General features: G+C 46.8%; 1 protein-coding gene and 1 non-coding gene across 2 annotated transcripts in view; one reads left to right on the top strand and one right to left on the bottom strand.

Moving 5' to 3' along the window:
* Positions 1-11,702, top strand: part of LOC135881566 (neuroblast differentiation-associated protein AHNAK-like) — a 20,710-nt gene extending 9,008 nt beyond the window's left edge. Inside the window, exons 5-10 of the mRNA XM_065408227.1 lie at positions 1-3,145; positions 3,308-5,419; positions 5,480-8,329; positions 8,405-9,026; positions 9,111-9,189; positions 9,253-11,702. The exon at positions 1-3,145 is cut by the window's left edge and continues 330 nt beyond it. Coding sequence (XP_065264299.1) covers positions 1-3,145; positions 3,308-5,419; positions 5,480-8,329; positions 8,405-9,026; positions 9,111-9,189; positions 9,253-10,818 — 10,374 coding nt within the window. The 3' untranslated portion in view covers positions 10,819-11,702. The remainder of the gene's footprint in view (positions 3,146-3,307; positions 5,420-5,479; positions 8,330-8,404; positions 9,027-9,110; positions 9,190-9,252) is intronic.
* Positions 11,703-42,575: 30,873 nt separating this feature from the next.
* LOC135881997 (U2 spliceosomal RNA) lies at positions 42,576-42,767 on the bottom strand. Its single transcript, XR_010561555.1, has one exon. It is a non-coding gene; the product is annotated as a U2 spliceosomal RNA (small nuclear RNA).
* Positions 42,768-71,914: the final 29,147 nt, after the last annotated feature.

Raw genomic sequence — 71,914 nt, 5'->3', positions numbered from 1 at the left:
GATGTGGATGTTTCTGTTCCAAAACTTAAAGGGGATTTGAAAGGGTCTGAAGTTGATATCAAAGGCCCTAAACTGGATTTAGACGCCCCTGATGTGGAGATTGAAGGCCCTGATGGGAAATGGAAAGGCCCCAAATTTAAGATGCCTGAAATGCACATCAAGGCACCTAAAATCTCCATGCCAGATTTTGATTTGAACCTGAAAGGACCTAAAATGAGGGGGGATGTGGATGTTTCTGTACCAAAGCTAGAAGGGGATTTTAAAGGGCCCGAGTTTGATATCAAAGGTCCCAAAGTGGACATTGATACTCCAGATCTTGATATTGAAGGTCCTGAAGGAAAATGGAAGAGCCCCAAATTTAAGATGCCTGAAATGCACATCAAGGCACCTAAAATCTCTATGCCAGACTTTGATTTGAACCTGAAAGGTCCTAAATTGAAGGGGGATGTGGATGTTTCTGTACCAAAGCTAGAAGGGGATTTGAAAGGGCCTGAGGTTGATATCAGAGGCCCTAAACTGGATGTTGATGTTCCTGAGGTTGACCTGCAGGGACCAGAGGGAAGATGGAAAGGTCCTAAATTTAAGATGCCTGAGATGCACATCAAGGCACCTAAAATCTCCATGCCAGACATTGACTTGAACCTGAAAGGCCCTAAAGTGAAGGGAGATGTGGATGTTTCTGCTCCAAAGATTGAGGGTGATTTGAAAGGTCCTGAATTTGATCTTAAAGGCCCCAAAGTTGACATTGACGCACCAGACATGGATCTTCATGGCCCAGAAGGTAAATTTAAAATGCCTAAGTTCAAAATGCCCAAGTTTGGAATGCCTGGGTTCAAAGGGGAGGGACCAGATGTGGATGTAAGCCTTCCGAAAGGGGAGATTGATCTCTCAGGTCCAAAAGTAGACATTGATGCTCCTGATTTGGATATTGAAGGGCCAGAAGGACACCTGAAAGGTCCCAGATTTAAGATGCCTGAAATGCACATCAAGGCACCTAAAATCTCCATGCCAGATGTTGATTTGAATTTGAAAGGCCCTAAAGTGAAGGGAGATGTGGATATGTCTGTTCCAAATATTGAGGGCGATTTGAAAGGTCCTGAGTTTGATATAAAAGGCCCCAAAGTTGACCTTGATGCACCAGACGTGGCTCTTCATGGCCCAGAAGGTAAATTTAAAATGCCTAAATTCAAAATGCCCAAATTCAGCATGCCTGGGTTCAAAGGAGAGGGACCAGAGGTGGATGTGAAGCTTCCAAAAGGGGAGCTGGATATTTCTGGTCCCAAGATAGACATTGATGCTCCGGAGTTGGATATTGAAGGTCCTGAAGGAAGGCTGAAAGGACCCAAATTTAAAATGCCTGAAATGCAAATCAAAGCACCAAAAATCTCCATGCCGGACATTGACTTAAACTTAAAAGGTCCCAAAATGAAAGGAGATGTTGATGTTTCTCTTCCAAAACTAGAAGGTGACTTGAAGGGTCCTGAATTTCATCTCCAAGGCCCCAAAGTTGACATTGATGCTCCAGATGTGGATATTCATGGCCCAGAGGGTAAACTCAAAATGCCTAAATTCAAAATGCCCAAGTTTGGAATGCCTGGGTTCAAAGGGGAGGGACCAGATGTGGATGTAAGCCTTCCGAAAGGGGAGATTGATCTCTCAGGTCCAAAAGTAGACATTGATGCTCCTGATTTGGAAATTGAAGGTCCAGATGCGAAATGGAAAGGTCCTAAATTTAAGATGCCTGAAATGCACATCAAGGCACCTAAAATTTCCATGCCAGATGTTGATTTACACTTGAAAAGCCCTAAAGTGAAGGGAGATGTGGATGTGTCAGTTCCAAAGATTGAGGGTGATTTGAAGGGGCCTGAGTTTGATATCAAAGGCCCCAAAGTTGATATTGATGCACCAGACATGGATCTTCATGGCCCAGAAGGTAAACTCAAAATGCCTAAATTCAAAATGCCCAAATTTGGCATGCCTGGGTTCAAAGGGGAGGGCCCTGATGTGGATATAAAACTTCCTAAGGGAGAGGTGGATATTTCTGGGCCCAAGGTAGACATAGATGCCCCAGATTTGAACATTGAAGGTCCAGAGGGAAAGCTGAAAGGTCCCAAATTTAAGATGCCTGAAATGCACGTCAAGGCACCTAAAATCTCCATGCCAGATTTTGATTTGAACCTGAAAGGACCTAAAGTGAAGGGGGATGTGGATGTTTCTGTACCAAAGTTGGAAGGGGATTTGAAAGGGCCTGAGTTTGATATCAGAGGTCCCAAAGTGGACATTGATGCTCCAGATCTTGATATTGAAGGTCCTGAAGGAAAATGGAAGAGCCCCAAATTTAAGATGCCTGACATGCATTTTAAAGCACCTAAAATCTCCATGCCAGACATTGACTTTAATTTGAAAGGCCCTAAAGTGAAGGGGGATGTGGATGTTTCTGTTCCAAAATTAGAAGGGGATTTGAAAGGCCCTGAGGTTGATATTAAAGGCCCTAAATTGGATATAGATGCCCCTGATGTGGAGATTGAAGGCCCTGATGGGAAATGGAAAGGTCCTAAATTTAAAATGCCTGAAATGCACATCAAGGCACCTAAAATCTCCATGCCAGACATTGATTTGAATTTGAAAGGCCCTAAAGTGAAGGGAGATGTGGATGTTGCTGTTCCAAATATACAAGGTGATTTGAAAGGTCCAGAATTTGATCTTAAAGGCCCCAAAGTTGACATTGACGCACCAGATGTGGATCTTCATGGCCCAGAAGGTAAATTCAAAATGCCTAAGTTCAAAATGCCCAAGTTTGGAATGCCTGGGTTCAAAGGGGAGGGACCAGACGTGGATGTAAGCCTTCCGAAAGGGGAGATTGATCTCTCAGGTCCAAAAGTAGACATTGATGCTCCTGATTTGGATTTTGAAGGGCCAGAAGGAAAACTGAAAGGTCCCAAATTTAAGATGCCTGAAATGCACATCAAGGCACCCAAAATCTCCATGCCAGATGTTGATTTACACTTAAAAGGTCCTAAACTGAAGGGAGATGTGGATGTGTCTGTTCCAAAGATTGAGGGTGATTTGAAGGGGCCTGAGTTTGACATCAAAGGCCCTAAAATTGACCTTGATGCACCAGATGTGGATCTTCATGGCCCAGAGGGTAAACTCAAAATGCCTAAATTCAAAATGCCCAAATTTGGAATGCCTGGGTTCAAAGGGGAGGGACCAGATGTGGATGTAAGCCTTCCGAAAGGGGAGATGGATCTCTCGGGTCCAAAAGTAGACATTGATGCTCCTGATTTGGAAATGGAGGGGCCAGAAGGAAAATGGAAAGGTCCTACATTTAAGAAGCCTGAAATGCATTTTAACGTTCCTAAAATATCCATGCCAGATATCGATTTAAATTTGAAAGGTCCTAAACTGAAGGGAGATGTGGATGTTTCTCTTCCCAAAGTAGGGGGTGATTTGAAAGGTCCCAAAGTTGAAGTCAAAGGACCAGATATTGATCTTGAGGCTCCAAAACTTGATATAGAAGGAAAGACAAAAAAATCGAGATTTAAACTTCCTAAATTCAGTTTTTCTGGCCCTAAAGTTCAAACCCCTGATGTGGATGTGAAACTTAAGAAATCTGATATTGATATTTCTGGACCAAAGGTGGATGTGAGTGCTCCAGATGTGGACATTCAGGGGAAAGCAAAAGGATCTAAATTTAAAATGCCTTTCCTAAGCATTTCATCACCTAAAGTGTCAATGCCAGATGTGGAGTTAAATCTGAAAGGGCCTAAACTGAAAGGAGACCTAGATGTTTCTGGCCCAAAGCTAGAAGGGGATTTAAAAGGGCCTGAAGTTGACATCAAAAGCCCCCAAATAGACATCAGTGCACCAGACATTGATATTCATGGCCCAGAGGGTAAACTCAAAATGCCAAAATTGAAAATGCCTAAATTTGGAACGCCTGGGTTCAAAGGAGAGGGACCAGATATGGATGTAAAACTTCCAAAAGGGGAGGTGGATGTTTCAGGTCCCAAGATAGACATTGATGCTCCAGATTTGGAAATTGAAGCTCCTGATGGAAAACTGAAAGGCCCTAAATTTAAGATGCCTGAAATGCATTTCAATGTTCCTAAAATCTCCATGCCAGACATTGATTTGAATTTGAAAGGCCCTAAATTGAAGGGAGATGTGGATGTTTCTGTACCAAAACTAGAAGGGGATTTGAAAGGCCCTGAAGTCGATATCAAAGGCCCTAAAGTGGATATAGATGTCCCTGATGTGGAGATTGAAGGCCCAGAAGGCAAGTGGAAAGGTCCCAAATTTAAGATGCCTGATATGCATTTTAAAGCACCTAAAATCTCCATGCCAGATTTTGATTTGAATCTGAAAGGACCTAAAGTGAAGGGGGATGTGGATGTTTCTGTACCAAAGCTAGAAGGGGATTTGAAAGGGCCTGAGTTTGATATCAAAGGTCCCAAAGTGGACATAGATGCTCCAGATCTTGATATTGAAGGTCCTGAAGGAAAATGGAAAGGCCCCAAATTTAAGATGCCTGAAATGAATATCAAGGCACCGAAAGTCTCAATGCCTGACATTGATTTTAACCTCAAAGGCCCTAAACTGAAGGGAGACATAGATGTTTCTGGCCCTAAGATGGAAGGAGATTTGAAGGGGCCTGAAATTGATATCAGAAGTCCCAAAGTGGAGATTGGTGCACCAGACGTGGATATTCACGGACCAGAGGGTAAACTCAAAATGCCTAAATTCAAAATGCCCAAATTCGGAATGCCTGGGTTCAAAGGAGAGGGACCAGATGTGGATGTAAGTCTTCCAAAGGGGGAGATTGATATTTCAGGACCAAAAATAGACATTGATGCTCCTGATGTGGAGATTGAAGGACCAGAAGGAAAATGGAAAGGTCCACAATTTAAGATGCCTGAAATGAATATCAAGGCCCCTAAAATCTCCATGCCGGACTTTGATTTGAATTTGAAAGGCCCTAAATTGAAGGGGGATGTGGATGTTTGTGTTCCAAAATTAGAAGGTGATTTGAAAGGTCCTGAAGTCGATATCAAAGGCCCTAAACTGGACATAGATGCCCCCGATGTGGAGATTGAAGGCCCAGAGGGAAAATGGAAAGGTCCCAAATTTAAGATGCCCGACATGCATTTTAAAGCACCTAAAATCTCCATGCCAGACTTTGATTTGAACCTGAGAGGCCCTAAAGTGAAGGGGGATGTGGATGTTTCCGTACCAGATTTTGAAGGTGATATGAAAGGCCCAGAAGTTGATATTAAAGGTCCCAAATTGGACATAGATGCTCCAGATTTTGACATTGAGGGTCCAGAGGGAAAGCTGAAAGGTCCTAAATTTAAGATGCCCGAGATGCATTTCAATGTTCCTAAAATCTCCATGCCAGACATTGATTTGAATTTGAAAGGTCCTAAATTGAAGGGGGATGTGGATGTTTCTGTTCCAAAATTAGAAGGGGATTTGAAAGGCCCAGAAATCGATATCAAAGGCCCTAAACTGGACATAGATGCCCCTGATGTGGAGATTGAAGGTCCAGATGGGAAATGGAAAGGCCCCAAATTCAAGATGCCTGACATGCATTTTAAAGCACCTAAAATCTCCATGCCAGATTTTGATTTGAATTTGAAGGGTCCTAAAATCAAGGGAGATGTGGATGTTTCTGGCCCTAAACTGGAAGGGGATTTGAAAGGTCCTGAGTTTGATATCAAAGGCCCCAAAGTTGACATTGATGCACCAGATGTGGATATTCACGGCCCAGAGGGTAAACTCAAAATGCCCAAATTCAAAATGCCCAAGTTTGGAATGCCTGGGTTCAAAGGGGAGGGACCAGACATGGATGTAAGCCTTCCAAAAGGGGAGATTGATCTCTCAGGTCCAAAAGTAGGCATTGATGCTCCTGATTTGGATATTGAAGGTCCAGAGGGAAAGCTGAAAGGTCCCAAATTTAAGATGCCTGAAATGCATTTCAATGTTCCTAAAATCTCCATGCCAGACATTGATTTGAATTTGAAAGGTCCTAAACTGAAGGGGGATATGGATGTTTCTGTACCAAAATTAGAAGGGGATTTGAAAGGCCCAGAAGTTGATATCAAAGGCCCCAAACTGGACATAGACGCCCCTGATGTGGAGATTGAAGGTCCAGATGGGAAATGGAAAGGCCCCAAATTTAAGATGCCTGACATGCATTTTAAAGCACCTAAAATCTCCATGCCAGACTTTGATCTGAATTTAAAAGGGCCCAAATTGAAGGGAGATGTGGATGTTTCTATGCCAAATATTGAAGGTGATTTGAGAGGCCCTGAAGTCGATATTAAAGCTCCCAAATTGGACATAGATGCTCCTGATGTGGAGATTGAGGGCCCAGAAGGAAAATGGAAAGGTCCCAAATTTAAGATGCCCGACATGCATATTAAGGCACCTAAAATGTCAATGCCTGATGTGGATTTCAATCTTAAGGGCCCTAAGCTTAAAGGAGATCTAGATGTTTCTGGACCTAAGTTGGAAGGGGATTTGAAAGGTCCTGAATTTGATATCAAAGGTCCCAAAGTGGACATTGATGCACCAGACATCGATATTCATGGCCCAGAAGGAAAACTGAAAATGCCCAAAATGAAATTTCCTAAATTCAGCATGCCTGGGTTCAAAGGGGAAGGGTCGGATGTGAATGTAAAACTTCCAGAAGGAGGGGTTGATATTTCGGGTCCTAAGATAGACATTGATGCCCCCAATTTGGATATTGAAGGGCCTGAAGGGAAATGGAAAGGTCCAAAATTTAAGATGCCTGAAATGAATATCAAGGCACCTAAAATCTCCATGCCAGACATTGATTTAAACTTAAAAGGCCCTAAAATTAAAGGAGACATGGATGTTTCTGTCCCTAAGATAGAAGGTGATTTAAAAGGTCCAGAGATAGACATTAAATCCCCCCAAATGTCTGTTGATGTTCCTGATCTTGACATTGAAGGTCCAGAAGGAAAACTGAAAGGTCCTAAATTTAAGATGCCAGAAATGCATATTAAAGCACCCAAAATCTCCATGCCAGATTTTGACTTGAATTTAAAGGGGCCTAAACTGAAGGGAGACATGGATGTTTCTGTTCCAAAGTTAGAAGGGAATTTGAAAGGTCCTGAAATTGACATTAAAGGCCCCAAATTGGACATAGATGCACCTGATATCAACATTGAAGGGCCAGAAGGAAAACTGAAAAGTCCCAAATTTAAGATGCCTGAAATGCACATCAAGGCCCCTAAAATCTCCATGCCAGATGTAGACCTGAATCTAAAGGCACCTAAACTGAAAGGAGACATAGATCTTTCTGGTCCAAAAATAGAGGGTGATTTGAAAGGTCCTGAATTTGATATCAAAGGTCCCAAAGTGGACATTGATGCACCAGACATCGATATTCATGGCCCTGAAGGAAAACTGAAATTACCCAAAATGAAGCTGCCTAAATTCAGTACGCCTGGGTTCAAAGGGGAAGGCCCGGATGTGGATGTAAGTCTTCCAAAGGGAGAGGTAGATATTTCAGGTCCTAAGATAGATATTGGCGCTCCTGATTTGAACATTGAAGGTCCAGAAGGAAAACTGAAAGGGCCAAAATTTAAGATGCCTGAGATGCATTTTAAGACACCCAAAATCTCAATGCCAGACATTGACTTAAATTTGAAAGGTCATAAAATGAAGGGGGACTTTGATGTTTCTGCTCCCAAGATTGAGGGTAATCTTAAAGGTCCTGAAGTTGATATCAAAGGCCCAGAATTTGGGGTTAGAAGTCCTGAGCTTGATGTTGAGTGTCCAGATGTGACCACTGAGGGCCTTGAGGGAAATGTTAAACTTCCCAAATTTAAGAAACCAAAATTTGGGTTTGGAATTAAAAGTCCTAAGGCAGAAATAAAATCTCCTGAAGTGGATATTGCTGTCCCGGAAGGTGAACTGAATGTGGAGTCTCCTGAAATTGGCATTTCTGGCAAAGGAAAAAAAAGCAAATTTAAAATGCCTAAACTTCATATGAGTGGCCCTAAAATTAAAGGAAAGAAGGGTGGATTTGATATGAGTCTACCCAGTGGTGAGATTGATGCAAATTTGAAATCTCCTGATTTAGATCTCAATGTAACTGGCCCAGAGGCAACAATAAAAGGAGATATTAATGTCAAATCCCCAAAAGGAAAGAAACCAATGTTTGGGAAAATCTCTTTTCCAGATGTTGAGTTTGATATTAAATCACCTAAGTTCAAAGCTGATGCTTCTGTGACTGTTCCTAAAATGGAAGGAGAATTTAAAGCACCCGATTTGGAGGTTTCCACACCAGGTATCAAAGGTGATATAAAGTCATCAGGTCTTGACATTACAGCCCCCAGTATCAGCGCAAATCTTCCTGATGTTAACATTGGAGGTCCTGATATCAATCTTAAGAAACCTAAGGTCAAACTTCCAAGTGGAAATATTGATATAGCTGGTCCAAAAATGGAAGGTGATCTGAGAATCCCAGGTATTGACACAAACATTAATGCCCCTGACATCAAACTTAAAGGACCTACAGTGAATCTGCCTTCAGTGGACATTTCTGCTCCTTCATTCTCTGCATCTGATTTTGATATTAACTTGAAAGGACCAAAAATAAAAGGTGATGTCAGTCTTCCCACAGCAGACCTGGAAGGTCCAGAAGGAAAACTAAAATTCCCCAAGTTCTCACTGCCCAAGATAGGGAAACCAGGTCTGAATTTAGAAGGAGCTGATATGCAGCTCCCCTCAGCAAGCGTGGATGTATCAGCTCCAAGAATTGAAGGAGGTGTGAGTGTTCCTGCAACTGAAGGAGTAGATGCAAAACTGAAGGGACCTAAGGTGACTATGCCATCAGTAAACCTTTCAATGCCCCAAGTCTCTGGACCTGATTTTGATGTAAACTTGAAAGGACCAAAACTAAAAGGAGACCTGGATGTTTCTAGTGACCTTAAAGGTCCAAAGGTGGACATACATGCACCAGATGTTGATATGAAAGGCTTTGGAGGAAAGTTTAAAATGCCCAAGTTTAAATCTCCAACTTTGGAGGGACCTCAAGCAGATCTGAACATGAAAGGGGACATTGGATTTTCTGCCCCACAAATTGAGGGAGGCATGAAAGCACCAGGTATGGATGTACATCTCAGTGCCCCAGACCTTGATATCAAAGGGCCTACAGTGAAAATGCCATCGGTAGGTATTTCTGCCCCAGATTTCGATGTAAATTTGAAAGGACCAAAGTTAAAAGGAGATTTTGATCTTTCTGGTGGCATTAAATCCCCAAAAGTGGCTGTAGATGCACCAGATGTTAACTTGGAAGGTCCAGGAGGTGCAATTAAACTTCCTTCACTGAAGCTCCCCCAATTTGGCATTTCTAGTCCTCATGTTGAGGGGTCTAACATGGGTGTGAGTATTGAAGGACCACAAATTAAAGGAGACCTTACTGGCTCAGGGATTGATGGAGAATTGAAAGGGCCTACATTTAAAATGCAACCACTTCAAGTTTCAGCTCCAAAAATCTCTGCACCTGACATTGACTTAAACTTAAAAGGACCAAACCTAAAGGGTGATATTAATAGTGCTGGTGATGTTAAAGGCCCAAAAGTTGGAGTGGAAGCACCAGATATCAGCATCAAAAGTGGAAATCTTCAAATACCTTCAGTTAAACTGCCCAAATGTGACATTTCAGGTTCCCAAGGCATGAAGATTTCTGGGGTGGGTATTGCAGCTGATGCTCCTGATGTCAGTTTAACAGGTCCTGCCTTCAGTGTATCAACACCAAAAGTTTCTGGGTCAGATTTTGATGTAAATTTGAAAGAACCTAAAATCAAAGGAGGTTTCGGCATTTCTGGAGACATGAAAGCTCCTGATGTAAATGTTGGGGCACCACACTTGGGCATTCAGCATTCAGGTGGTGAATTCAAAGGGCCACAGCTTTCATCTTCTGGTTTTGATGTAGAAATGAATGTGCCAAATGTTGCAGGGGGTCTTCATGTTTCTGGACCAAAGATAGAGGGTGGTCTGAAAGGTCCCAAGGTAGGAATCAAAGGTCCTGGCATAGATATGAATTTTCCACAAAGTAACTTAGAAAGTGCATCAGGAAAAGTGACATTCCCCAGGATGAAATTGCCTAAATTTGTGTCTTCAGGGCATGAGGTAACAGGAAGAGAAGTAGGGGTTGATGTTAACTTCCCTCAGCCAGATGCCAGTCTCCAGGCTGGTGTGGTGGAGGCTGAGTTTGAAGAGCCAGATGTCAAACTTAAGAAATCTAAAATTAAGATGCCAAAGTTTAATTTTTCAAAACCTAAAGGCAAAGGCACCAGTGTTGGCTCACCAGAAGCCTCAGTGTCCATTTCAGGATCTAAAGGGGATTTAAAAAGTTCCAAGGCAAGTCTAGGTTCTATGGAGGGTGAACTGGGAGGAGGGGAAGCTGCTGCCACTTCACCTAAAGGGAAGTTTTCATTATTTAAAAGCAAAAAGCCACGTCATCGGTCATCTTCCTTTAGCGATGAACATTCCTCCCAGTCAACCCCCACTGGCACCTTGGAGTTTGAGTGCAGCTCAGGAGCAGAGAAAGAAAAGCAGGCGAAGATGAAATTTGGAACGTTTGGAGGGATAGGGTCAAAAACTAAAGGTTCTTATGAGGTAACTGGAAGTGACGATGAAGCAGGAAAGATGCCAGGGAGTGGGGTCTCATTAACGTCCAAGAAATCCCGCCTGTCTTCCTCTTCGAGTAATGACAGCGGGACAAAGGGGGGGTTCCGAGTGCCAGCGGTAGAACTGACCGTTGCCAAAAAGAAAGAGTAAAGCGTCCGTGTATATATGTCTGTGTATGTATATATATATATCTTCTGTGTGTTTGTATATAAATTTCATAGCTTGAAATATTTTCAACCTCAGCAATAAAATGAATGGTGCCTAGTGAAATGTTAGATGTCATGTTGCCTACTCAAAAAAGAGGAGAGTTTAAAAGCAAGTGACCCTAGAGCTGTACCACAGTTCATCTGATGTATTTGAAAGTTTCTTTGTGTTCATGATCTTTGGTTTGCGCGTTAAATGCTGAGAGCTTAAGTTTACTAGCAAGCTATTTTGATATCCTTTTCATTTTACTGGATATTTTCAGTGTCGGTTTATGGAAATAATGTTTCCATTTTAATTACCTTTTGGCTTTTATTTGCAGGGCTTACATTTCTATAATGAGAATGGATATATTGAAAACACTGTAAAATATATAGATACAACTGAAATATGTCACTTTCCCTTGTAATGTGGGGTTTAAAATGACACGGAGTGTTTATAACAGAAAGCTGTGGTTTCTATTAGCTTTGATAGTTGTGGTGGTAAGAAAAGTACCCCCAGTTTAATTTAAGACTAGAGAATCCGGGTTGCTTATGATAAATGTCATGAAGAAAAACAGAATTTACCAATAAACGACTAACCTGTTTTGGGTTGGATTCGACTGACACCATCTTAGTTGTCTCCGTATATTTGTTTCATTATTTGTATTATAAGAGAGGACTTTTCTTAGTTATGGTGCAAAAATCTGTGACTGCCACTTTTCTGATATTTGTTATAGTTTCTGTTAACAAATGTATCTTGATTTAAAAAAAAAAATCTTTCAGCACTTTAATGGCAAATGAATTGAGAATGTAAGAAGATTGATCTTGTAAAATGCAAATAAACTGTTTATTAACCTTGCTCCTCTGTTGCTTTGCTGTTGTAGGGGGTGGAGGTTAAAATGCTCCAGCTGTGCCTCTCCCCTATCCCACAGGACAGGTGCAAAAGCTTCCCAATGCCCAGCTCTCTGTTCCCATCCCCTGGATGCAGCTGGAACTGACCCTACCTGGACTCCTTTCCCTCCTCTGCCTCACCTCCTTTGGACACAGGTGCTCTGGCTGATGCACCTGGCTCCCTTGCTTTTGCCCCCTTTTGCTCCTATAGTCCCTTTACCCCTCTGCCAGACACAGCCACTATAGCTGTCCCATCCTGCAGACAGAAGTGGAACGGGGCCTGACGCCATGCTCCCTTACCTTCTGGTCCCCAGCCTCCTGGACACAACTGGAATCACTCCTCCTACATAGGGAGGAGAGGATAACACCCAGTGACTGCTCCCAACCCAGGATGGGCAAATCCTCCAGCAAATCCACATCAGACACTGGAAGGGTCAGGTGGCGGGAGACCCAAAGCAACTTCTCCGGACAGGGAGTACAAGGGGAGGGTGAAACTCCCAGTGACTCCCTCCCCTATCTGATGAGGGGAGAGCATGGGCTTAAGCCCCTAATGAAGGCACAGGGAAGGAACTACAGATGGGTGTATTTTGGGTGGTGGGGTGCACATTCCTAATTTATGAGGTTCATCTCCCCTAATTACATCCTGGAGAGACCCCCTCTCAATTCTTGACAGGACAGAACATCGGCCTCCCAATTTAAACCTGAAGAGACCAACCAGCACTCCCTGTTCCAACTTCAATGCACTTCAATCATGTCCTACAATCCCCCAGACATCCCAACCCTGGGCTCACCAACCACACAGATTTACCAATGCCCCTGATTCCTGACCCACTGTTACTTACTCACCCAGCCCTGGACTCAGCTGCTTGCCACATATAGCGACCTCTGCTGATGCCCCTCAATACTGATCTGCATTTTCCCTGGCTATCTCAGACCTGGGTTCCCCCAAGACACAACTTTGCTTATGGCCCTCAATACCGACCCGCACCCCCTGCACTAGCCCAGCCCTGGGCTCCCCCCCACAACTCTGCCAATACCCCTCTATCTCAACCCACAGCCCCCCCCCCCGCTCCTCTAGCCCTGAGCTCCTCACCACCCCCAAACACCTCTGCCGATGCCCCTCAATCCTGACCCTCAGCCTCTCTGCTAGCCCAGCTCTAGGCTCTCCATGGACATATGTAAATCTGGATAGGGCTTTACAGAAAAGGAGCCCTCTTCACCATCTATTGGTGAACTAGAGGAAGAGAGAGTGAGCAGAGACCTCATTTGCATGGGTGATTCCCACCTGGCCAATGTGATAATTTTTGGCCATTTTGGATTAAAATGAATGCAAATCTTGGCTGTAGGGGTGATGAAATGTTATTTGCCTAATTGCATGACTAAAGGGGAGAAGAATTGTAGTGAATATGCCCTAAATAAGGGGTTGCCCTTTCCTATACCTCAGTCTCCAATCACTGGGTAGTGAACTGCAAGCCAAATGAAAAAAAAAATCTGGGTTTTGTTAGGGGGTTATAGGAGTTGCTTGAGTCTTTCTCTGCTGAGGCTGGATAGTATAATAATATAGCTGAGTGCACTCCACAGCAAGTCTTCTCCTACCTTGCAGCTACCGGACCTGGAATCACTAAGAGCTGGGTTATATAATAGAGCCTCAGAACTCAACCTTTATATTGTGGCTGAAGACAGTAGTGGCTGTGAGAGATGCTGTTCTGGGAACAGTACTAACTTCTGACTGCAAACCATGAGTGGAGGCCAGCAGGAGGAAAAGGAGGGAAGTGGTGTGCTAAAGGAATATTTCTTCATAGGACTGTCAGATCTGCAGGTGGGGAAAGTGAGGCAAAGGACATTGCCCAACGTACTGTGGAAGTGGGGATTTTGCTTAGTATTCATTCGCCATGCAGTTGATTTATTGTTTCCCATATTAATGCTGTCCCTTTTCTCTTATAAGTTTTCTTTGTTTCATACACAATTACTTGTGAGAGAAAATTTGCCTGTTAAGGGTGCCTAAGGAGGGGGATTTAGTTTTCCCCGGGCTTCTTGGTGGGAGCTTGAGCCAGTGTGTTTGTTAATTTCAAGTGGAACCCCTAGATATTTCAACCAGGTCCTTGCTGCTACTGACAAGACCTGGCAGAAGGGGTCCCTTAGTGATTGGTCTCTATGGAGCGACCACAGTGAAGGGAGTATGTATGACTGTTTTCTATCATTTAATTAAAACTAGAGCTTTCATTTGGGCCTAATTCTGTTAAATAGATTGAATAATTATATAGTTAACTTTCCTTCTGACACCAAAGCTCTCATCAAAGCCCTGGGGAGACTGAAGTGCAAAAGTATCATGGCCCTGAATGCCCCGTGACTTCAAAGGTAGTTTTATGCTGAGGGGCTCTCACAGGCGAAAACGCAAAATTGCTGTCAAGTAGAATTATTTGTCTGGTTTTGTGTTTCTAGACAGAACTGTAAAAATTGTGACTATTTACAGGACCAAATTGATTTAATTTATTTTTAAATTGCTACTTTGGCCTTTTTACAGAAATAGCAGCAAACTGCTCTTCTACTAACTCTTGTGAAAGGTTCTAGTTTTGCTTGATCAGGTTAGTTCAGTTCAGTGGTGACTGTGCGGTTTTGTTCTGGTGTAACTCCACTGTCCAATTTAATGAATTTGTCCAGTTGATTCTTTCCTGGAATGTACATTGTCCCAGACGCTTAAACAAGAAGTTAAATACTGAAATGCAGCCTGGAAATAATGTCCAGATATCCTTGAACAGAGTTGCTTGAAATACTTGCTGGCTTGGAACCTTCGAGCTTGCAGTCGCTTGATGATACCAACTGAAGTGATGAAGAGTGTGGAAGGGGAGAGCTCAGGAAATGTGCCTGTCTGCCCAAACATCAGTGCCACTATCTTATTACTTCCAAAGTACCTGTAGATTTACGATCCCAGCTGTGGGCTCTGCACCATTGTGCACAGAAGCCCTGTTCCCTCCCTGCCTAGATGGTTATTCTCTGGCTGCATTAACAGTGTTCCAGTGGGGTGTGGAGCTCTGTGGGGCAGTGACTGCAATTCCCCCAGACAGGGCAGAGCCCAGGCGGCAGTGCTGGCCCAAGAAAGAGAAACCCTCCTGCATGGTGGAGAAAGAAGTCAGGATGTTCTGAGCCCCTTGGCTGGAGGCTGGACAGCAGAGGGAGACTGGACTCTGGGTGAGAGATAGTATGGGGGGAAATAAACAGTGAATGGGGGGCCTCTTGTCCTATACAAGGATCTCTTCTGTTGACCCTAGGGAGAGGTACCTTCCCCCGTCCCATAGATGGATTCCCACCCACCCCAGTCCCACCATCCCTGTGCACTTGCAGGTGACCCTGCTCAGAATCCTATCTGACAGTATAGTTGAGCCTGAAGCACCAGTGCAAGTAGGGCGGTACTCTCCAGTACGCAATACCGGCAAGAGATTGTTAGTGGGTATGGGGTACCGGAAAGACTTGGGGCTAGCCCCACTCATCACTCCTGGGTTAGCAGGATTTTTATTTTTCCCCACACACATAATTTACAACTTCCTGTAATTCAGCACCTATTCCTGAAAGCCAGATACTGGTGTGTTTTAGTTCGGAAGTCTCAGTCTACATAGAATAGGTCAATCTGAAACGATTGGTTCAAGTGGGGAATTAAGGACAAAAAGCAAGTGTGAATGTGTGTATTGGAGATTTGTGCCTGATGGGGTATCTGGTTTCAGCTCTTTTTTATTTAAAGAATATCAGCGATGTTGTAACATCTGAGGCCTTTTTTTGCAGCCATAGTAGGAGAGCAGCAGCCATGAGCCAAGAAGCAGAAAGTCACATCCTCACATTCCATCTAAATTATATCAAAACAATGTAATATTGGGCTGTTAAGGTTCCCTTCCCAATAGTATTCACCATCACTAGATAAGCAAGGAATCTCTTAAGATGGTTAAAGAAAACTTTGTTTGATGTCATTTTGTCTGGCAAGGAGCACTTAATGGTTGTGGGTGTGAAATCAATTTTATTGTTTTACCTTTATGGTCCCTAACTTCTCTATTGTTTATTTGTATGGTTCCTTTTTGGTTCTTTGATTAATTATGCAACAGACAGAAACAGTTTTACAAGATTTAAATCAATTAAGGTAGGGGTATGATTAAATAATTGTTTCATAATGGGCTAAGATTGGTGAAAAATACAGTTTCGAGTACTTTAGTTTAAAATGATTGGTTAAAGTACAGCTAAGCAGGACTCGCCTTGTTAAGCCAGAAACACTAGCCTGCTGCAACACAGACCCAGGTCTGGTCCACCCCCCCAAAGCTGCAGACTTTAACTAAAAACTGCTCAGCAGGTTTCCTATCTCCAGCACTCAGACACCCAGCTCCAGTGGGATCCAAACCCCAAATAAATCCGTTTTACTCTGTATAAAGCTTATACAGGGTAAACTCATACATTGTCTGCCCTCTATAACACCGATAGAGAGATATACGGGTGAAGGAGTTTGGAGCACAGGTGGTATTCTCTTCAATTCTTCCTGGCAAAGGTAGGGGCCCAGGCAGAGATAGGTGCATCGTGGAGGTGAACGCCTGGCTGCGAAGATGGTCTTGCCAGGATGGCTTTGGCTTCCTCGACCACGGGATGCTATTCGAGGAAGGACTGCTAGGCAGAGATGGCGTTCACCTTTCGAGGAGGGGAAAAACCCTATTTGGACACAGACCGGCTAACCTAGTGAGGAGGGCTTTAAACTAGGTTCGACGGGGACCGGTGTGCAAAGTCCACAGGTAAGTGGGGAACATGGAGACCTGGGAGATGGGTTGGAAATAGGAGGGAGCATGGGCTATAATGGCAGAGGGAAAGGAGAGTCAGGGCAAAACTGGGAGGCAAGATCAAATCAGTATCTTAGATGCCTATATACAAATGCGAAAAGTATGGGTAATAAGCAGGAAGAACTGGAAGTGCTAATAATTAAATACAACTATGACATTGTTGGCATCACCGAAACTTGGTGGGATAATACACATGATTGGAATGTTGGTGTGGATGGGTACAGTTTGCTCAGGAAGGATAGACGGGAAAAAGGGAGGAGGTGTTGCCTTATATATTAAAAATGTACACACTTGGACTGAGGTGGAGATGGACATAGGAGACGGAAGTGTTGAGTCTCTCTGGGTTAGGCTAAAAGGGGTAAAAAACAAGGGTGATATCATGCTAGGAGTCTACTACAGGCCACCTAACCAGGTGGAAGAGGTGGATGAGGCTTTTTTTAAACAACTAACAAAATCATCCAAAGCCCAAGATTTGGTGGTGATGGGGGACTTCAACTATCCAGATATATGTTGGGAAAATAACACAGCGTGGCACAGACTATCCAATAAATTCTTGGACTGCATTGCAGACAACTTTTTATTTCAGAAGGTTGAAAAAGCTACTAGGGGGGAAGTTCTAGATTTGATTTTAACAAATAGGGAGGAACTCGTTGAGAATTTGAAAGTAGAAGGCAGCTTGGGTGAAAGTGATCATGAAATCATAGAATTTGCGATTCTAAGGAAGGGTAGAAGGGAGTACAGCAAAATAGAGACAATGGATTTCAGGAAGGCGGATTTTGGTAAGCTCAGAGAGCTGATAGGTAAGGTCCCATGGGAATCAAGACTGAGGGGAAAAACAACTGAGGAGAGTTGGCAGTTTTTCAAAGGGACTCTATTAAGGGCGCAAAAGCAAGCTAGGTAGCTGGGTAGGTGTCATAACTATAAAGGGAAGGGTAACAGCCCTCCTGTGTACCATACTATAATCCCTCCTGGCCAGAGACACCAAAATCCTTTTACCTGTAAAGGGTTAAGAAAGGTAAAGGTAAAGGTAAGGGGACAAGATACTTTCAAATCTTGGTGGGGGGAAGGCTTTTGTCTGTGCTCTTTGTTTTGGTGGTTGTTCGCTCTTGGGACTAAGAGGGACCAGACATCAATTCATGCTCTCCAAATCTTTCTGAACAAGTCTCTCATATTTCAAACTTGTAAGTACAGCCAGGCAAGGCGTGATAGTTTTATCTTTGTTTTCTCAACTTGTAAATGTACCTTTTGCTAGAGTGTTTATCTCTGTTTGCTGTAGCTTTGAACTTACGGCTAGAGGGGGATCCTCTGGGCTCTTTGAATCTGATTACCCTGTAAAGTTATTTTCCATCCTGATTTTACAGAGATGATTTTTACCTTTCTTTCTTTAATTAAAAGCCTTCTTTTTAAGAACCTGATTGATTTTTCCCTGTTTTAAGAACCAAGGGGATTGATCTGGACTCACCAGGAATTGGTGAAAGGGGGAGGGGGGAATGATTAATTCCTCCTTGTTTTAAGATCCAAGGGGTTTTTGGATCAGTGTTCACCAGGGAATTGGTGGAAAGTCTCTCAAGGCTACCCAGGGAAGGGAGCTAGCCCTTGGGAGTGGTGGCAGCGGACCAGATCTAAGCTGGTAGTTAAGCTTAGAAGTTTTCATGCAGGCCCCCACATCTGTACCCTAAAGTTCAGAGTGGGGAAGGAGCCTTGACAGTAGGAAAGATAGAAAATGTGGCAAAAGACCACGTTGGCTTAATCACGGGATCTTGCATGATCTAAAAAATAAAAAGGAGTCATATAAAAAATGGAAACTAGGACAGATTACAAAGGATGAATATAGGCAAACAACACAGGAATGCAGGGGCAAGATTAGAAAGGCAAAGGCAAAAAATGAGCTCAAACTAGCTACAGGAATAAAGGGCAACAAGAAGAATTTTTATCAATACATTAGAAGCAAAAGGAAGACCAAGGATAGGGTAGGCCCACTGCTCAGTGATGAGGGAGAAACAGTAACAGGAAACTTGGAAATGGCAGAGATGCTTAATGACTTCTTTGTTTCAGTCTTCACCAAGAAGTCTGAAGGAATGCCTAACATAGTGAATGCTAATGGGAAGGGGGTAGGTTTAGAAGATAAAATAAAAAAAGAACAAGTTAAAAATCACTTAGAAAAGTTAGATGCCTGCAAATCACCAGGGCCTGATGAAATGCATCCTAGAATACTCAAGGAGCTAATAGAGGAGGTATCTGAGCCTCTAGCTATTATCTTTGGAAAATCATGGGAGATGGGAGAGAGTCCAGAAGACTGGAAAAGGGCAAACATAGTGCCCATCTATAAAAAGGGAAATAAAAACAACCCAGGAAACTACAGACTGTGACGATGCAGTTCTGGCGGGACCCAACTGAGAGTGCCAATTCAGGACAAATTGCTAAAACAGGGCAGTCACAGCCCAAGGCTGGGGTTTTTCCACCGCTAAGGCAAACCAAACCAGCCAGACTAAGAGGACTTCGGTCTCACCCCACTGGCTAACCACAAGTCTCACAAGCAATTCCCTTAGACACTCCAGTTTCCCAATATCACCACCAGTGCCACTCGTTATGGGGATGAATGGTTATGAAAACCAATACCCCAGAAAAAGAAAAAAGGTTCTCCTGATCCCATAGGACCAAGCCCCAGACCCAGGTCAATATACAAATCAGATCTTACCCACAAATCACGCTGTTGCCAATCCTTTAGAATCTAAAATCTAAAGGTTTATTTATAAAAGAAAAAAGATAGAGATGAGCGCTAGAATTGGTTAAATGGAATCAATTGCATACAGTAATGGCAAAGTTCTTGGTTCAGGCTTGCAGCAGCGATAGAATAAACTGCAGGTTCAGATCAAGTCTCTGGAATACATCCCCAGCTGGGATGGGTCATCAGTCCTTTGTTCAGAGCTTCAGTTGTAGCAAAGTCCCTCCAGAGATAAGAAGCAGGATTGAAGACAAAATGGAGATGAGGCATCAGCCTTATATAGTCTTTTCCAGGTGTAAGAACACCTCTTTGTTCTTACTGTGGAAAATTACAGCAAAATGGAGTCTGGAGTCACATGGACCAGTCCCTGCATACTTTGCTGAGTTACAAGGCATATTTGCCTTTTCTCAATGAGTCCATTGTATAGCTGATGGTTCTTAATGGGCCATCAAGCAGGCTAGGCAGAGCTAACACCAGCTTGTCTGGGATGTAAAAACAGTAAAAGAACTAAAAAAGAGCCACCGTGGCTTAACAACCATGTAAAAGAAGCAGTGAGAGATAAAAAGACTTCCTTTAAAAAGTGGAAGTCAAATCCTAGTGAGGCAAATAGAAAGGAGCACAAACACTGCCAACTTAAGTGCAAGAGTGTAATAAGAAAAGCCAAAGAGGAGTTTGAAGAACGGCTAGCCAAAAACTCCAAAGGTAATAACAAAATGTTTTTTAAGTACATCAGAAGCAGGAAGCCTGCTAAACAACCAGTGGGGCCCCTTGACGATGAAAATACAAAAGGAGCGCTTAAAGATGATAAAGTCATTGCGGAGAAACTAAATGGATTCTTTGCTTCAGTCTTCACGGCTGAGGATGTTAGGGAGATTCCCAAACCTGAGCTGGCTTTTGTAGGTGACAAATCTGAGGAACTGTCACAGATTGAAGTATCACTAGAGGAGGTTTTGGAATTAATTGATAAACTCAACATTAACAAGTCACCGGGACCAGATGGCATTCACCCAAGAGTTCTGAAAGAACTCAAATGTGAAGTTGCGGAACTATTAACTAAGGTTTGTAACCTGTCCTTTAAATCGGCTTCGGTACCCAATGACTGGAAGTTAGCTAATGTAACGCCAATATTTAAAAAGGGCTCTAGGGGTGATCCCGGCAATTACAGACCGGTAAGTCTAACGTCGGTACCGGGCAAATTAGTTGAAACAATAGTAAAGAACAAAATTGTCAGACACATAGAAAAACATAAACTCTTGAGCAATAGTCAACATGGTTTCTGTAAAGGGAAATCGTGTCTTACTAATCTATTAGAGTTCTTTGAAGGGGTCAACAAACATGTGGACAAGGGGGATCCGGTGGACATAGTGTACTTAGATTTCCAGAAAGCCTTTGACAAGGTCCCTCACCAAAGGCTCTTACGTAAATTAAGCTGTCATGGGATAAAAGGGAAGGTCCTTTCATGGATTGAGAACTGGTTAAAGGACAGGGAACAAAGGGTAGGAATTAATGGTAAATTCTCAGAATGGAGAGGGGTAACTAGTGGTGTTCCCCAAGGGTCAGTCCTAGGACCTATCCTATTCAATTTATTCATAAATGATCTGGAGAAAGGGGTAAACAGTGAGGTGGCAAAGTTTGCAGATGATACTAAACTACTCAAGATAGTTAAGACCAAAGCAGATTGCGAAGAACTTCAAAAAGATCTCACAAAACTAAGTGATTGGGCAACAAAATGGCAAATGAAATTTAATGTGGATAAATGTAAAGTAATGCACATTGGAAAAAATAACCCCAACTATACATACAACATGATGGGGGCTAATTTAGCTACAACGAGTCAGGAAAAAGATCTTGGCGTCATCGTGGATAGTTCTCTAAAGATGTCCACGCAGTGTGCAGAGGCGGTCAAAAAAGCAAACAGGATGTTAGGAATCATTAAAAAGGGGATAGAGAATAAGACTGAGAATATATTATTGCCCTTATATAAATCCATGGTTCGCCCACATCTCGAATACTGTGTACAGATGTGGTCTCCTCACCTCAAAAAAGATATTCTAGCACTAGAAAAGGTTCAGAAAAGAGCAACTAAAATGATTAAGGGTTTAGAGAGGGTCCCATATGAGGAAAGATTAAAGAGGCTAGGACTCTTCAGTTTGGAAAAGAGAAGACTAAGGGGGGACATGATAGAGGTGTATAAAATCATGAGTGATGTTGAGAAAGTGGATAAGGAAAAGTTATTTACTTATTCCCATAATACAAGAACTAGGGGTCACCAAAAGAAATTAATAGGCAGCAGGTTTAAAACAAATAAAAGGAAGTTCTTCTTCACGCAGCGCACAGTCAACTTGTGGAACTCCTTACCTGAGGAGGTTGTGAAGGCTAGGACTATAACAATGTTTAAAAGGGGACTGGATAAATTCATGGTGGCTAAGTCCATAAATGGCTATTAGCCAGGATGGGTAAGAATGGTGTCCCTAGCCTCTGTTCGTCAGAGGATGGAGATGGATGGCAGGAGAGAGATCACTTGATCATTGCCTGTTAGGTTCACTCCCTCTGGGGCACCTGGCATTGGCCACTGTCGGTAGACAGATACTGGGCTAGATGGACCTTTGGTCTGACCCAGTACGGCCTTTCTTATGTTCTTATGTTCTTATGATGTCACCCAGAAGCATAGCATAAGTTTGCAATACAGACAGTATAGAGCTAATATTCATAACTTCAACTATAAAACTGATACACACATATAGACAGCATAATCATAACCAGTAAACCATAACCTTGTCTTAGACACCCCATTTGACCCCCTTTATACAAGATTTGGGTGCCACTACAGGACCTTGGTTGCAACAATGATCTATATGGTCCCAGATTATATCAATAACGTCACACCATCTATAAAAAGGGAAATAAAAACAACCCAGGAAACTACAGACCAGTTAGTTTAACTTCTGTGCCAGGGAAGATAATGGAGCAAGTAATTAAGGAAATCATCTGCAAACACTTGGAAGGTAGTAAGGTGATAGGGAATAGCCAGCATGGATTTGTAAAGAACAAATCATGTCAAACCAATCTGATAGCTTTCTTTGATAGGATAACGAGTCTTGTGGATAAGGGAGAAGCGGTGGATGTGGTATACCTAGACTTTAGTAAGGCATTTGATACGGTCTCGCACGATATTCTTATCGATAAACTAGGCAAATACAACTTAGATGGGGCTACTATAAGGTGGGTGCATAACTGGCTGGATAACCGTACTCAGAGAATAGTTATTAATGGTTCCCAATCCTGCTGGAAAGGATAACAAGTGGGGTTCCGCAGGGGTCGGTTTTGGGACCGTCTCTGTTCAATATCTTCATCAACGACTTAGATATTGGCATAGAAAGTACACTTATTAAGTTTGCAGATGATACCAAACTGGGAGGGATTGCAACTGCTTTGGAGGATAGGGTCATAATTCAAAATGATCTGGACAAATTGGAGAAATGGTCTGAGGTAAACAGGATGAAGTTTAACAAAGACAAATGCAAAGTGCTCCACATAGGAAGGAACAATCAGTTTCACACATACAGAATGGGAAGAGACTGTCTAGGAAGGAGTATGGCAGAAAGGGATGTAGGGGTTATAGTGGACCACAAGCTAAATGTGAGTCAACAGTGTGATGCTGTTGCAAAAAAAGCAAACTTGATTCTGGGATGCATTAACAGGTGTGTTGTGAGCAAGACACGAGAAGTCATTCTTCCACTCCACTCTGCGCTGGTTAGGCCTTAATTGGAGTATTGTGTCCAGTTCTGGGCACCGCATTTCAAGAAAGATGTGGAGAAATTGGAGAGGGTCCAGAGAAGAGCAACAAGAATGATTAAAGGTCTTGAGAACATGACCTATGAAGGAAGGCTGAAAGAATTGGGTTTGTTTAGTTTGGAAGACTGAGAGGGGACATGATAGCAGTTTTCAGGTATCTAAAAGGGTGTCATAAGGAGGAGGGAGAAAACTTGTTCACCTTAGCCTCTAAGGATAGAACAAGAAGCAATGGGCTTAAACTGCAGCAAGGGAGGTTTAGGTTGGACATTAGGAAAAAGTTCCTAACTGTCAGGGTGGTTAAACACTGGAATAAATTGCCTAGGGAGGTTGTGGAATCTCCATCTCTGGAGATATTTAAGAGTAGGTTAGATAAATGTCTGTCAGGGATGGTCTAGACCGTATTTGGTCCTGCCATGAGGGCAGGGGACTGGACTCAATGACCTCTCGAGGTCCCTTCCAGTCCTAGAATCTATGAATCTATGAATCTATATGCACAGCTGTTTGCTCCCCCAGGTATTAATCACTTACCCTGGGTTCATTAATAAACAAAAGTGATTTTATTAAGTATAAAAAGCAGGATTTAAGTTGTTTCAAGTAATAACAGACAGAACAAAGTAAGTCACCAAGCAAAATAAAGCAAAACCACACAAGTCTAAGCTTAATACACCTCTACCCCGATATAATGCGACCCGATATAACATGAATTCAGATATAACGCAGTAAAGCAGTGCTCCGGGGGGGCGGGGCTGCACACTCCGGCGGATCAAAGCAAGTTCGATATAACGCGGTTTCACCTATAACCCAGTAAGATTTTTTTGGCTCCCGAGGACAGCGTTATATCGGGGTAGAGGTGTACATTAAGAAACTGTTTACAGGTAAAATCTCACCCTCATAGATGTTCCAATAAGCTTCTTTCACAGACTAGACTCCTTCCTAGTCTGGGCCCAATCCTTTCCCCTGGTACAGTCCTTGTTAGAAGACATTTTAGGTGGAAACTAGGGGTTTTCTCATGACTGGCATCCCCCTCTGTCCTGCTCCACCCATTTTTATAGCTTTGGCACAAGGCGGGAATCTTTTGTCTCTCTGGGTTCCCACCCCTCCTTCTAAATGGAAAAGTACCAGATTTAAGATAGATTCCAGTATCAGGTGACATGATCACATGTCCTGTGAGACCTCAGCCTCAATTCTTCCTGGGCTGGCCCACACCTACACAGGAAGGTTTGCAAGTAAACAGAGCCATTTACAACCAATTATCCTAGTCAATGGGAGCCATCGAGATTCTAAACCACCATTAATGGCCTGCACTTTGCATAATTACAATAGTACCTCAGATTGATACTTCATATTTCTAGCTTCAGATGCAAGAATGATACATGCATACATATAGGATGACCACACTCAGTAGATTATAAGCTTTGTACTGATACCTTACAAGAGACCTTTTGCATAAAGCATATTCCAGTTACATCATATTCATAAGCATATTTCCATATAGCATATGGAATGCAACATCATACCAGGTGTCACGGACTCACAGATCGTGCCCACTCTTGGCCCCGTGCGGTCCGTGGGGGGTGCCCCTTTCAGTGTGACAGCCCTTCTTGGGGTCCACTCTCTCTCGGGGTCAGGCCCCTCCACCTCCTGGAGCCACACCTCTCTGAGCCTTAGCACGTCTGTCTCTGCCGTGGGCCCCCTCAGGGAGTCCACTCGCTCTGGACCCCCGGGGCCTCCACCCCCGAAGGGGTTGATGCAACCCTGTTCTCTAGACCAGAGTGACTCTCAGCCAGCATAAAACAGGCGGATTTATTGAGAGTTGAACACAGCACAGGAAACTCTCAGGGCCTCAGGCCTGGCCTCCCTCAGTCCAGCACATCCCAGTCTCTCTGCCTCCAGGTGGGCTCTGCCTGCTCCCCCTCTCCAGCCCAGAGCCCCCCTGCTTCCCAGCTGGGCATCTGAGATCCCTGGCCCCAAGCCCCGCCTCTGTCCATTGTCTTCTCTCCAGGTAAACAGGGTCATAAACCGGGGCCTCCTCTCCTCGCTTCTGTCCTCTGGCTGGAACCGGCTGGTTAGGTCACTGGGTCCTCTCTCTGCAGCCCATTGTCCTCCCACTGGCCCGAACCGGCTGCGATTCCTGAGCTGGGTCTCCGGGTCCGGTTGCTGGGGTGTCCATCCTCCAGGCCATTGGCTGGGGTCCCACGTTCCCTCTCCGGTCCTCTGTAACAACAAACTCCCTCTCCCCTTACCTCGTTAAACCAGTAACACCCAGGGAAACTGAGTCCCACCCCCTCCGCATGCAAACCATTGAAACCCCACCGAAAACAAGGAAAAAACAAGAAAATCCCCCACTTCGTCACACCAGGATTCTTTCAACTTTTTTTACACTGATATTTTTGCCCAAATGATTAATGTCTTTTATAGCAAAGAGACTAATGTAAACTGAAAAGCAAAAACAACAAAAAATAATAATAAACACATGAACGAAGGACGTGTCTAAAACAGGATAAATTTTCAAAACTGTTATTTAAGCTCATATTTTAAGATTCTCAAAGTGGTGTTTTCAAGGAAATTACAGTGTTCTAAGTAACTGACAACTGATGTACCGTTTACATACTTCACTCCAATTTACAGTTTATGGTACTGCCACAACAAGCAATAGACTACATAGCACTACTGGAAGTCACTAGATGACACTATTGCAAAGTCTTGCTAGCGCTTATCTGAACATAGAAGAATTAGAATGTGGAGAAATGCTTATTGTCAGCTGTGATTCAGCTTTTTTAGATGCTGAGAAAATCACTGGTAAAGTCTGGTTCTACCTTGGTGTGTCTCTCTATTAAATCACTTTTAGGCATAGCTGTTTCTTTCCGGTTATACCCATGCAGCTGGACATATTATCTGATGCCCCAAAAAATACACACACATACAGCCTCTATCTTATAAAAGTCACAACAGATCCATGTTAACATTTTGGGATTTCTCTACTGTCTTTGTTGTGCAGCCTAAAACAAAATGACAGAATTAACATGCTGTGAAGTATGGCTGCCTTCCAGCTACTGCATCTTTTTCTTTGTAGAGAAGGTTAACTGTAAACTACCTTTCAATTACCTTCGTGTGACTTTCCAACCATACTGAATGAAGATTAAAGATATTTACTAAAATCATGTCTTTCAAAGACAATCTCAGAAGTTTTCAGCAGATTATTAGCACTCCTGCCTCAGCATCTGAGTGTGGTATCACAGCCTGGGCCTTCAAAACAGTACAAGTGACGCTGGATTTACTAATTTCAGTAAAACTGAATTTTAAGTCTCTCCACCCACTTAGTTCATAAAATTCAGCCTGATCTGAAATTCTTGTCCAAACAAAGATCAGTTTGAATAGTTATATTAGGATCAAAGTTAGGGCTGTAATCAAGATCAGCTGGCTATTTCATTCAGCCTGAGGATCAGATGGGTATTTCACTAGGTCTTTCTGATGTTCAGGTAGGTATTTCAATTGAAGCACACTTGAAGAATTGTGTCAGACTCAGGGCCGCCCAGAGGGGGAGGGGGCAAGTGGGGCAATTTGCCCCAGGCCCCGGGCCCCACAGGGGCCCCCACGAGAATATAGTATTCTATAGTATTGCAACTTTTTTTTATGGAAGGGGCCCCCAAAATTGCTTTGCCCCAGGCCCCCTGAATCATCTGGGCAGCCCTGGTCAGACTCAAGACATAGTAAAGAACTGCTGGAATTTTATCAGAAAAGCACCGTCCTTCTCTCTCTCTCCCACCTCCCCTTCCCGGTAAACTGTAAAAATACACCAAATAGTTCCAAATAAGAATTGAAGGGTCCTGTAATTTACAGTCCAGGTGTTGATTTCAGGAATGAGTTGTTTTTGATCATTAGACCCTTGCTAGACCAGATGTCCTAGTTTGTTGGCTAACTTCTTGTCATCTTTGCTGACAGCCATGTCCATTAGGGAAAATTCCTCATTTGGAATGAAGTTCTGGCACAGGCTCACTTTACCATATCCCAATAACTTCTGGATACGTAGCACTCACCAATTATGAGTGTGATACACAGTACCTTTTGTTTTAGCAATAATGGGGAATCTGTTTCAACTGCAATAGCTTTTCCTGATATCAGAATATGCAACACACACCTTTAAAGTATTCTCCACATACATGTCAAGAGTGGCCCTGACATCCACTCCCACCAGCTGGGGAACTGGAAAGATCCACAAAATCCCTGGGACTCATTGTTCAGGTGAGGTGCCCCTCCCCCCCAACACCTACACAGGCATCCAGGCAGCCCCCCCAGAACACACAAACACATGCACACACCCCTCTGTAGGCATCCAGCTCTACTGGAGGAATCAGAGACTGGAGTACTGCTGGTCTTGAAGGCCAAATGGTACAACACCAGAACCCTGAGTCTGCTAATGTTTGTGTGTAGAACAGTCTTTATTGAACAATGTGAAGACATGTCTTCTAGCCCCTTAATAATGTTTCTGAAAAAGCTACGTTCTCTGGGAGGCTAAAGGAGGAAGCAAAACTGTCTTTACTTGCCAGTTGATCTTATACACCAGGGGTTGGCAACCTTTCAGAAGTGGTGTGCCGAGTCTTCATTTATTCATTCTAATTTAAGGTTTCGCGTGCCAGTCATACATTTGAATGTTTTTAGAAGGTCTCTTTCTATAAGTCTATAATATATAACTAAACTATTGTTGTCTGTAAAGTAAATAAGGTTTTTAAAATGTTTAAGAAGCTTCACTTAAAATTAAATTAAAATGCAAAGCCCCCCGGACCAGTGGCCAGGACCTGGGCAGTGTGAGTGCCACTGAAAATCAGCTCGCGTGCCATAGGTTGCCTACCCCTGTTATACACTGTAAGAACGCGTGCCATAGGTTGCCTACCCCTGTTATACACTATAAGAACGCTACAAATGATGAGTGGTATTGAATCACATGACTTATCCAATTTTGAATTACTTTACATAATTCAAAGTGTTTGCATATTAGCTTCCTTTTATGTTTCTGCTATTTGTTCTAAACATTTTATTTATGAAGCTAGCCAGGGCATACATATTCTGGATAAACACACAGGCCTCACAATGAATGGTTGTGTTGCACAATTGCACCTAAAATCACATGGTGTACAAAGAACTTGCCTGTTAGAGAACTTTCATGAAGTTTTAAACATGCTAAAACTATTTTATGAATAAAATACTGAGAGGGAAGGAGGTGATCAAGTTATTTTCCTTCCTTCCTTCTCTTCCCCATTAATAATCATTCCCCATCACACACACTATACTTCTCATTTTAGGCACATTCCTAACCACACAAACAACACATAATTACATATTAGGAGAGGCCTTTTAATGGAGTCAACATCAATTACATTTATATACAGTATATAAAGCTACCTCATCTACAGGAGCTGAAGTAAACATGGAACAAACCTTATTGTCATGACCAGTGCAACCAAATTACAGAGAATAGAGGTGGGTGGGGTGGCTACATCAAGGCTCACCTTCAAATTTAACCCATTCTGCCAGAACATTTCCTGCTATGGTTCTCTCTTATATGGAGTAATGGAAGCTCCTCCTCTCCTGCTTCCCCACAACTCAATTGTAATCCATTCAAAATGCTACAGCTAAACTGATCTTCCTTCCCCAGTATGCTGACTACACCATCACCCCCCTACTCTAATCGCTTAAATCACTTCCTGTCTAGCTACACCTCAAGGCTATGTACAGCTCCACCCCTGCCCACATCTCAACCCTTCTTTGCACACACCCCCTTTGTGACCTGTGCTTTGCAAATTCCTCTTACCTTAGTAAACCTCTGGTCTCTCCCATGGCTCTTCACACTACCCCTTACACCTGGAACAACCTTCACCCTCCTGCACACCAGATCATCTCTCTCCCCTTCAGATCCTTCCTTACAACTGCTGGTTTGGCTAGCTTTTTACTGCCAACCTCTTCCTTCTCCAGTGCCTGGTATACTCTTACATGTTAACTGACCACAGAAATACATACAAATAAAACAAGCAAAATGTGGACAAGCTACTGTAAGTATGAAGCAACAGGTGTCTGTTCTGTAGAATCCTCTCTCCACCTCATTTGCCTTTTCTTTCAGTGCTAGCTCTAAAGTACTAGTCACACCTACGGTTCTGTAGAAATATGTAGATACTCCCTCTGAAAGATGGATCGATAGAAACAATTTAAGTTTCTTTTGTGTTAGCCATAATTGGTATTGTCGGTTCAAACATTTTAGGCTCTGGATCATTTTTTCTTCAATCAAATCTTGGAGGAGCAAGGGTCATCTTTGTCTAGTATAACCACCATCAAAAAAACACATCTCCTGAATAACACAATATGGTTGGTGCTGGCTGCTAACTGAGTAGAACTGGGACATTACTACACGCAATCATGCATTACCTCTTTCCTCTTGCTGTTGGACAAGTGGTGTCGCCTAACACTGTGTGGTGTTATATGACCAAGAGCATGTATCCTCACCAGCCATGGCCGTGTGACTGGTTGGCACTGCTCTGGGGGAGTGTAGCTGCGCGCTGGACGGATGCAGTGCTCCCTTGGCGGGTGGGAAGGCCCAGCGCTTTGTCGGTGCAGCATGGGAAGGGAATTGCAAAAGCCCAAGCTTGGAGACTCAGACCTGCCTGTGATTCCAGCTACCTGTGCAACTTCCTGCTGCAGGATGTTGTATCAGATACTGAACAGGCCAGCGGGGGGACTCCTGTGGCATCATGCGGGTTCCTGTACAGCTCTCCTGGCGGGGGAGCAGGGATAGGGTCCAGTAGACAAAAGAAATCTGATGAGATTCAAGGACAAGTGCAGAGTCCTGCACTTAGGATAGAAGAATCCCATGCACTGCTATAGGCTGAGGACCGACTGGCTAAGTAGCAGTTCTGCAGAAAGGGACCTGGGGATTACAGTGGAAGAGAAGCTGGAGATGAGTCAACAGTGTGCCCTTGTTGCCAAGAAGGCTAACGGCATTTTGGGCTGTATAAGTAGGAGCATTGCCAGCAGATCAAGGGACGTGATCATTCCCCTCTATTCGACATTGGTGAGGCCTCATCTGGAGTATTGTGTCCAGTTTTGGGCCCCACACTACAAGAAGGATGTGGAAAAATTGGAAAGAGTCCAGCGGAAGGCAACAAAAATGATTGGGGGCTGGAGCACATGACTTACGAGGAAAGGCTGAGGGAACTGGGATTAATTAGTTTGCAGAAGAGAAGAATGAGGGGGGATTTGATAGCTGCTTTCAACTACCTGAAGAGGGGGTTCCAAAGAGGATGGAGCTCGGCTGTTCTCAGTGGTGGCAGATGACAGAACAAGGAGTAATGGTCTCAAGTTGCAGTGGGGGAGGTTTAGGTTGGATATTAGGAAACACTATTTCACTAGGCGGGTGGTGAAGCACTGGAATGGGTTACCTAGGGAGGTGGTGGAATCTCCATCCTTAGAGGTTTTTAAGGTCAGGCTTGACAAAGCCCTGGCTGGGATGATTTAGTTGGGGATTGGTCCTGCTTTGAGCAGGGGGTTGGACTAGATGACCTCCTGAGGTCCCTTCCAACCCTAATCTTCTATGATCATATGGTCCCACCAATGCCCACCTACTTAGCATCTATACAAGCCAGTTGTAGGGAAAACTAGTCAGACTGGGGAAGATAATGAATAGTGGATTCACTTGATGCACAAATCTCTTCACAGTTTCATTATTCCTTCAAGCCAATGGACACAGACACCACTTCTCACAGCACCTTTGGAGAGCTCCCATCCAAGGACTGACCAAGAACAGGTTTGCCCAGCTTGTGATAACTGACAGGATCAACAGGCAGATATGGTATTATATTGTGAAAAAATGTCTTCACCTATTATGTATTTGTACAACAGAACTGCACCCATTGGTCACATGATTGCGATACAGAGGGATTATTACCCTCTGTATATGTTAGACTATGAGCACTGAATTGAAAATAGTCATTTTAACTGCTTAACAGTATTGTATGTATATTTTCCCTATTAAGTCAGCTTTCATGCTGTAGTGTTACACATTCTCATGTAAGGAAGTCAGCAGGTTCTGTATATCTTTGTTCACTGCCTAACTCCATGGGTCTGAACTTGTTTGACTTCTAGACACTACTGCAATGCATTAAAAACAAACAAACAAGGTGTTTTGTTTTAAAAGGGGCAATGTTATCCCACTAAGGTCTAGTTATTTCTGTTAAACTGTACAGTTTCCACAGCTTTTTTTCCCTCTTTCATCTTCCTTGCTCTCTAGTTTCTTTCTCCTAGACTCAATTTTCAATTTTTTAAAAAGTGACCAAGGGGAACTAGCAAACAGGGGAGTCTGAGAGGGAGAGACGGAGGTCCCCCCTGCTGAACGAACAGGGTATGAATACTAAGCTTGGGGTGAGTGGATTTGTTTGGCTGTTTGTGCTTTTCTTTCTCTTTCAGGTTATTTAAAGTTACAGGGTGTCATAAATATAGAGAAACGAGTAGCATAAAATCCCTCCTTGGCAGCTGTACTGAATCGTTTTATCTGTAAGGGGTTAAGAAGCTCAAATAACCTAGTTGGCACCTGACCAGAAGGACCAATGAGGAAAGAATATACTTTCAAATCTGGGGGGGGGAGGTTTTGTTTGTGCTCTCTCTTTGTTGTTCTCTATCCAGACGGAAGGAGAGACCAAGCAGGTACAACATCTCCTGAAAATATACCTGGAATGATCCATCTAAAATTACAAAAAAATGTAAGTAGGGCAAGGAAATGCGTTAGTTTAGCTTTGGTTTTGGCTTGTGAATTTTCCTATGCTACAAAGGTAGTTTTATTCCTGTTTTTGTAACTGTGAAGCTGAGCCCAGGGGTGGAATCCTCTGTGTTTTAAATCTTTTTATTACCCTCTAAAGTTACCTTCCATCCTGATTTTGCAGGTGTGAGTCTTTTACTTTTTTTCTTTATAATAAAGTTCTTCTTTTAAGAACCTGATTGATTTTCAGTGTCCTGAGACAAAGGGTCCGGTCTATGCTCACATTGCTAACCAATTGGGTATATTATTCTCAAGCTTCCCCACGAAAGAGGGTGAAGGGGCTTGGAGGGATATTTTGGGGGGACAGGGATTCCAAGTGACCTTTCCCTGAATTTTTGTGTAAATCACTTGGTGGTGGCAGCAATACTGTCCAAGGACAAGGAAAGGAATTTGTGCCTTGGGGAAGTTTTAACCTAAGCTGGTAGAATATAAGCTTAGGGGGTCTTTCATGTGGGTCCCCACATCTGTACCCCAGAGTTCAGAGTAGGGAGGGAACCTTGACACAGGGTCAGTTGGATTTGTGTGTTTGGGGACTGTTTGAGACTTTGTTCCCTGGATCATCCTTGATCATCTTTGATCTGCCTCAATCAATCAGCCTTGTTATCACCCTCTCCCTGTGTGATTAATGAGGGGGTAGGGCTGACCTAGGCGAGAAGGCCTTAAAAGCCAGATTCTAAGCGACCAAACAAGGGAGTTTTTAAGGAGGGAATCATAATATAAATCACTATGGTTAGGAAAGGCCGCATCACCATTGCCAACGCTGCTCCTGTCTCCTCCACCTGCACCTGTATCCAGGGAACCTAACCATGGATCCCTCTACCCAGATCCTTGTTGGATTTGCAGAGACTGTGGCCTGCATTTCCCACTCTCAGAAAGCCAGGCTGGAGAAACCGTCCAGTGTGAAAGGTGTCTGCTGGTGGATTCTCTCAAGAAGCACGTAGGAGAAGGAGAAACCATGTACCCCCAAGGCTAGAAGGATCTCAGGCACCAGTCCAAGGAGGAAACGTATGGTAGTGGTGGTTGGTGACTCTCTTCAGAGGGGGACAGAGGCACCCATCTGTCAGCCTGAAATGGCATCCCAGAAGGTATGCTGCCTGCCAGGGGCCCGTGTCCAAGACATTCGGAGGGATTCTCGAGGATCATCCAGCCCTCTGACTATTACCCAATGCTCCTCATCCATGTGGGCAGTAACAATACTGTGAGGTATGATCCTGAGCAGATCAGAAATGACTACAGAGATCTGGGAGTAAGTGTGAAGGAGTTGGGGGCATAGGAGGTGGTCTCTTTGATCCTTCCAGTCAAAGGTAGGGGCCCAAGCAGAGAGATGCATCCTGGAGGTGAATGCTTAGCTGTGAGGATTGTGTCACCAGGAGGACTTTGGCTTCCTTGACCATGGGATGCTGTTCCAGGAAGAAGGACTGCTGAGCAGAGATAGGGTTCACCTACTGAGGAAGGGAAAGAGCATATGTGGATACAGATTGGCTAACCTAGTGAGGAGGACTTCAAACTAGGTTCAATGGGGGAAGGTGACAAAAGCCCACAGGTAAGTCAAAAACATGGAGACATGGGAGAAGGGTCAGTATCTGGGGGCAGCAGGGACCGTTATAGCAGGGATAAGGGAGAGACAAGAGAGAACACGGGGGAAGGGGTAGGGAAATCAAATCGGTATCTGAGGTGTCTGTATACTAATACGAGAAATACATGGAATAAGCAGAAAGAACTTGAAATGCTAGTTAACAAAACACAATTATGACATAGCTGGCATCACAGAGACTTGGTGGGCTAATATTCATAACTGGAATATTGGTATAGAAGGGTATAGCTTGCTCAGGATGGACAGGCAGGGAAGAAAGGGAGGAGGTGTTGCCTTATATATTAAAAATATATACACTTGGACTGAGGAAATAGGAGACAGACTTGTTGAAAGTCTCTGGATAAGGATAAAAGGAGTAAAAAATAAGGGTGATGTCATGGTAGGGGTATACTACAGACCACCTAACCAGGAAGAAGAGGTGGATGAGGTTTAAAACAAACAAACAAACAAACAAACAAACAAACAAACAAACAAACAAACAAACCACAACAAAATCATCCAAAGCACAGTACTTGGTGGTGATGGGGGACTTCAACTACCGAGACATCTGTTGGGAAAATATAGCAGAGCACAGATTATCCAAAAAGTTCTTGGAATGTATTGGAGACATTTTTTTATTTCAGAAGGTGGAGAAAGCTACTCCTTCTAATTAAGCCTCAACTGGAGTATTGTGTCCAGTCCAGTACCAGTACCATTTAGGGAAGATATGGACAAATTACAGAAAGTCCAGGGAAGAGCAACAAAAATGATTAACGGTCTAGAAAACATGACCTACGCGAGAAGATTGAAAAAATTGTCTGGAAAAGAGAAGACTGAGAGGAGACATGATAACAGTTTTCAAGTACATAAAAGGTTGTTACAAGGAGGAGTGAGAAAAATTGTTCTCCTTAACCTCTGAGGATAGGACAAGAAGCAATGGGCTTAAATTGCATCGAGGACAGCTTAGCATGGACATTAGGCAAAACTTCCTGTCAGGGTGGTTAGGCACTGGAATAAATTGCCTAGCGAGGTTGTGGAATCTCCACTATTGGAGATTTTAAAGAGCAGGTTAGACAAACATCGCTCAGGGATGGTCTAGACCAGGGGTTCTCAAACTGGGGGTTGGGACCCCTCAGGGGGTTGTGAGGTTATTACAATGGCGGCCGTGAGCTGTCAGCCTCCACCCCAGACCCCGCTTTGCCTCCAGCATTTATAATGGTGTTAAATATATTAAAAAGTGGTTTTAATTTGGGGGGGGGGGAGGTGGGGAAGGGTCACACTCAGAGGCTTGCTATGTGAAAGGGGTCACCAGTACAAAAGTTTGAGAACCACTCATCTAGACAATACATAGTCCTGCCAGGAATGCCAGGAAATGGATTAGATGACCTCTCAAAGTCCCTTCCCATCCTATGATTCAGCCTCCTGAAGAGTGAGCCAAAGCAAAAATGACTGGACAAGGAGTCATTATGTTCAGAAGTAGACAAAGCACTGTAGGCCAGGAACAATTGGGGGCTTCTGCATGGTGTAACTGGGAATAATTATTTATCTCCCTCTTTCATTTTTGTGCCTGCAAGGATTTAGCACAAGGTCTCATCCAGCACCAGCACCTCAGCTATGAAGTACCTGTGTGTGCAGACACATGGATACGCACATAGGTCAGGATATTCAGTTCTATCACTGAACATCAGAGGGGATTAGTGAGTACAAGATGCTAGTGTTTCCATGCCTCATTTTATTCTGGTCACCCTGGTTACATTTTTGAAGTGAATATTTCAATTGGGCAGTTAGCCTGTATGGAAAATGTGACTAGCACTGTACAGATCAACCAGCAAGGGTAAGCAAAATGTCCAGCTATTACCCACCTCCTTTCAAAACAGAATATTCACACAGCATCTGGCAGAACAAGGGCCTGCAACCTGCTGCCCCCAAGCCACTAATCCAGCAGTCAATCTACTTGAGGAAAATTAACATTAAAGAGGAGAAGAACTTTAGCAATAATAAAACCCAGTTTAAGTCAAGCAGCATGTGAATTACCTGTAAGTGTATTACATTGTCACAGGGTACACCACTCCCTGCTACTCTGGCACCTACTCGTGGTCACTCTGGGGTAGTTCCCCCCCCCCCCCCCTCCAGGGTATAGTCCATCAGTAGTTCTAGGCAGTCTTCCCATTCACTGCCTCAGTTCTATGCCACACCCTCAGTGGCTGGTAGGGGAACCCAGGCCCACCTTCTTCTCTGGGTTCCAGTCCAGGGACCCTCAGCTCAGCAGTTCTGGGCTCTACCCTCTCAGCTCCTTCCCTGAACTGCTTCGTGGTCTCCACCCACTCCCACACCCCACCGCTTTCTCTGGTAGTACCAGCAGCACCAAACCAACTCCCTCTTCTCAGGGCCAGGGAGAGACTGCAGCTACAGAGAGGGCTGTGCTGAGTGGCCGGGCTGAAGTGCTGCTGCGGCGTAGCTGCAGCGGTTCTATGTAAAGATCGGTGAGGCCGGACCTGACTCCGGTGTGACTTGAGGGGCTCAGAATTGGCTCTGTTTTCCTTCAGATGTGAAGGCGAATAAGGAAATAAACCCTGTTACCCGATCACAGACAGATCCTGGGTTGTCTGTAATCCTGGGACTGGCATAAGGAATCCAGGTAAATCTCAATCAGCCTAGGTACTTCTCTGGCCCCCATCACTGCAGTCTCTGTGCACCTCGTAATTATTAAGGGATTCTACCCATGCAATGCGTGTAAAGTAGGGAAGTGTTATTCTTAGTTGATAGGGGGCCTGGGAAATTAAATGACTAGCCCAGGGTCACCTAGGGAAATTGGCCCAGATTCTTAAGAAGGTATTTAGGCACTTAACTCCCATTGAAATCAGTGGGAGTTAAGCATCTAAATACCTTTGAGGTCAGATCTGGGCCTTTGTGGTTGAGTTAGGAATAGAACCCATGACTTCCCAGGCTCAGTTCAGTATCCTACCTACTAGACAGTCCTTTTCTCTTACTTAAAATGAAGCCAGCAGTTACACCAGGGCCTTCCCACTAACTTTTATATATGTGCATATTTTTTCAGTTGGGTTTCTCCCTATGGCTGAGGTAATTCAGTCTTTGGCAGCAGGGGAGTAGAGGCAGGAGCTCTGAAAGATGGTGAGTCCCCACAGAGTTGTGTGGAAAGGGGGAATATTCTGGCTGTAGCTGGTGGGATGTGTATATTGTTTGTTAAGCTCATGTGTGTCTGTTTCATTTATGGCTAATTTTACCCCTTCTTTTGGGTGATTTAGGTTTCCTTTTTGGGGGGAGGGGTGGGCAGAGAGAAGTGTGCCAAGAATAAATGGTTAGTGCCAACAGTGTATTTCGTGTGAGTCACATTAGCAAAAGTAAACAAGAGTAAGGCCAGGTGTACACTACAGACTTATATTGGTATAACTGTGTCGCTCAGGGATGTGAAAAATCTGCTACAGCCCTGCCACTAAAAGGCGCACAGTTTAGCTGCTAAAATAACAGGAGTACTTGTGGCACCTTAGAGACTAACAAATTTATTAGAGCATAAGCTTTCGTGGGCTACAACCCACTTCTTCGGATGCATATGAGAGAGAGCTCTCCTGCAGACAAAACAGTTCCACCCCCAAGGAGCAGCAGCAGCTGCTGTTCACACAGGCGCTTTTCATAGTTAAACTTTTGTTTTTCCGGGAGTGTGTGTGTGTTATTGTTGTTGTTTGTTTTTTAACACCCCTGAAAGACAAGTTCCAGTGTAAACAAAACCTCAGAGTTTCACTGCTTGCTAAGTACTAGGTGAAATAGATTGTTTAGCATAGTTAACACACTTCAAGGGACCATTCAAAGTGAAGTGGCCTGTTAACACTCCTCCAGTCACAGGGAAGAAAGTAAAGGGGCGGAGGAGAAAGCAGTTGGGGGAGGTTGTTAGTGGTTTACAGATTGTTGTAAATAAACCATAAACCCAGTATCTTTATTCAGTCCAGGATTTTTAGTGTCTAGTAAAGTTATGAATTTAAACTCCCAGGCCCATCTTTTTGAAAGTGTTGTGCAGGTTTCCTTTGAGGGCAAGGGCTGATAGATCACATACAAGAGTGCTCACCCACAGATGATGTGGTGGCCTTATCTTATCATTTTCCTGTTCATTTGTGAGCATAGTGATTCTCTGGTTTCACCCACATAGTTGTTATTGGGGCATTTAGTGCACTGGATGAAGTAAACCATGTGGTGTGATTGGCATGTGTAGGACCCATGGATCTTGAAAGGTGTGTTGATCATTGTAGCAGTGGATATGTGTCTGCAGGTTTTGCATTGGTTGTTCTGGCAGGGTCTGGTGCCACTGTGAGTTGGTGTGCAGTGGCATAGCCAGGTTCTAGGTGCAGGGGGAGCAAACATAAAAAAGGCGCCCCCCTTGGCTCCTCCTCTGGCCACGCCCCCCTTGGCTCCTCCTCTGGCCGCTCTGCACCCCCCCCCCCCTTGGCTGGCTCCTTCGGCCGCGCTGCGCCCCCCCTCGGAGGGGCTCGGTCCGGGGGGCGGGGGCCTGGCGCAGTGCGTCCCGGCCCGGCCGAGGAAGTTTTTAGGGTGTGGTCGGGGGGGGGGGGAGAAGGGGCGAGAAAGTTTCACGCGCCTCCGGGTGGATCTCACCAGCTGCCGAGCGACCTCGGAGGAAGCCATGACACCGCGCCGGGCAGCCGCCACGGGAGGGGGAGGGGAGAGGTGCGCGGGAAGCTCCAGGCGGTTGGAATGTAACCGGCAGCTCAGGGCCGGCTCCAGGGTTTTGGCCGCCCCAAGCAGCCAAACAACAACAACAACAACAAAAAGCCGTGATGGCGATCGCGATCTGCGGCGGCAATTCGGCGGGAGGTCCTTCGCTCCAAGCAGGAGTGAGGGACCGTCCACCGAATTGCCGCCAAACAGCTGGATGTGCCGCCGCTCTCTGAAGTGGCCGCCCCAAGCACCTGCTTGGTAAGCTGGTGCCTGGAGCCGGCCCTGCGGCAGCTAGAGGGTCCGCACGGGGGTGCAGGGCCAAGCAAACGGGCGAGGAGGGGCGTGGTGTAGGGGAGTGGGGTCACGGGGGCAGCCCGAAGGGCGGGGCCACGCTGTAACCGCTTCGCACCCCTGCCCCGGGGCGATCCCCGCACGCGGCGGGCTGGAGTCTCGGATGTGACGTGAGCAGGGAGTGGATGGTCGGTCCCTACCCTAACCCCCACTCTCCTGCCTGTATAATGGGCCGCGAGCCGCTGCCGGGAGATGCTGCTGCTGCCGCATTAGCAAGGGGTGGGGAGCGCTCGGCCGCCGAGCCCTGAGCCGCCGCAGGCGATGTTGGGGCCGTGCTGAGCATGGGGCGTGATGGCTGAGGAGCCGGCCCCCTCGCTCCGGCCGTGCCCGCGGCCCCCCCCCAATGGCTCCTCCGGCCGTGCTGCCCCCCTTTGCCTGCAGGAGCCCAGCGCTGGCCCGGCAGGCCAAGCTTCAGAGCAGAGCATGGGCCCCGCCTGCTGGTGCCATGGTAACCCCTAACTAAGGCGCCGCTTTTGGAAAATGTGCTGAGGGGAAGCGGCTGCTTCCCCTGCACCCCCTCCCCCCCAGCTACGCTACTGTTGGTGTGTCCTGGTCTGTGGGGGGCTTGCTTCTGATGATGAGCTTGGAGAGATTAGGGGTTGTTTCTGAAGGCCAGAAGTGGGGATTCAGGAAAGATTTCTTTCAGGATGGGGTTCCTATCAAGTATGCATTTTAGTTGTTTGATACCCCATATGGGTTGCAGTGTAGGGTAGTAGGTGACAACTAAGGGTGTGCGGTCGGTGGGGGTTTTATTTCTGTATTGAAGCACGTTTCCTTGGTGTATTTGAAGGTACGTCTATACTTACCCGCTGGTTCGGCGGCAAGCAATCGATCTTCTGGTATCGATTTATCGCGTCTTGTCTAGACGCGATAAATCGATCCCGGAAGTGCTTGCTGTCGACGCTGGTAATCCTGCTCTGCGAGAGGAGTAGGCAGAGTCGACAGGTGAGCCTGCCTGCCGCGTGTGGACCCGCGGTAAGTACCTTGTAGTTCGAACTAAGATACTTCGACTTCAGCTACGTTATTCACGTAGCTGAAGTTGCGTATCTTAGTTCGAACTGGGGGCTTAGTGTGGACCAGCCCTGAGTGTCCCATTCCATAATGCAATCTACTTCTCTAGTGGGTGTCCCCCTTTGGCGAAGGCGGTTTTGAGTGTGTTAAGGTGCCTGTCCCGGACTTTCTCCTCCTAGCGTATTCTGTGGTATCTGAGTGCCTTCCTCTCTCTACCCTTGGTTGCGGTGGAGCTCTGGCGCAACCTGCTGGTTGTGATTTCACAGCTTGGTGGAAAAACAAATAACTGCAAGGGAGGGGGAAGCAACTCTCTCACTGAGCCCTGGTCTACGCTACCAACTTATGTTGGTATAAAATGCATTCCCTGAGCGACACATTATATCGATCTAGCCCCCCGGCTAGACTGGTTTCTCCTATGGACATAGCTACTGCCTCTCGGGGAGGGGCAGCACCTACGCTGATGGGAGAAGATCTTTCAGTGGCATAGGTAGTGTCTTCACTAAATGCTGCAGCGCTGTAAGTGTGAGCACCTGCCTGGGATAAATCAATCGCCACAAAACAGCCTTTCACAGAAGAAACAACGAGGAGTCCTTGTGGCACTTTAGAGACTAACACATTTATTTGGGCATAAGCTTTCATGGGCTATAATCCACTTCATCAGATGCATGGAGTAAAAAATACAGTAGGCAGGTATAAATATACAGCACATGAAAAGATGGGAGTTGCCTTACCGGGTGGGGGGTGTCAGTGCTAACGAGGCCAATTCAATCAGGGTGGATGTGGCCCATCCCCAACAGTTGACAAGCAGGTGTGAATATCAACAGAGGGGAAATTACTTTTTGTAGTGACCCAGCCACTCCCAGGCTTTATTCAGGCCTAATTTGATGGTGTAAAGTTTGCAAATTAATTGCAGCTCTGCAGTTTCTCGTTGACGCCTCGTTGTTTTTGTTGCTTCAGACTAACACGGCTACCCCTCTGAAACCTTTCACAGAAGAGTAACACTGAGCACTTCACAGCTGTAAAGCGTGTTGCAAACACTGCATAATGTACACTCCTCACAAAGCTCCTTGGAGAGGAGGTAAATAGCTTAATCTTCACTCTGCAAGAGGAATTTGAAACGGGCAGCCACCTGAAGTGTCCTGTCTAGGGTGACCAGATGTCCCGATTTTATAGGGACAGTCCCGATTTTTGGGTCTTTTTCTCATATAGGCTCCTATTACCCCCAACCCCCGTCCCGATTTTTCACACTTGCTGTCTGGTCACCCTAGTCCTGTCCCAAGCCACATTGCAAGAACCAGAAGTTAAATATTAGTGTTTTGAACTTGTATTACAGAGGATTGGGGCCCCTGTGTGCTGGGTGCAGTACGACACTTGGTGGCTTTGCTTGAGCTTACAAACCAAAATACACAGACCATCTGTTGGGTGGTGTAGTGAGTCGGTGTGGCTCCCTTCCTGCCCAGAAGAGGGAGCACCCTTGCAGGCACCCGAGTGGGCAGAGCCACCGCCGCCTGTTCCCGCCCCCCGGTAGTCAAGGGGCGGGACAGGAAGTATAAAGGCCGGCTGCCGGAACTCAGTCAGACCCCGGCCACCGCAGGGAGCAGACGTGCGGCCGGGAGCTCCCGGCCGGGATACCTCTGAGGCCCGAGGCCGTTGCCCTAGCTGGCCGGAGCTGCCCCGAGCCAACTACGAGGAGGAGCCGCCGGAGCCCGTCCGCTCCCGTCGTTGGGAGGAGCCCTTGGAACTCCCCCCACACCCAACCCGAAGGCGAGGCCGCACCAGAACCCCTCCACCCCTGCTGTTACCCAGAGGAGCCGCCCAAGTGCAATTGGCCGGATTTCCCCACGGAGCTGCCGGACCTGCCACCAAGCCCTGGCCGAGAGGAGCCCATGCTGGTGGACTGGACCAGGCCCGGTGCCATGGACGAGGTAGGCCCTGAGGGGGATCCTGGAAGTAGCCCGGGGGTAGCCGACCCCGGTCAGGCTGCAGACGCATGTGAGCCAATGTCAGTGTGTTTCAGTCAGGATACCCCACTGACCGGCAGCGGCAGTAACCGCTGCTAGGGCCCCGGGCTGGAACGCAGTGGAGTGGGTGGGCCTGCGTTCCCCCCGCCACCCCCGCTCACGGGTGGCAGGCTTCCCCCTCACCCAACGCTCTGGTGTCGGAGCCAGGGCTTACCCCAAGTGAGTGTTGCTCTGCCCCTGCACAAGGGGGCCTGAGCTCCCTAACTGTGTATCTGCTCAGCCCCTGCATCCAAGGGCCTGAGCTGTGACTGTATGTGCCCCGCCCTGATCCAGGGCCTGGGCCTTCCTGGTTGTTGGTCTGCTCAGCCCCTGCATCCCAGGGCCTGAGCTGTGACTGTTTGTGCCCCGCCCTGATCCAGGGCCTGGGCCTTCCCTACCTGATTGTTTGCTCAGCCCCTGCATCAAAAGGACCTGAGCTCCCTGAACTGCTTGTCTGCCCAGCCCCTGCACCAGAGGACCTGGGCTCCTTAACTGCTTGTCTGCCCAGCCCCTGCACCAGAGGACCTGGGCTCCTTAACTGCTTGTCTGCCCAGCCCCTGCACCAGAGGGCCTGGGCTCCTTAACTGCTTGTCTGCCCAGCCCCTGCACCAGAGGGCCTGAGCCCTGAACTATCTGTTGTTTGCTCAGCCCCTGCACCAGAGGGCCTGAGTCCTGAACTAACTGGTTGTTTGTTCCACCAGTAGTGAGTCGGTGTGGCTCCCCTCCTGCCCAGGAGGGTCGAGCCCCGGCACGAACCTTCTACAGGTGGGGAGAAGAATACAACCTGTCTGTATAATTAATGCAGTTATTTATATACACGTGAGCTTCAATATTATACAAAATAAGTATCCCTGATAGATCTCCTCCTGTTAAAAGTACTCACACCCAGGTTTTTAAATAATTCTCTAGTAACACAAAAAGCTCACATCTATAGACTCACAAAATTACAACAGAAACTTAAAGCAACAATTCTTAATAAATAAACCAAAATATTGAATACTTGAGAATAAAACTGTTATAAAGACCAGTTTAAAAGAAAAAGAGTTCAACTGATTCTATTTTTGAACCACAATAGTCTCCCAAAGCGGAGGTGCACCATTCCCGGAGGTACTGCAATACCAGGTTGATGCATGGAGTGGATGGAGCAAGCTCCTATTCCATCCCCCTGTTCCAAAAATCCATTTAATATATAGTCCTCAGATAGAGGACATATCAGATATTAAACTGATAAGAACAGATTTAATTTTTTTTATTAAAGTTAATGTTTAAAATGAAATATACACGAGTTAAGAGGCAAGGTACTGTACATCTGGGTCAGGCTTGGGTTATGGGGGGTTACAGGTATCATTTGCAAGGATGAAAAGATACATACATATCGCATAACCTGCATAGACCCAGATTGGGGTGCAAGGGTTTTTAAAGTGTCAGTGGATAGGTGGGCTCGGGTATGCCACCCATGGAATGTATAAGGAGTCCAAGTCCGTATCGGTGTAGCGGATAAGTACATGGGTGGGGTTCATCCCTGGTCTGTCAGGGAAGGAAGTAGGTTATTTCCCTGGTCAGCGGTCTGTTACTCAATGTGGTATTGACGGTGTCCTGCGATGTGTTCCGTATAAATGTCTCTGGACCACCTGATAGTGTCGGACACCATGAGCTGTCTCATGAGCCGGGCGTAGTGTCGACCGACTCCGCACGCTCTCAGAACCGGCTTGTTGTGGGGGTCCCACGAGCCCAGGGCTCCCACGATCAGGGTGTGTATCTGGACCTCGTAGCCCTGGTCTCTCAGGGTCTCAGCCAGCGGGGTGTACTTCAATGCCTTCCGTGCTCGGGCCTCGTGGAGGGCTGGTGACCAGTTTTCAAAAGGCACCGTGACATCTACGATGAGGACCTTCTTCTTTTCTGCGTCTGTCATGACGATGTCGGGTCGCAGTCTGCTGTCTGTCCCGGGGATTGCGGAGTCGAGGGTGATCTTCCCCAGGGACGGCGGGATGGCTTTCACCAGCCTGTTCTGGATGGCATTGTGGCGGTACTACCAGGCTCCGGAGTGCTGTTTGCATCCACACAGGATGTGGGGGAGGGTCTCGTTTGCATAGCTGCACTTCCTGCAGCGCTTGTCTCGGTTGCCGTGGCGGATGGCTCCGTTGAGGGGAACGCAGTTGAGTTGGGCCCTGTGGACAAACCGCCAGTCAGCGAACCTGGTGAAGCTGCCCCCGGGGAGGAAGTGGTTGCTGGCGTCCCACTTGCTGGACACCTCGAACACCTTGCCCTGGTCCGGCTTCCGCTTGAGGTTCTCGGCCTAGTGGTAGCGGATGGTGTCCTTCAGGGTCTTTTCCAGCATAGCTCTGGCGGTCGGGGTGACGATGGTGTGGTCCGGGGTCTTTAAGCATGGTACCAGTATTCCCAGCTCCTGGCGCTCCTCGCACCACTTCCAGCAGCAGCCGATCCTCTTACCCAGGCGTCTCGAGGCGTTGCGGGCACGGGACCAGAGAGGATAGGTCTCCCCCCTCTCTCCCAAACTCAGCCTCCAGGGAGCCTGTCATAACTATAAAGGGAAGGGTAACAGCTCTCCTGTGTACAGTACTAAAATCCCTCCTGGTTAGAGACTCCAAAATCCTTTTACCTGTAAAGGGTTAAGAAGCTCGGGTAACCTGGCTGACACCTGACCCAAAGGACCAATAAGGGGACAAGATACTTTCAAATCTTGGGGGGGGGGGGGGGAAGGCTTTTGTGTGTGCTCTTTGTTTTAAGGGGTTGTTCGCTCTTGGGACTGAGAGGGACCAGACATCAATCCAGGTTCTCCCCATCTTTCTAAACAAGTCTCTCTTATTTTCAAAATTGTAAGTAAAAGCCAGGCAAGGCGTCTTAGATTTACTTTGTTTTCTCAACTTGTAAATGTACCTTTTACTAGAGTGTTTATCTTTGTTTGCTATACTTTGAACCTAAGACAGAGGGGGGTCCTTTGAGCTCTTTAAGTTTGATTACCCTGTAAAGTTATTTTCCATCCTGATTTTACAGAGATGATTTTTACCTTTTTCTTTAATTAAAAGCCTTCTTTTTAAGAACCTGATTGATTTCTCCTTGTTTTAAGATCCAAGGGGGTTTGGATCTGTATTCACCAGGAGTTGGTGAAAGGAAGGAGGGGGGAAGGGTCAATTTCTACTTGTTTAAGATCCAAGGAGTTTGGATCTGTATTCACCAGGGAATTGGTGAAAGCTTCCCAGGGTTGGGAATGGTGGCAGCGGACCAGAACTAAGCTGGTAGTTAAGCTTAGAAGTCCTCATGCAGGCCCCCACACTTGTACCCTAAAGTTCAAAGTGGGGATACAGCCTTGCCAGAGCCGCTGAGGTAAGTGGCGATGTCCTGCTCGGAGGGTGACCTGGCGATGCGTTTCCTGACCACGGCTCATACGGCTTCCTGTGTGATGCTCCTCACCGTCGGGTCTGGGCACGTCAGGAGGCGGAAGGTGTGGGTCATCACCGTCACGTCGCACAGGTTATTAAACTGATAAGAACAGATAATGTTTTCATCCCTCAGCCAAAAGGCCGAGAAGCGATACTTTATGTTGAAATATTATACAGCCCTCCCATTCCTACAGCTCTCTACGTGACAGTGACACATGCCAGCGAGTGCCACTAATGCCATAGCAATTCTCTGACAACTTCTAATCTAATCATACTTCCTTCACCTAATCGCTCCATTTTTACCATTCAAAGCAAACCGCCTCCTGCCTGAAAATTCAGCTTCAAAACGAATACATTCCTCAAGCTTGTTAGCTGTTGCCTTGTCGCTCGTTTCTCTGCCTGAAAGATACTCTCTATTTGCATGAAGCCAGCCCCTTCGCTGCAACGTGCTGACGACATCGGGTTGCTAACCAGTGGCGTAGCCAGGTCCTAAGTGAAGGGGGAGCAAACCTAAAAAAGGCGCCCCCCTTGGCTCCTCCTCCGGTCGCTCAGCGCCCCCCCCCCCACTGGCTCCTCCGGCCGCACCGTGCCCCCCCCCCTCAGAGGGGCTTGGTCCGGGGGCGGGCTGGCGGCGAGGGCTAGCTGGGGCTGGCTGCTCCCCCCGGCAGAGCAGCAGGCACAGTCTTCGGGGAGGCCGGAGGGCTCCTCATGGCAGAGGTGGGGGGAAAGCCGCACGGCTCTGGCTGCGTTCCGGGAACCAGGGCCGCCGCCCTGGGGCCCGAGCCGGGCCCGAGTCGCTGGGGCCGGGGGTGCTCGGCCGGCGCCGCTCGGCTGGTGCCGCTCAGCCAGGGCCGGCACCGGGGCCGGCGTGCTCGGCCGGGACCGGGGCCGGGGCCCGAGCCGGAGCCGAGCCGGGCTGGAACCGCCAGGGCCGGGAGCAGGCCGGCGCACTTGGCCGGAGCCGCCAGGGCCGGGACCGGGCTGGTGCTGCAGGGCCAGCGCTGAGCCAAACAAGTCTGTAGGCCCAACACAGAAGAGAGACAAGTTAGAGAAAGAGGAAAGAGAAAGAAAGAAATGTTTGTGTTTTGGTGTAAGCGACACAAGGGAGGATGGGAGTCTCTGAACGATTATTTTTCTTCGCTCTACACACAGCTGAGGGATGATGTTCATTCTGCAGATAATTAGAAGGATATTACTGAGGGGTTGTCAAACCTGATTTGTATGTAAGCCCTCTGTGCAGGGACTAGGGTGACCAGACAGCAAGTGTGAAAAATCGGGACGGGGGTGGGAGGTAATAGGCACCTATATAAGACAAAGCCCCAAATATCGGGACTGTCCCGATAAAATCAGGACATCTGGTCACCCTAGCAGGGACTGTCTTTTTGTTCTGTGTTGGAACAGCACCTAGCACAGTGGGGTCCTCGTCCCTGACTAGGGCTCTTAGACACTAGAGGAATACATAAATAAGCAAAACCAGTAGTTTAGTACTGAACTCTTAATGCATAAAAGGCAGATACAAGTCACACATTAAAGTAATTGAAACAGAGTTTGGGTTGCATTTTAATGAGGATATGTCTACACTAGCACTTTTGTGAATAAAACTTTTGCACCGGTGTGGACAGCGCTGTGTTGGTGGGAGTGGCTCTCCCGACGTCATAGCTACCGCCGCTCATTGGGGGTGGTTTAATTATGCCGACGGGAGAAAGCTACACTGCGTCACGGTGTGCTGCTGTAAGGTCTGTAGTGTAGACAAGCCTGACATTCTCCCTTTGGCTCTCAAACCGCTCTGACACGCTTTTACCCACCCTTTCCCAACTGTACAGCCCTCATTGGAAATGTCTCCGTGGTACTCTAATCAGGTTGTCATTATATTAACTTGCTTCAGCACTTTGCAAAAACAGTAGTGCTTGACACTGTGTCAAATTAGCTGATGTCAGCTGATGTGCACACTAAAGAGAACTTTTGTTTTATTGTCTGGAAAAAAAAATAAAGTCAGCAGCTGATTACTGCACATGCACAGATGCACCAGGTTTAAAAAAAAAAACGTAAACAAAGACACACGCTTGTGGACCATGTCAACTTTAGGGCGACAGCACAATAAACACGTAGACACATGAGTATCTAGGCCATTGAGTTTTAAAGTTACTCACATGCCTAAGTATCTACAAGAAAGAGGATATTTAAACACCAACATTAGAAAAGTGAACCACCAAAAATATGCCCTTTTTTTTTTTAAACAGAATATTGCTTGGAAGATGGGAAACATTCATAGAATTATAAGGTTCATAGAATTATAGGACCGCAAATCTTGATTGAGATCGTGCCTGGAGCAGAGCACTGACAATCAGTCATCAGATTTTGTTTTTTAAAATGCTTTCAGGTAATGTCTACAGCTGTTGAACTTCAATCCAGGCACTTTATATATAAAAGCAAAACCTCAAAAAAAGGGAAATCTGGACAAAATTCTCAGAAGTTGGGGATCCAAAAAATGAAGGTACCCAAAAATAAGTGGACTCTTGGCAGAATTGCCAACAGTTGAATTCAAAGGATGAGGAGTTAAATTCTAATTGGCCTTGACCCTGCAATTTGAGTTCAAGTGTTGGCCAATAATATTTCAGGGCAGCTGGGCAGTTCTGCCAAGTGTCCACTTATTTTTGGGTACCTTCATTTTTGGATGACCCACAAAGCTTGAACACATCCTCAGTGTCCTTCCCAAACTGCATTTTGATCTGTTAACTTTTACTCCTAGGGGAATTCTGCACCACTTCGCGATGCAGAATTTGCTCAGAAATTAATATTATGTGCAGAATTTCCTTCCCCTTCCTCCCCCCAGAAATGGTGCAGAGCCCAACTTGCAAATAGAAGTCAGTGCCAGGGGAGGGGGAGGGAACTGCAGGGTTCTGGGCAGCTGCAGTTCCCAGCATGCTCTGAAAGAAGGAGGCGGTGTGCAGGAAACTCCTTACAAGCCTGAGACCCAGCATCAGGCTGTTTCTCCCTCTGGATCCCTGGGCTCTGGAGGTAGGGGGTGTGAGTGTCTGGGCTGGGGGCACGGGCTCAGGTGGGGAGGGGCTGCGGGTGTCTGGGCTGGGGGGGGGGGCCTGCAGCCGGGCTCTGCTAGGGAGGGGGAGTGTGTGTTTGGGCTTCGGGGGGCCTGTGTATGCACGCTCAAAAGCTTGTCTCTCCCACCAACCGAGGTTGGTCCTGTTACCTGAAATTGGGTCAGCTAGTAAGCTTAGGGAGGACTAATGACCCACCAGAGTTTGGCAGAAAGCAGCACGTTTATTATATTGATAGCTAAGCTCAGAAGGGGGTGGGTGGGTCACATTCACACTTGCATACTCACGCTCCCAGGACAGGCATGGCACTGGAGATGTCAGGATTGTTCAAGGTAAGTGTCCCACAGCACAGCGATGGATGGTGTGATGAAGGTAAGTCTTCCCGAGGCACGATGAAATGCAACGCAGCGAACCACTGGCCAGGCGGTCCGGGCAAAGGGCCTTCACAGGAGGTACAAGCTTGTGAGTGCACTCCTGAGCACATGGCCCCTTCCCCTTTTAAGAACCTGCTCCTCATGGCCTGCGATTAGAGATGACTTGGCTGCGTTTGGTTGGTCACACTCCACCTCAGCCAGTGTCCATGCATTGGGTGTGTGAGTGCTGCCTAATTAGAGTCCCAGACACCTTGTCTATCTGGGAGCTCTTCTGATCTTCCAGCTGTTTAAGCAGCCCATTCATCCCACAAGCATTCCAGGAGGGAGGGGTGGGGGAAAGCCACTTCACAAGTATTCAAAGAGGAAGAGGAGACAAGGGGGGGAGTTTAACCGATCTTTTGAACATACAGGTTATACAGAGCATACAGTTCACTGCTGCTCCTACAACACTCCACCCCTTGATCTATGATCATTACAGTAGTTGTTGTCGTTGTAGGGCACAGGTGATCTGTTGTAAACAAACCAAACAATCATAACCAGGTGAATATAATTAAAACCATTACAATTGACTAAACACCAGATATAATATAAACAGAAATGCAAACAATCACAATCATAATAATTGGGAATACAATAAAACCATCACCATTACAATAATTGGGTACATTGACAAACAAAATGAGGCCCAAGTTTGATGCTGCAATAGCCATCAAACAATAAATGTCAACCCTAACCCTTAAATACACACAACAAATAAGATTTGTAGGGGTACCACAGTTGTCATGGAAAATGTAACTAACAATACAAATGTATCAATAACAAAACTTAACAACAAAATGATTATTAGAGAACCTAACAAAAAATAAACCTGATGCATTGGGGACCAAAGTCTTTTGGACAGACGTAGATGTGATTGATAATTTGGTTGGAGATGGGGGAAGTAGAGAGAGGAAAAGGCATTTACCCTGTCTAGTGTAGTATCCCCTCTCTCTCTGGACCCAATGCTAGCACAGGACACCCACCAGAGACAGACCCAGAACATGGAACACAGAACACTGAACACAGACTTTGTCGCGACACTATAACCATGGTATTTTTATAACGCTTCAGCTGGTACCAGCTCTCCTGATGTTCCGGTTCAGAGGCTAAAAGATAGAAGCTTAGAAACAAATTAGCACAGTGCTCCCACCATGGCAGACCCTGCTCGTTTGAGTTGTCCGCAGTATACCCATTTTCCCTCTGGGGTCCCATGGCTGGTCAGAGAGGATCAGGGTATCTAGGGTGCTAGTCACGGCTTGGTGGGCTAGCATGGGGGAACTGTGGAATCCCTGGGGAACCTGGGTGAACGTATACTGGGTATTGCAAAAGGTAAAGGCAAATCGGTCTTGGATCTCTGGAGCCAGGGGCAGGGCAAAGAAGCAGTTTGCTAAATCAATCACTGAAAACCACTTTGCCTCAGGTGGAATACTTTCCAACAATGTGGTCATGTCTGCCACCACTGGAGCGCACTGTGGGGTGCAAGCATTGATCCGGCAGTAATCTATACTTAGTTTCCAGGTCTTCCCGTCTGCCTTGCGGACCGACCAGATGGGGGAGTTGAAAGGAGAGGTAGTTAAACGAACCACTCCCTGGTCTATCAGGGCATCCAATATCTCACCCACAGCTTGCTCTGCCTTAGGAGGATACTTGTATTGTTTCTGGGGCAGCACCGGGGGACCCTGAATGACAATGGGCTCCCCCTTCCAGAGACCGCAATCATATTTATCCTTAGCCCAGACCCCGGGAATCTGCTTTTTCCATTCATCTGTCTCTGGAACCTCCACAGCTGCCACCCCCAACATAGAGCGGGTTAGCACTCCAGAGACCCCTCCTTGTAGATCTTCTCCCCAATCCACTGTGGGGACCTGCCACACGCAGTGATTGGTACAATCTACCACCAAATGGAGCTCTCTGAGCTGATCAATCCCCAGAATAACTTTGCCTGCCATCCGCGAATGAACCCAGGGGAGGTTAGCCACCAAATCTGCCAATTCCCACCTAATTGCTAACAACAAGGTTCCTCTCTCCTCCTGGCCCCCATAAGCAGCCAGCACAACTGACCGAAGTTGCACACATTCAGTGGGGGAAAAGGGTAAAAGCAAAACTGCTGCACTAGTATCCACCAGTGCCACACAGGGGGTACGTGTCATTCCTACCCTCATTTGGACTACTAGACGCCCCCCCTGATCGGGGGACAGGGTGGCTACCCATTGCCACCTATCCTCCGGGCATCCGTCATCCTGCGGGCTCCCCTAGGGGACTTGCACTGGCCGATCCAAGCCGGCTGGCGCTGCTCCTGACGGGGCCGGGACGCCCCTTTGCTCCCCTGCAGGAAGGGGTATCCCCAACTGCACGCACCGGAGTATCAGCTCCCCGATGGGTTTCCCATGCCAATTGTCCATATCCTCCCCCTGTTCCAGCAAAACCCGCCAGAGGTTATTCCGCAGGCAGGACTGCCCTCTGCGGTTTCCGAGGTTTCTGCGATCTACTGTCGCCACCTTAGAAGCCTGGCCCACCAGTGGTTTTGGCACAGGCGGGGCGATGAGAGCAGCAGGGCCGGCTTTAGGAAGTGCGGGGCCCAATTCGAACATTTTCGGCAGGGCCCCGACAGGGATGACTTAAAAAAAAACAACCACGTAAAAAAACACCTTTCATTTCTTCCATGTATTATTTACTTTCCATAACTATATAAATAATAACAAAATTATATATTACATACATTGCGTAATGTATGCGGATGCATGCTAAGCCTACCTAAAGTTCTTGACACCCCCCCCGGGACCCCTGCCCCATCCACCCCCCTTCCCTGTCCCCTGACTGCCCCCTGCCGCCCCATTCAACCCTTCCTCTCATTCCTGATGGCCCACTGGGACCCCTGCCCCATCCAACCACCCCTTCTCTCTGTCCCCGACTGCCCCTGGAACCCCTGCCCCTGACTGCCCCCCACCGCCCAACCCAACCCCTGCTCCTTCCTGACTGCCCCCCCAGGACCCTTGCCCCCATTCAATCCCCCTGTTCCCTGCCCTCTGACCGCCCCGACCCCTATCCACCCTCCCACAACCCTCCGAACTCCCCTGCCCTCTTCCAACACCTGCTCCCTGCCCCCTTACCGCACTGCCTGGAGCCGCTCGGCCGGGTCCGGGTCTGGGCCGGGTCCGGGCTGGGTCCAGGGCCGGGTCCAGGTCCGGTCCGGGCCCGCTCAGGCCAGGCCTGGGTCCGGGTCTGGGCCGGGTCCGCTCGGTCTGGGCCGGGTCCGGGCCGGATCCGCTCGGCCGGGTCTGGGTCCGGGTCTGGGCCGGAGCTGCTGGGCCAGGGCCGGGCCGGAGCCTCTCAGTCCATGCTGGCGCCGCTCGGCTGGGGCCGGCGCTGCAGGGCCCGAGCTGAGCCGGGCCAGAGCCGCTCGGCTGGGTCCATGTCCGGGCCGGGTCCGGGTCCATGTCCGGGCCGGGGCCGCGGGGCCGGGGCCGCGGGGCCGGGCCGGAGCCTCTCGGGCCGGGCCGGCGCCACTTGGCCAGGGCCGGCACTGCGGGGCCCGAGCCGCTCGGCCGGTTCTGGGTCCGGGTCTGGGCTGGAGCCGCTCAGCCGGGACCGAGACCGGCGCCGCGGGGCCCGAGCTGGGCCGGGCCAGAGCCACTCGGCCGGGACCGGGCTGGGGGTGTTCGGCAGGGGCCAGGCCGGGGGGCCAGGCCGGAGGGAGCCGCGCGCTCGGCCAGGGCCGGACTGGGCCGCACTGCGCCTACCTGGAACTCTCCTCGCGCCCCCCCAGCTTACCTCCTGCCTGCTGCTTGTTTCAGGCTTCCCGTGAACATCTGATTCGCAGGAAGCAGGGGAGGGGGAGGAGAAGGTGGGCGGAGCGTTCAGGGGAGGAGGGGGAAGTGGGCCGGGGGCGGGGTGGACAGCTGCGCGGGGCCCTCTAGGCGCGAGGCCCCATTCAGGGGAATCAGCCGAATCGGCCTAAAGCCGGCCCTGGAGAGCAGCCTGCCGGACTGCGTCCAGCAGGGCTTCCACATCCGCGGATTCCCTGGGTCTCCACCTCCCTATCGCCTGCTGTACGTGGACTGGGAGACCCTGGGCAATCAGCCTCAATTCCTCTGGAGGCAGGGCTATTTGAGCTATGGTCGGGGGTACCCGCCCTCCCACTGTGGCAGCCACACCCTGGCCACACAAACATGCCAGGAGAACCATTCTCTCTACGAACTGGATGGGGTCTTCCCCAGGCGCAGCAGCTGCCGAGACAAACTCTGCCAACAACGCGCGTGGCCCCATTGCAGGCGCCATCCCCGCCAACATATCAAAGTTACTATTGTGTGCGGCATGACCAGCTTGCTGCCGAGCCGCCCCTGCTAAATCTCCTCCCAACCCAGACGTGGCTTTTAACACCCGTCGGGTCTCAGCTAGGTTCAGTCCCTGATCCAAACACAGGGTCACCATGCCCCAGGCCCACCCGCTGAACCCGGAGTGCGAGGGGCCACCCAGGGTTTTTACTAACTCTATTGCTTGCGGGGGAGTCAACTCGGTCTCTGCCACAGTGTGCTCGGTACTTGGGGTTACCCTGCCCCCTGCGGGCGCAGGCCCATAGTTTCAGACCACCCTCCAGACCGCCGCAACACGGTGTCTGGAGGCCGGACATCCGGGGTCTGGATCCGGGGGATCTGGATCACACCAGATATCCCCGTCCCAATCATCATATGGTCCCACACCCTCCTGGGCTTTCACCCCAACGGCGGCGACCCGGGCTGAATAAGCCCCCCGGACCCTGTTCTCCCAGGCGGACCCCTCCAGGACCAGATCCTTCAGGCAGGTAACTGCCTGGCTCACAGCGGCATTCTCTACTTCCACCCGCTCCCGCTCCGCCTCTGCTGCCGCCACCTGTACTGCAGCTACAGAGAGGGAAGATGCCTGGGCGCTAGTAGTCAGAGCCTGTGCCTTCCACATATCCCGTTCCTTCTCCAACTCATTACATCGGTCCTTGAGTGAGTCTATTTCAGTGGCGAGCTGACTCTTTGCCGCCTGCCATTGCCAGCCTGCTTGCCACAGCAGCCAGGCGGCTGCACAATCCATTCCCGCCTTATTGGGACTGTATATAAGTACATATTTATCCAAAATGAGCTCTAGTTCAGGAATTGTACTCCCAGGTGGAACCGCCCCTGGCATCCAGGGGTCTGCCCCTTTCTTTTGGAGCCATGCTAACAACACCCTGGGCGGCGGCGCCGCTCCCCAAGGGGGGGGGGGTGTATTCTCGCTTGGGCTGCTTCACCTTTTTCTTTCCCTTGCCCCACCGTGGCATACTTAGCAGCGGTGTCCTTTTCTCCCTGCGGTGGGTTGCTAGCCTACCACCTTTTACACAGACTTGAGCTGGACCCACCCAAGAGACCACCGGGGGGGGGCACCAGGGGGTTTACACCTAATTCTCTCCCTTGCCCTACACCGGAACTCAACAGCGGCGTCCTTTTCTCCCTGCAGTGGGTTGCTAGCCTACCACCTTTTCACGCAGGGCACCAGGGGACGCCTACTCTTGGGTCAAATCCTCCACTAAACTGCCTGCATTTTCCACCATTAATGTTACCCGAAATTGGGTCAGCTAGTAAGCTTAGGGAAGACTAATGACCTACCAGAGTTTGGCAGAAAGCAGCATGTTTATTATATTGATAGCTAAGCTCAAAAGAGGGGGTGGAGATCACATTCACACTCGCATACTCACGCTCCCAGGACAGGCACGGCACTGGAGATGTCAGGATTGTTCAAGGTAAGTGTCCCACAGCACTGCGATGGATAGTGCAATGAAGGTAAGTCTTCCCGAGGCACGATGAAATGCAACGCAGCGAACCACTGGCCAGGCGGTCCGGGCAAAGGGCCTTCATGGGAGATACAAGCTTGTAAGTGCACTCCTGAGCACATGGCCCCTTCCCCTTTTAAGGACCTGCTCCTCATGGCCTGCGACTAGAGATGACTTGGCTGCGTCTGGTTGGTCACACTCCACCTCAGCCAGTGTCCATGCATTGGGTGTGTGAGTGCTGCCTAATTAGAGTCCCAGACACCTTGTCTATCTGGGAGCTCTTCTGATCTTCCAGCTGTTTAAGCAGCCCATTCATCCCACAAGCATTCCAGGAGGGAGGATTGGGGGAAAGCCACTTCACAGGTATTCAGAGAGGGAGAGGAGACAAGGGGGGGGGGGGTGAAACAGACCTTTTGAGCATACAGGTTATACAGAGCATACAGTTCACTGCTGCCCCTACAACAGGTCCAATAAAAGATATTACCTCCTGAACCTTGTCTCACTAATGCTTGAAGAGGGAGTTGGAAAGAAAGCTCAGAAATGGAACATCCCTCCATGCAGTCAGTTCCTCTTCCTGGGAACACTCTCTTCCTCCCCAGCTCTGCTAGCATCCTAATGTGAGGGCTTCCCCACCCCAAACCATGAGCTGGAGCCTTCTTTCCAAGACCTAGCTCCTTCCACATAAACCAGGAGCTTCTCTCTGCAAAAGGCAAGGTCAAGAGCATTAAGATCTAGACACTAGACACTCAGCCATGCTGAGCCAAGAGCTGCTCCATCTCTACCAGGTTCCTCTTCTTCTGTTGGGCACAACTGTGCACCCACAGTCCAGCGCCTGCAGTTCTGCTGTCTCCCAGGGGCTATGACAGGGTTTACCCAGGACCAGCCTGTGATGTTGCACTCCATATGCTTTATGGAAGTCTGCTGGTGAATATGACATAACTGGAATATGCTTTATGCTAAATACCCCATGTATGGTGTCATTAGAAAGCTTGTAATCTACTAAGTGTGTTCATCCTATTTGTTTGCATGTATTATTTCTATATCTGGAGTTAGGAGAATAAGAGAGAAACTTGTATCACTGATGTAAACCTATTAAGTGGAGGCCATTAAGGGTGCTCCAGAAACAATCAGTTGTAAATGGCCTTAGTTACTTGAAAGCCTTCCTGTGTAGGTGTGGGCCAGCCCATGGGGAATGGAGACTAGGGGGTCTTACAGTGACATGTGACCATGTCACCTGATGATAAAATCCATCTTAAATCTGGTACTTTTCCATTTAAAAGGAGGGGTGGGGACCCAGAGAGACAAAAGATTCCCGCCTTGTGCCAAAGCTACAGAAGGGGGTGGAGTAGGACAAAGGGGGCTGCCAGTCTTTGAGAAAACCCCTGCTTACCACCTGAGATGTCTGCTGGAACTAACAAGGACTGTACCAGGGGAAAGGATTGGGCCCAGACTAGGAAGGAGTCTAGTCTGTGAAAGAAGTTTATTGGAACATCTCTGAGGGTGAGATATTGCCTGTAATCAGTTTCTTAATGTATTAGGCTTAGACTTGCATGTTTTATTTTGCTTTGTGACTTACTTTGTTCTGTCTGTTATTACTTGAAACAACTTAAATCCTGCTTTTTATACTTAATAAAATCACTTTTGTTTATTAATAAACCCAGAGTAACTGATTAATACCTGGGGGAGCAAACAGCTGTGCATATCTCTCTATCAGTGTTATAGAGGGCGGACAGTTTATGAATTTACCCTGTATAAGCTTTATACGGAGTAAAACGGATTTATTTGGAGTTTGGATCCCACTGGGAGCTGGGTATCTGGGTGCTGGAGCCAGGTAACCTGCTGAGCTGTTTTCAGTTAAGTCTGCAGCTTTGGGGCATGGACCAGACCCTGAGTCTGTGTTGCAGCAGGCTAGCGTGTCTGGCTCAACAAGGCAAGGTTCTGGAGTCCTAAGCTGGCAGGGAAAATGGGCTCAGAGGTAATTTCAGCACACCAGGTGACAGTCCCAAGGGATCTCTGTGACCGAATCCGTCACACAGCCATCTTTCAGAAAACACAGAGCAGTTAGGACAAAAACATTACAGAGAAAACATTCCATAAAGCAGTAAACAGTGCACACATGCTAGCATTACCAGGTATTACCCATCAGCCTCATGGGATCCTGGTAAGTCCATACATAAATTGTCAATCCTTTATGCCAGAATGCCTCACCTCTAAGTCAATTTAGGCTGACACTTAACTTTGACGCTATATAGGTGAAAACTACAATATGCACTCCCCCACACAACTGGTATTTCTACTGACGTGTTTACTTGTTCTAGGGATTTGGACTAATTAACTTCTAATGATTCCAGATTTCACAGGAAACCCATTCAGCAAGCCAGGAACGCAAAAATATATACACTGTGTATTGATATGGTAGTCTAAGAAGATCCAGTGTACCCGTAGCATCTGGCATATCTCAGTGTAACAGACTTTGAAGGTTCCCTGCTTCTAAGGTCTCAAATCTCTCACGTGTATCCAGGGCCATCCTTAGGATTTATGGGGCCCTATGCAGTATTATTAAACTGGCACCTATGCCGGCGCAACTGGTGCCCCTACGCTGGCGCATTTGGCTCTGTGATTATGGCCCCTGCCTTCTGCCTAGTAAGGAGACTGCAGCATGCGCTGGGTGTGCGGGAGCCGACCCGCTTTTACCTGCTGTCCTGGGGTAACATTGCACTCCATATGATTTTATGAAAATATGCTAATGAGTGTGAATATGATGTAACTGGAATATGCTTCATGCAAAAGGTCTCTTGTAAGGTATCATTACAAAGCTTATAATCTACTGAGTGTGGTCATCCTATTTGTATGAATGTAGCTGAAACTAGAAATAGCTACAAAATTCTTGTAGCTGAAACTAGAAATATGAAATATAACTCTGAGGTCCTATTGTAATTATGCAAAGTGTGGGCCATTAATGGTGGTTTGGAATCTTGATAGCTCCCATTAACCAGGACAATTGACTGTAGATGGCTCTGTTTACTTGCAAGCCTTCCTGTGAGTCATATCTCTCTATCAGTGTTATAGAGGGCAGACAATTTATGAGTTTACCCTGTATAAGCTTTATACAGGGTAAAACTGATTTATTTGGGGTTTGGATCCCATTGGGAACTGAGTATCTGGGTTCTAGAGACAGGAGCACTTCTTAAGCCATTTTTAGTTAAGTCTGCAGCATTGGGGGACGTGGTTCAGACCTGGGTCTGTGTTTGCAGCAGGCTAGCGTGTCTGGCTCAACAAGACAGGGTACTGAAGTCCCAAGCTGCCAGGGAAAACGGGCTCAGAGGTAGTCTCAGCACATCAGGTGGAAGTCCCAAGGGGGTCTCTGTGACCAAACCCATCTCACCCGGTCATAGGCGCGGACTCCGTGGGTGGATGCTCCAGGCAGATCACCCACTGGCACCAAGCTTCCCCCCTCTCCTCCCTCCCTCCGCGCCTCTTGCATGCCAGAAGCCCTACGCTTGCCAGCTCCTCCTCCCTCCCTCCGAGTGCTTCTGGGAGGGAGAGGGAGGCGTGAGGACGGGGCACGCTCGGGGGAGGAGGCGGGGCAGGGTGGAGCAGGGATGGGAAGAGGCAGGGCGGAGGCTTGGGGGAAGGGGTGGAGTGGGGGCGAGGCCTGGAGTGGAGTGGGGGGGGGGTCGAGCACCCCCTGGCAAGATGAGAAGTCAGCGCCTATGGTCCCGGTGGTGCTCCAAATTTTGGGGTGCCCTACGCAGCTGCTGCGTATGCCTAAAGGACGGCCCTGCATGTATCACATACAGACGTGACCTAGCTGAAGGGCATAAAATGGGACAGGAACAGATTAGGCTATTAGAACTGCGGCATGTTTAAAGGAGAAGGAGTGAGGGGAGGGGGAATTCTCTGGGGGTCACAGCAGGAAATAAATTAAATAAACAATACATATCCCTCCCCTACAAATGGAAACTTCTGAGTCAAGTTCCCCGTTCTAGGTCTCAGCCTGGGCAGCAGTCACTTAGGGCAGGTCTACACTTAAAATGCTGCATCGGCGCAGCTGCACTCATGAGCTCTATGGCACCAAGGCCTCCAGTTCTACAAGACTGGGGCAGGAAAAAGGTAGAAGAGCAGAGTTAGGGAGTCGGAGTCTTTATTTTTATTATTTATAGCACAGTAGAACGTAGTGACCTCAGTTGAGGATATGGACCCGTTGTGCTGAGCACAGCAGAGACACAGATTGAGAGGCAGCCTTTGCTTCAAAGAGGGGTTTTTTGGTCTCTTTTTCTCCTTTAGGAGGGATGGGGGATACAAACAAAATATCGGACTAACCGTGGCCTTTCACTCATCCCTGACCCTTCCAGGTTTTGAAAAATTAGGTGCATGACACCAGCTGTGCTGGTGAGGGGAAAATGCTGCGGTGTCTTTATCGTTACTTACAGTAGAAGGTATGTAGGGCATCTGCACCCACCAGTCAATGATCTTTTGTCTAAGAACATAATATTCCAGTTATCCCCTGAATAAATATAATAACCCCCCCTTGAAGCCCAAACACCGTCCTTCCCTCAGTTAGATTCAACCTTTATTGTTAGAAGAGCCTTTATTAAGTTCCAAATGCAGTTGAGTGGCTTTCTAATGTCCGTTGCTACAAAAGCCACACTTTGTCACGGGCTAATAATGTCTGGGCAGTGAAACCAGTCAGTCCTCTGGCTTTGTCTCCTATCTGTTTTTCGGACACAGAGGTGCCATTATCTTGGAACCAAGAACTCTGAGCTTTAGCCTGGGTCTCATACACAATACCATAGTGTTGACACCATGCCACCAGCCAGGAGAATTACATTGTGTCTCGGTTTCAGCTCTGCCCTTGACTTGCTTATGTATTTAAATGCTCCTGAGCAGTAAGTTTTCATATGCCCCCTGCCCAGTTTCACGCCCTTGCATACCATAATGAGATTTTTCCTCAGGCCAAAATCCAAGATATCTTTGAGGAACCTTGACACTCAGATAAGAAATCATGCTCATGGTTGGCAAGGTCTAATACTCAAATGGGGTTATCTGTACATGTCTGATATTATTATGACGTATATTCAGCTGAACATGTAACAGTAGTGAAGGAGAATATAATAATAAGGCTGTGACGTTGCACCCCATAATGCTTTATGGAAATATGCTTATGAATGTAAATATGACATAACTGGAATATGTTTTATGCTACATATGCCATGGAACATATCTCTGCAAAGGTTATGAACTACTGAATATATTTGTATGCATGTATCATTTTTGTATTCAAAGTTATGAATATTGGCTGTGTACTTGTTTGATTTTAAGTAGCCTTAGTAAGGCATTTGGTCAGCTTCTTTAGAAAAGAATTTGCAAGTTAAGTGCCCAGTCAAGAAACACTTAACGGACAATGGATCTTGTAAGACTCCAATCCACATAAGAAGTCTACCTGAGGACGTTCAAAGTAGCATGTGAGCAATGGCTGCTACCTGTAAGTTCTGAGTCATGCATGGACATGTGGCTTGCCCATGTGACTGCAAGACTCCATTTTGTGGCTGGATTCTACACAGGGGGAGGAAGGGGTGTCCACTGACAAGAGAAAGTCTATTTAAACACCTGGGAGACCCCTCCATTTTGTCTTCAGCTGGCTCAAGAAATAGGCTCTCCACCCCCAAAGGATAGCTGAAAGAAACTGGAACAAAGGACGTAAGCACAGGGGTGTGAGTGATTGCTGGACCCAGACTAGAAGGAGGCTAGTCTGTAAAAGAAGCTTACTGGAACATCTCTGAGAGTGAGATTTCATCTGTAATCACTTTCATACTGTATTAGGTTTAGATTTGGGTGTTTTATTTTATTTTGCTTGGTAATTCACTTTGTTCTGTCTCTTATTACTTGGAACCACTTAAATCCTACTTTTTGTATTTAATAAAATCACTTTTTACTTATTAATTAACCCAGAGTATGTATTAATACCTGGGAGGAAAACAGCTGTGCATATCTCTCTGTCAGCGTTCTAGAGTGCGAACAATTTATGAGTTTATCCTGTATAAGCTTTATACATGGTAAAATGGATTTATTTGGGGTTTGGACCCCATTTGGAGCTGGGCATCTGAGTTTTGGAGACAGGAACACTTCTTAAGCTGTTTTCAGTTAAGCCTGCAGCTTTTAGGGGACGTAGCGCAGACCTGGGTCTGTGTTTGCAGCAGGCTAGCGTGTCTGGCTCAAACCAGGCAGGGCACTGAAGTCCTAAGCTGGCAGGGAAAACAGACTCAGAGGTAGTCAAAGCACATCTGTTGGCAGTTCCCAGGGGATTTTCTGTGATCCAACCCGTCACAAAGGCGATACTGAAAAATACATATTGTGAGTAAATGAGAACTGCTATTCTGCTGGACTGTCTTTGTGCACCATGAAAGGACACAAAAGGGAAACTAGTTAGTCGCTTTTTTTCAGTTCAGACTTTTGCATTCAGACATAAATCCTATTAATAAACTAACTTGAAAATTGATCTCGGGGCTGCAGAACAATATGTTTTTTTAGACATGTAGAACAAGACTTTTGAGGTTGTTTTACAGTTAGTCTTTGCAGCCAGGCTAGCTTTACTTGTTCCTGAAAGAATGGTTGGCATCTGATCATGAAGTGCATTAACATTTCCTGCTTAAATCGAGTAGGAATCAAAGCCCCCTATTTGGAAGCCAAGGTGATTTTTTAAAAAAAGCATCTTCAAGTTACTGAATCTTGCTCTTGGCGAACCATTATGCCTTTTAAAATTTTTCTGTGGCTGAACATTACCTTTTCTCACTCGAAACTGCAGACTTTCTGTCTGCGTCTCTTTGCATAATGATTACTTTTTGATTGCTTAAACATACAGACGCTTGTCCATCAGACCTGTCAGATTTAGTCTGGCCTCTAACCCTTGTGTCTTGTGTTGTTTTATCTTGTAGGATCCACCCTGAAATGACTATGTGTAGGCAAAGATCACAGTAGTAGTAACTACCCAATTTTTGCTTCTCAGCATTTCCTTCATAGCATGGGATGTTTTTTACTTTTGACTAATATCGAGTTGTTTACTTAAGAGCAGCTGTTGCAGCTATGCTGACATTAAACTAGGATGCATATGAATCGTGAGCAGGTATCTCTTCAGTAACAATGCACATCCTGTGGTACTTTGGGGAGCATTCAGGCTGCAAGATAACTGCGGTGTGTGTGTGTCTAATCTTATATGGCCAGCTTTTATAAAACTGCTGTTTTACTGTTGGCTGAATTTATAGCTTAACTCTACCTCATTCCTGTTAAGGTGCATGAAATATTGAACACTATTATGAGAGCTCAATCATCAAAATACATATCTTCTCACTGGTCCTTTTCACAGAATGTGCACAGGACTCACATAGAAACCATATGTGACAGTGTACCCCATAAGGCTTTATGGGGGTGTGTGCTTATAAATGTATGTATGATATAACTGGAATAGGGTTTTGCTACATATGCCATGTAACATCTATGTAAAGGTTATGATCTACCGGTTATGTTCATCCTAGTTGTATGCAGGCACCATTCGTGTGTTCAAAGTTATGTATACTTGCTTGATTTCTAAGTAAGCTTTGTGAGGCATTTGGTCAGCTTCTTTAGGAAGGAATTCGTAAGGTTAAGTACCCGATCAGGAAGCATTTGGGGAATAATGCATCTTGGAATGCTCCAATCCACATAAGAAGTCTTCCTGGAGACATACAAGATACCATGTGGACAATGGCTTCTGCCTGTAAAGACTGAGTCATGCATGGACATGTGACTTGCCCAGGTGACTCCAGAACTCCATCTTGGAGCTGGACTTTGCATAGGAGTGAGGAGGGGGGTCTCCAACCACAAGAGAGAGTCGATTTAAACCTGTGGGAGACCCCTCCATTTTGTCTTCAGCTGGCTAAAGAAGGAGCCTCTCCACCCCCCAGGATACTTGAAGAAGACTGGAACAAAGGACAGTAACTACAGGGGATGTGAGTGATTGCTGGACCCAGGCTAAAAGGAGATTAGTCTGTAAAAGGGAGCATTCTGGAACTGGTGAGGATCTTATTTGTATTTAGTTTGATTAGACATAGATTTGCGCATTTTATTTTATTTTGCTTGGTGACTTACTTTGTTCTGTCTGTTACTACTTGGAACCACTTAAATCCTACTTTCTGTATTTAATAAAATCACTTTTTACTTATTGATTAACTCAGAGTATGTATTAATACCTGGGGGAGCAAACAACTGTGCATATCTCTCTATCAGTGTTATCGAGGGCGAACAATTTATGAGTTTACCCTGCATAAGCTTTATACAGGGTAAAATGGATTTATTTGGGTTTAGACCCCATTGGGAGTTGGGCATCTGAGTGCTAAAGACAATCACACTTCTGTGAGCTGTTTTCAGGTAAATCTGCAGCTTTGGGGCAAGTAATTCAGACCCTGGGTCTGTGTTGGAGCAGATGGGAGTCTGGTTCAGCAAGACAGGGTGCTGGAGTCCTGAGCTGGCAGGGAAAACAGGAGCAGAAGTAGTCTTGGCACATCAATTGGCAGCTCCCAAGGGGGTTTCTGTGATCCAACCCGTCACACCGTATTACAGATTGAATGCATGATAATTTAAAGGGAGGTTGCAGGTCTCTTGTGTGACTAGAAGAATATTAGTAGGTTTACACACAATACACTTTACTGACTAGAAAATCCATGTTACCAACAAAAAGACTACTGTTTGCTGGTGTTTGTAAGTGAAATCATTGCATTCCAGTTCTCTGTGGAAGAAATGAGTTCTACTTAAAATTATATTTTCAAATACATTTGTTAAAGCTATTTCACTTTCTTAATGCTTTCCATTGAGATTGACATCTGCACCTTCACTTGCTTTTCAGTACTAATTCTGACATAATACTAAACTGCCCGGAAGTGGCATTCCAGCACATATATGGGACAAATATTTCCATAGTTATGTATAAGGTCCTACCAAATTCAGAGTCCATTTTGGTCAATTTCATGGTCATAGGATTAAAAAAATTGTAATTTTCATTATTTCAGCTATTTAAATCTGAATTTTCACGGTGTTGTAATTGTAGGGGTCCTGACCCAAAAATGGAGCTGTGGGTTGTTGTTTTTTTGCAAGGTTATCATAGGGGCGGTTGCAGTATTGCTACCCTTACTACTGCTCTGTTGCTGGTGGCGGCGCTGCCTTCAGAGCTGGGCAGCTGGAGAGCAGCGGCTGCTGGCCAGGAGCCCAGCTCTGAAGGCAGAGCTGCCGCCAGCAGCAGCGCAGAAGTAAGGATGGCATAGTATGGTATTGCCACTCTTACTTCTGCACTGCTGCTGTCGGAGCGCCGCCTTCAGAGCTGGGAGCCCGGCCAACAGACGGCCTCTCCGGCCACCCAGCTCTCAAGGCAACACAGAAGTAAGGGTGGCAATACCACGACCCCCTAAAATAACCTTGCGACCCGACCCACCCCACCCTCCCACAACTCCCTTTTGGGTCAGGACCCCCAATTTGAGGAATGCTGGCCTCCCCCATGAAATCTGTATCGTAAAGGATAAAAGCACACAAAAGAACTGATTTCATGGGGGGGAGACCAGATTTCATGGTCCATGATGTGTTTTTCATGGCCGTGAATTTGGTAGGGCCCTAGTTATGTATTAAAGACCTAATATATATTTAGCATAGCTCAATAAATTTCTTGTCCTAAATCAAGCAGCAAAATCGTGCACAATGATAACATAGTTGACCCTTCTTTGTGTGTGATTTTCTAGAATCCTCTACATATAGTCTCATAACGTGTCCTGAGATTCTACCACAATCAACTATACAGGTCCAGATGCAAGCTAACCACGGTAACATCAAGATAGAAACATTCACAGATGCTCTGTACAAGCTGGTGGATCAGTGGACAAGCCAAAACTGTGATGGAGCGGCACAGACAAAACCTTGGGTAAACCAACTAAAGCAGAACCAAAAAGGCAAGACATGGCGCCAAAGGATTATTCACTTGCCGATACAGAATGAGACGTGGAGTAAATGGCACTCCTTGAAGAACATATATTTTGCTGTGGGTCTGAAAGCCATTGTGAAACTCATGTGGAGGAGGACATAAACTGAAACATACTCTAGGGAAGTGTCCATCTTGCTTCACTAAGTACTGAAATAGATTAACCCTTTTTTGTCTTTTGGAATTAATCTTGGCAACCTATGGGCAGATATATTTAAAATTAAGAACTGCTAAAGTTGATAGATGGTGTGATGGGGAGTGCTCCTCGCACTGCCCCTGCAAGAACTGCATTGGGCCAGGTGGGCCTAATCAGCTAATTAGGCTGCAGAGAGGGGAGCTTTAGGCTGGAGGCAACTAATTGAAAGCAGGCTCAGCTGCGCAGGAACAGGCAGGGGCTGATGGGAAAGGCTGCAGGAAGCAGCCATTCCATGGGCAGGGGTAAAGGAGTGTTCGGGGGCTGCAGGGAGGTAATCTGCAGTCTCTTCCTGGCCCTGAGAAGAGGGAGTTGGTTTGGTGCTGCTGGTACTACCAGAGAAAGCGGTGGGGTGTGGGAGTGGGTGGAGACCACGAGCAGTTCAGGGAAGGAGCTGAGAGGGTAGAGCCCAGAACTGCTGAGCTGAGGGTCCCTGGACTGGAACCCAGAGAAGAAGGTGGGCCTGGGTTCCCCTACCAGCCACTGAGGGTGTGGCATAGAATTGAGGCAATGAATGGGAAGACTGCCTAGAACTACTGATGGACTATGCCCTGGAAGGGGGGGGGGGAACTACCCCAGAGTGACCACGAGTAGGTGCCAGAGTAGCAGGAAGTGGTGTACCCTGTGACAATGTAATACACTTACAGGTAATTCACATGCTGCTTGACTTAAACTGGGTTTTACTATTGCTAAAGTTCTTCTCCTCTTTAATGTTAATTTTCCTCAAGTAGATTGACTGCTGGATTAGTGGCTTGGGGGCAGCAGGTTGCAGGCCCTTGTTCTGCCAGATGCTGTGTGAATATTCTGTTTTGAAAGGAGGTGAGTAATAGCTGGTCATTTTGCTTACCCTTGCTGGTTGATCTGTATGGTGCTAGTCACATTTTCCATACAGGCTAACTGCCCAATTGAAATATTCACTTCAAAAATGTCACCAGGGTGACCAGAATAAAATGAGGCATGGAAACACTAGCATCTTGTACCCACTAATCCCCTCTGATGTTCAGTGATAGAACTGAATATCCTGACCTATGTGCGTATCCATGTGTATGCACACACAGGTACTTCATAGCTGAGGTGCTGGTGCTGGATAAGACCTTGTGCTAAATTCTTGCAGGCACAAAACTGAAAGAGGGAGATAAACAATTATTCCCAGTTACACCATGCAGAAGCCCCCAATTGTTCCTGGCCTACAGTGCTTTGTCTGCTTCTGAACATAATGACTCCTTGTCTAGTCATTTTTGCTTTGGCTCACTCTTCAGGAGGCTGAATCATAGGATGGGAAGGGACTTCGAGAGGTCATCTAATCCATTTCCTGGCAGGACTATGTATTGTCTAGATGAATGGTTCTCAAACTTTTGTACTGGTGACCACTTTCACATAGCAAGCCTCTGAATGCGACCCTTCCCAAATTAAAACCACTTTTTAATATATTTAACACCATTATAAATGCTGGAGGCAAAGCAGGGTCTGGGGTGGAGGCTGAGAGCTCACGACCCCCCATGTAATAACCTCACAACCCCCTGAGGGGTCCCAACCCCCAGTTTGAGAACCCCTGATCTAGACCATCCCTGAGCGATGTTTGTCTAACCTGCTCTTTAAAATCTCCAATGGTGGAGATTCCACAACCTCGCTAGGCAATTTATTCCAGTGCCTAACCACCCTGACAGGAAGTTTTGCCTAATGTCCAAGCTAAGCTGTCCTTGATGCCATTTAAGCCCATTGCTTCTTGTCCTATCCTCAGAGGTTAAGGAGAACAATTTTTCTCACTCCTCCTTGTAACAACCTTTTATGTACTTAAAAACTGTTATGTCCCCTCTCAGTCTTCTCTTTTCCAGACAATTTTTTCAATCTTCTCGCGTAGGTCATGTTTTCTAGACCGTTAATCATTTTTGTTGCTCTTCCCTGGACTTTCTGTAATTTGTCCATATCTTCCCTAAATGGTACCGGTACTGGACTGGACACAATACTCCAGTTGAGGCTTAATTAGAAGGAGTAGCTTTCTCCACCTCCTGAAATAAAAAAATGTCTCCAATACATTCCAAGAACTTTTTGGATAATCTGTGCTCTGCTGTATTTTCCCAACAGATGTCTGGGTAGTTGAAGTCCCCCATCACCACCAAGTACTGTGCTTTGGATGATTTTTTTTTTTTTTTGAAACCTCATCCACCTCTTCTTCCTGGTTAGGTGGTCTGTAGTAGACCCCTACCATGACATCACCCTTATTTTTTACTCCTTTTATCCTTACCCAGAGACTTTCAACAAGTCTGTCTCCTATTTTCTCAGTCCAAGTGTATACATTTTTAATATATAAGGCAACACCTCCTCCCTTTCTTCCCTGCCTGTCCATCCTGAGCAAGCTGTACCCTTCTATACCAATATTCCAGTCATGCATATTAGCCCACCAAGTCTCTGTGATGCCAACTATGTCATAGTTGTGTTTTGTTAACTAGCATTTCAAGTTCTTTCTGCTTATTCCATGTATTTCTCGTATTAGTATACAGACACCTCAGATACCGATTTGATTCCCCTGCCCCCTCCCCTGTGTTCTCTCTTGTCTCTCCCTTATCCCTGCTATAACGGTCCCTGCTGCCCCCAGATACTGACCCTTCTCCCATGTCTCCATGTTTTTGACTTACCTGTGGGCTTTTGTCACCTTCCCCCATTGAACCTAGTTTAAAGCCCTCCTCATTAGGTTAGCCAATCTGTATCCACATATGCTCTTCCCCTTCCTCAATAGGTGAACCCCATCTCTGCTCACCAGTCCTTTTCACAGTATGGTTTCTGCCCACATGGATGAGGAGCATGGCGTAATAGTCAGAGGGCTGGATGATCCTCGAGAATCCCTCCGTAATGTCTTGGACACGGGCCCCTGGCAGGCAGCATACCTTCTGGGATGCCATTTCAAGCTGACAGATGGTGCCTCTGTCCCCCTCTGAAGAGAGTCACCAACCACCACTACCATACGTTTCTTCCATGGACTGGTGCCTGAGATCCTCCTAGCCTTGGGGGTACATAGCTTCTCCTTCTCCTACGTGCTTCTTGAGAGAATCCACCAGCAGACACCTTTCACACTGGACGGTCTCTCCAGCCTGGCTTTCTGAGAGTGGGAAATGCAGGCCACAGTCTCTGCAAATCCAACAAGGATCTGGGTAGAGGGATCCATGGTTAGGTTCTCTGGATACAGGTGCAGGTGGAGGAGACAGGAGCAGCGTTGGCAATGGTGATGAGGCCTTTCCTAACCATAGTGATTTATATTATCATTCCCTCCTTAAAAACTCCCTTGTTTGGTAGCTTAGAATCTGGCTTTTAAGGCCTTCTCGCCTAGGTCAGCCCTACCCCCTCATTAATCATACAGGGAGAGGGTGATAACAAGGCTGATTGATTGAGGCAGATCAAAGATGATCAAGGATGATCCAGGGAACAAAGTCTCAAACAGTCCCCAAACACACAAATCCACCTGACCCTGTGTCAAGGTTCCCTCCCTACTCTGAACTCTGGGGTACAGATGTGGGGACCTGCATGAAAGACCCCCCTAAGCTTATATTCTACCAGCTTGGGTTAAAACTTCTGGTCAGGTGCCAACTAGGTTATTTGAGCTTCTTAACCCCTTACAGATAAAACGATTCAGTACAGCTGCCAAGGAGGGATTTTATGCTACTCGTTTCTCTATATTTATGACACCCTGTAACTTTAAATAACCTAAAAGAGAAAGAAAAGCACAAACAGCCAAACAAATTCACTCACTCCAAGATTAGTACTCACACCTTGTTCGTTCAGCAGGGGGACCTCCGTCTCTCCCTCTCAAACTCCCCTGTTTGCTAGTTCCCCTTGGTTGCTTTTTAAAAAATTGAAAATTGAGTCTAGGAGAAATAAATTAGAGAGCAAGAAAGATGAAAGAGGAAAAAAAACTGTGGAAACTGTACAGTTTAACAGAAATAACTAGACCTTGGTGGGATAACATTGCCCCTTTTAAAACAAAACACTTTTTTTTTTTTTAAATGCATTGCAGTAGTGTCTAGAAGCCAAACAAGTTCAGACCCCTGGAGCTAGGCAGTGAACAAAGATATACAGAACCTGCTGACTTCCTTACATGAGAATGTGTAACACTACAGCATGAAAGCTGACTTAATAGGGAAAATATACATACAATACTGTTAAGCAGTTAAAATGACTATTTTCAATTCAGTGCTCATAGTCTAACATATACAGAGGGTAATAATTCCTCTGTATAGCAATCATGTGACCAATGGGTGCAGTTCTGTTGTACAAATACATAATAGATGAAGACATTTTTTCACAATATAATACCATATCTGCCTGTTGATCCTGTCAGTTATCACAAGCTGGGCAAACTTGTTCTTGGTCAGTCCTTGGATGGGAGCCCTCCAAAGGTGCTGTGAGAAGTGGTGTTGGGGATACAATGGCTGGCATTCTGCCAATTCTTAAACAACACCCCAGAACAACAGTTTTGTGATTGGAAAGCTTCCTTTGCTGAGACTTTAGCAAAAGGAAGAAATGTTAGTCCAGGCGTCCTGTCCATGTTTCAGTTTGGTAATTACAGTATATTGTGTCTAACTCTCTTTGTAATATCAACTGAGTAGCTGTCTTTATTTCCTATCCTGAATTGTTCAATGTTGTGTACTGATGAAGAGCTCCCCTATTCCACCCCAAGGGTGGCAGAACATTATTTTGGGGTGAAGAGAAGGGGAGGAAGTGGTTTTATAAATAAAAATGAAATGTCTGTAAAGTGTTTGGGGATTTATAGCATCCTAAAGTAAGATTATTGTCAAAGGACATAAACATGGTTGAGGTTTTAGAAGAAATGATTAACAAGGAAAGTTTAAAAACTAAACACGCAGAGAGGGATTTCCCTATGGCCCCTATATGGCACTACAGTCATGCACAGGGGCTGTGAAAGGTCCGCAGTGGACTAGGGAGAATTCCCCAGTTCAGATACTGCACTGGGCTGCCATAGACAACATATGCATGCAACCTCCCAAGGCCCTGCTGGGGGCAGGTGGCATGTAGCAGAGCAGGCCAGAGGCAGCCCTTGGGAGGCTGTCCATAAACTAGAGCACTCTGGGATTGATCTACACTGGGGTCCACACTGGCCTCCAGAACAGCCCAGAGTCCTGGGGGTGCAAAGCTGGCTCCCAGTAGGGTGACCAGATCACCCAGGTCAAATATCGGGATGCGGAGGGGGGGGGGGGCAAAAACAAACAAACAAAAAAAGGCAGCAGAGCAAAAAAACAACCCCCCCCCCACTCCTCCTCCCTCCGCAAGCGCTGGAGGGAGGCCCCAGAGACGCAGGGGGAGTGCGGGGCCGGGGTGAGTGAGAGTCTGGCCTGGCCCCGAGTGCAGGCAGGACTCAGTCGGGCGGTACCTGGAGGGAGAGTAAAGGGGCGGCCCACGGGGTCAGGCGGCGGCTGTTCTCCCGACCTGGGCAGCGGGACTCGGGAGCAGCCGCTGCTGCAGCTCCTACTGCCGCGGCCGGAGGAAGCGGCCATGGTGCTCGGCGGCTGCGGCTCTGGCGCCCGGGCCCGAACCCCCCGATCCCGGGCCTGTTGCGGGGACCAGGCCCCAGCCCCCCCGTCCCGCTCGGGTCCCGCAGGGGAACGAACGGGGCTGGGCTGCCGATGCCTCCGCCCCGGGGCCGCCGTGGGATTGCAGCAACTGGGCAGCCAGCCCAGACGCGACTGGCCAGGGGCTGGGCGCAGCGTGCGCGCTGCTGGGTCCCCGCAACAGGCCCAGGCTCGGGGGGTTCAAGGAGGAATGGCGTGCTTGGGGAAGAGGCGGGGATTTGGGGAGGGAGCCAATGGGGGAAGGAGGGGGTGGAGTCGGGGCGGGGGGGGGGGGAGCGCGAGCCCTTCCGGGCTCTGGAGCCTTTGCTTGTTTGTCCAGTGTCCCGACCTAACATTGGTCAGGACGTGGGCCAAACAAGCAAATATCAGGACAGTCCCGATAAAATCACCCTAGCTCCCAGCCGCATTGGTCCCACCTCCCCTTGGGTTTTGGTTCTCTGGGCTGTGCATCCAGAGGTGCAACACAGAATTCCAGCCATAACTGTCAAAAACATGGCTACAGATGTGATTAATAAGGGAGATTTTCAATGGCACAAATGGCAGTGACATTAGGGGCCAAATGGCTATTTGTGCTTTTGAAAATCTTTCCTAAGTTTACAAATGCTTGGATGGATTTGAAATTAAAGGAAAAAGAATGGTTGATGATGATGATGATCAGAGAGGAATAACTAGAAGAAGAGTCAGAGGGACACTTACCTAGACAAGAGAAAAAATGTGCCATCAATGTCAATTACAGGCGCAGGGAGGTAATTCTCCGTCTGTATATGGCATTGGTGAGACAAATAGTGGAATACTGCATATAGTTCTGATGTCTGCATTTTAAAATGTAGAGAGGGTGAAGCAAAAAGCCACAAAAATGATTTGAGGTCTGGAGAAAATGCATTACAGTGATAGACTTAAAGAGCACAGACTTTAACTTTCCAAAAAGATTGAGCAGTGACTTGATTAAGGTGTGTAGGTACCTTCATGTGAAGAAAGTACAAAGTACCAAAAGACTCTTCAGCCTCGCTGGAAAAAGTATAACAAGAACCCAGGGCTGGAAGCTAAAGCCAGACTGTGACGTTCCCCTCTGGTGTTATCTGGACCAGTGATCTGCTAGGCTTCTCCAATCCTTGACTCTTGGAGCCAGCCTCACCCTGCTCTGCTGTGAGAACCCCCACTCCTGGGCTGTTCACACACAGCCTCTGGCATGTAAGCTGCTCCCAGCTACTTGCAAGCAAATGACACTAGCCAATATCTCCGGTCCCAGACACAAGCCTAGGAACCTCCGCCTTGCAGTGTCCAGTTATGCCCACTGGATGCTGCAAGTTTATATGAGTTTGTCAATTTAACAAAGAAATATATACGTACCTGGCTTGTTGTCCCAAGGGGAGCCTCTGACACACTTCAAACCAAATGCACTGCTTCAGGTAGCATAAACAAACACATTTATTAACTATAAAGATAGATTTTTAAGTGATTAAAAGACAAAGCATAACCAGTCAGATTTGGTCAAATGAAATAAAAGCAAAACACATTCTAAGCTGATCTTAACACTTTCAATGTCCTTACAAACTTAGATACTTCTCACCACAGGCTGGCTGGTTGCTTTTCAGTCAGGCTCTCCCCTTTGATCAGCGCTTCAGTCGCTTGGTGGTGATGGTGTCTGTAGATGTAGGTGGAAGAGAGAGAGAGAGCGCATGGCAAATGTCTCTCTCTTTTATCATATCCTTTCTTCCCTCTTGGCTTTGACCCCCGCCCTTCCTTCAGAGTCAGGTGAGCATTACCTCATAGCAGTTTCAAACTGACCAAAGGAATGGGGGTGACTCCCTTGAGAGTCCAACAGATTCTTTTGTTGCTGCCTAGGCCAGCATCTGTTGTTCCTGTGAGGCTGGGCTGGGTTTGTCCCATCCATGCCCTGATGAGGTGTGAACTACCCCTCTGCTTCTGGAGAGTTTTTGTCTGGGCTTGCTTTAAACCATGAGGATACATTTTCAGCCTCATAACTATATACATGAAATTATAAC

This window comes from Emys orbicularis, chromosome 7, assembly GCF_028017835.1.
Source record: "Emys orbicularis isolate rEmyOrb1 chromosome 7, rEmyOrb1.hap1, whole genome shotgun sequence".
NCBI lineage: Eukaryota > Metazoa > Chordata > Testudines > Emydidae > Emys > Emys orbicularis.
Note: the sequence above shows the minus strand (reverse complement) of the source record. Positions and strands in the feature narration are given on the sequence as shown.